Source organism: Pempheris klunzingeri, chromosome 9, assembly GCF_042242105.1.
Source record: "Pempheris klunzingeri isolate RE-2024b chromosome 9, fPemKlu1.hap1, whole genome shotgun sequence".
Taxonomy (NCBI): Eukaryota; Metazoa; Chordata; class Actinopteri; order Acropomatiformes; family Pempheridae; genus Pempheris; species Pempheris klunzingeri.
Genome location: NC_092020.1, coordinates 3452082 through 3523132, shown reverse-complemented (window position 1 = coordinate 3523132; position 71051 = coordinate 3452082). Strand labels below are relative to the sequence as shown.

The 71051-nt window shown below is 43.4% G+C and overlaps 5 protein-coding genes across 6 annotated transcripts in view; 3 read left to right on the top strand and 2 right to left on the bottom strand.

Moving 5' to 3' along the window:
- ppp2r2ba (protein phosphatase 2, regulatory subunit B, beta a) overlaps window positions 1-15833 on the bottom strand; it is a 17595-nt gene extending 1762 nt beyond the window's left edge. Inside the window, exons 1-9 of the mRNA XM_070836581.1 lie at window positions 15764-15833; window positions 8032-8129; window positions 7025-7190; window positions 6056-6168; window positions 3368-3545; window positions 3088-3252; window positions 840-1009; window positions 179-270; window positions 1-84 (exon numbers count right to left, since the gene is read on the bottom strand). The exon at window positions 1-84 is cut by the window's left edge and continues 40 nt beyond it. Of these exons, the coding sequence (XP_070692682.1) occupies window positions 1-84; window positions 179-270; window positions 840-1009; window positions 3088-3252; window positions 3368-3545; window positions 6056-6168; window positions 7025-7190; window positions 8032-8129; window positions 15764-15833 (1136 nt within the window). The remainder of the gene's footprint in view (window positions 85-178; window positions 271-839; window positions 1010-3087; window positions 3253-3367; window positions 3546-6055; window positions 6169-7024; window positions 7191-8031; window positions 8130-15763) is intronic.
- A 21071-nt stretch (window positions 15834-36904) lies between these two features.
- rpl26 (ribosomal protein L26) lies at window positions 36905-41325 on the top strand. Its single transcript, XM_070837184.1, has 4 exons — window positions 36905-36975; window positions 37650-37821; window positions 37910-38050; window positions 41160-41325. Exons 2-4 carry the CDS (start codon window positions 37654-37656, stop codon window positions 41286-41288), a joined length of 438 nt encoding a protein of 145 aa, XP_070693285.1. The 5' UTR covers window positions 36905-36975; window positions 37650-37653; the 3' UTR covers window positions 41289-41325.
- Window positions 41326-42373: 1048 nt separating this feature from the next.
- On the top strand, window positions 42374-44688 carry atp6v0e1 (ATPase H+ transporting V0 subunit e1). Of its 2 annotated transcripts, none has more exons than XM_070836794.1 (4): window positions 42374-42577; window positions 43136-43183; window positions 44059-44182; window positions 44319-44688. In XM_070836794.1, exons 1-3 carry the CDS (start codon window positions 42474-42476, stop codon window positions 44150-44152), a joined length of 246 nt encoding a protein of 81 aa, XP_070692895.1. In that variant the 5' UTR covers window positions 42374-42473; the 3' UTR covers window positions 44153-44182; window positions 44319-44688. The 2 variants fall into 2 exon arrangements, with proteins under 2 accessions (XP_070692895.1, XP_070692897.1); XM_070836796.1 differs by having other exon boundaries at window positions 44316-44688.
- Window positions 44689-45055: 367 nt separating this feature from the next.
- bnip1a (BCL2 interacting protein 1a) lies at window positions 45056-47989 on the top strand. The gene is made up of 6 exons (XM_070837136.1): window positions 45056-45145; window positions 45719-45811; window positions 45938-46029; window positions 46200-46304; window positions 47327-47445; window positions 47566-47989. Exons 1-6 carry the CDS (start codon window positions 45065-45067, stop codon window positions 47760-47762), a joined length of 687 nt encoding a protein of 228 aa, XP_070693237.1. The 5' UTR covers window positions 45056-45064; the 3' UTR covers window positions 47763-47989.
- A 2513-nt stretch (window positions 47990-50502) lies between these two features.
- On the bottom strand, window positions 50503-52562 carry nkx2.5 (NK2 homeobox 5). The gene is made up of 2 exons (XM_070837109.1): window positions 52036-52562; window positions 50503-51404 (listed from the first exon to the last, which is right to left on the bottom strand). Exons 1-2 carry the CDS (start codon window positions 52415-52417, stop codon window positions 50791-50793), a joined length of 996 nt encoding a protein of 331 aa, XP_070693210.1. The 5' UTR covers window positions 52418-52562; the 3' UTR covers window positions 50503-50790.
- Between the last annotated feature and the right edge of the window lie 18489 nt (window positions 52563-71051).

The following is a 71051-nucleotide window of genomic DNA, read 5'->3' as shown; positions in this document are numbered from 1 at the left end:
CTGGACGCTTCCAGTGTGACGTCTCGTTTAGTGTTCCGGTCAAACATTCGGAAGAAATTGTTGTAGGAGCCAGTCATTATGACACTGAGGAGGAGCAGAGAAGAGCGGAGGGTTATTGTGATGTACAGATGCATGGACGAATGGATGGATGGATGGATGCATAAGAAATTAATCTCACCTGTCCGACCCATTCCAGACACACTCAAACTTGTCAAAGATGCAGTCGTTCTCATACAGAGAACAAAGTTTGCCTCGTAAATAATCGTGAACCTGAAAAACAAAAGAAAACATGGATGTCTAAGGCGCTTGGTGGATGATGATCACACTTTTCCAGCATTTAAACTTCGTCACATTGCCATTCAAGCATAAGCTGCTCCGCCATATGCTCTGCTTTCAGTAATCCCAGATCCTGGAGCTGGTGACCTACGCTAAGATACTAGGCAGCAGGTGGAGGCGGATCTGGAATTGGGCGGAGAATCCCTCGAGACCAGCTGATGGTCTTATCAATCATGACCTGCCCTACGATGGCCCCTGATCACACAGGGAGGATGTGACCCCGGTGACCACACAGGGGGTGGTTTTGCCCTTCAGGTTGCAACAGCATCGCAGCTATCTGTCTCTTTACGGACAGTGGGCTCAATAAGCCCTCCTGGGGTAATCGCTGAAGATGACACGGTTACAGATTGGCAGGGTGACAGTGAAACAGGATTATGTTGCGTTATTAGTCTGAAATCAATACGTTTTGATTTGGTCTCAGCCTATTTGCTGCCTTCACCAGCTGTTATCTTTGGCGCTTTCAAACTGTCCAGCAGGAGCACAAAAGCATGATGAAAGCTCACCTGGTACGTCTCTAGCGGTTTGTTCTCCATTTGAAGGTCCCACACCTTGACAGTGAGGTAGTCCCTTGTCATCAGGTAGCGCCCGTTGTGGCTGAACTTCACGTCAGAGATGGATGAGATGATTTCAGAGAAGAAGGAGCGAGTGGAGGGATCCTCTGGCTCTTCAAAGTCTGCGAGAGAAACAACAACAAAAACGAGTTATCTCCTGACAGATAAAACACTGTAGGAGGTCACTGGTTAAAAGAGATGTTCGTCCTGCCGCAAGTCTTTTAATCAACAACAGAGAGAAAACACAAATTTTGTTTGGGGAAGTGGGGGCTGTCATTAGCTAGCGTTAACAGCCACAACAATGCCGGGATGCTGAGTTTGCTGCTGCAGCTGCATCTCTTCACAGTATTATTTCTCTGTGTGTTTAGGGAGACAGTCGTGGGTCAGCATGCTGGGTAAATATTGGTTATGATTCATATTGATTCTGGCAGCTGCTGATCTGTGTGCAGGCCAGCACGCTGGGGATGAGAGCCAGGCATTCCATCGTTAGCTGTCAAGTTATTGTTCCTCCTCCTCTTTTCCTCCCACCCTTCCTCTCCTCTCTGCTCTCCATCTCTCCAAATATCCCCCCACCATTCTCCCCCTCCCCTCCCCTCCTCCTCAGCTGAGGCCTGGAGAATAGCTCTGTGAAGTGTCAACGGGGAGTCTAACAAGGGATGCAGCATGAGAGATGAAAAAATGGGGGGATGAGGAAGGGATAAGAAAAACAAATCAATGTCAAAGTGCTGGGCCCATTTGAGCCCCGCTGGATTTGTGTGTGTGTCAGTGAATGTTTATGTATACGTGGGTGTGTGCAAAATGTGATTGTGTTTATATGAGTGTGTGTATGTGTGTGTGTCCCTGCCCTCCCTCCTGGTGTATAATAGGGTCCCTGGGGAGTCAGCATGGGGGCTTTTTGGTCCCTCTCCCTCTGTCCTGGGGCTCAGCGCTTGGCAGTCCTCCCCTATCCCTTCATCCATCCCTCCATCCATCCTCATGCTAACGCTGATTGATACCAGCGGCCTCCCAGATTTACAGGTATGGCAGGGGATACAGTATGACTGTGTGTGTGTGTGTGTGTGGATGTCAAGGGAAGGAGGAGCTGTGTGTGTGTGGGAGGGAGGGCATTATACATCGCTCTGAGCCATAGGCGTTCATGTTGTGAGACAGTGGGTCAGTATTAACAGACCTGTCCTGAGGCTAATGAGAGCACCTGCCTACTCTGTGAGTGCATCTGTGTGCACTGTAAGCACTTGTCAAGTAAAGGCACGTACAATCAGAGAGCAGCTGTGAGTACCACAAGTTAGAATTAACTCCAAAGTAGAAGCATTTTCTTATTTCGCCCCCCAAAATAAATGTAAAACTCAACAGGCCGTGTTGGCGCACGGTCCAGTGGGCGCATCAATACGTCTGAGGAAATGATTGACATTATTGAACAACAAGGTGTGTCCATGAGGGACTAATGTGATTGCTCTTAAGCCATTGATTTCCCAGTGAAAATGTCAATGTATTCATTATTCATTCAACCAAGGTGCACGCATGTGATGTTAAGCTTTAGAGAAGGCCATCCATTGTTTGGAACACATGGGGAGAATTATTGATGGGTTATCAGTCCTGATTTATTGAGCAGGGGGAAGTCTGCGTGTCACTGCCACACAAAGGTGGAGCTGAAGAGCGCTGAGTGTGAATTTGCAAACAAGTATTTCTGTTTTTTCCTGTTCCATCATTCTGTACCCCCCCATTTTCTTTAAAGCTTATCATACTGTGAGGGAAAATCAGTTCCATAATTATACACTGGTTCTATTGTTTTTTTTAGACTCAATATCCAAAAGTGACTGATCTAATGGTGAAAGAGAGTTCATTAAAATAAAATAAAGATTCAGCTCATGGCAAAGGTGATTTTATGCAGAAGCTCTCTAGAAACAAGACTTTGAAGTAATTTTTAGATGATAGAGTAGGGATATAGATATATATTCATATAAGTATTCAGTGAATATAGAGAATACTGTAAATATACAGAATATATAACAGTTAAAGAAAATGTGAAAAAGTCTTTGCTACAATCCAGCTAATTCTGTTAACCAATAAACAATGAGGCATAAATGGAATAAAAAAAATAGTTAACACAATAATATAAATGAAAAATCTCTAAAGATAAGTACTGGCTCCTCCGTGTCACTCTTTTCTCATTTTTCCCATGATACACTCTAAAGATACTCACATTTGCAGTGTTTGTCACAGAGCGCTGCCTGTCTCATGTCACACAGACGTATTGAGCCCTTGCTGCTGCTGTAGGCAAAGGTGTGACACTGCTGGGGATGAAACTCTGCTGAGGTGATCACCTCCGTCAGCTCCTCCATGTTGGCTGGTTTAATGTCCACAATGTCTGAGAGATAGGCACTAAGGAACAACCACACTGTGGGCATTTAGTGGACAAAACACATTTTTATGCAAACAAAGATGGCTCCTAAACATAAATAAAGGCTCAGGTATCAGGATACTGAAGCTGCGGTCGGTGATCTCCAGGTTCCACAGGTTCACCCTGAGGTCGTCGGTGGAGATGAACGTCTGTAGGTCGGAGTTGACAGAGATGGAGTTGATGTGGTAGGTGTGGGCATTGCTGAATACGCGCCTGGCTGTAGCCTCAACCATCAAGTCCATAGGCTGCAGTACAGGCACCTAATGGAGAAAACAGATTGGGAGTTAAAACAGTTAGAGAGGGGAAAAGGAGAAACACAGAAAAATATGCAAGAAAAGGGCTTTGATGTATTTTGTAACACTGATTCAACATTTTGTGGACTTTGATGCTGGTTTCCTGGAGGCCGTCTTAGATATTTATCTGTGTATGCATGAATGTTCATGCACATGGTTGTTCGTGTGCATGCATTTTGTGTGTGTGTGTGTGTATATGCTGAATATGTATGTGTGTGTGTGTGTGTGTATCTGAACTACAACTAGATGACTCTAGGGATTCATATGACATTTACGCCACAAATCTTAATGAAACAGAGACAGTGACTGAGGTGCTTCGGGGCTGTTTGATGAGCTGCTTCAATCAGACTGAGAATATCTGTTTGCTACACTGGTACTCGGTGATCTCACCTCTCTCTCTCCCTCCCCCTCTCCCTCTCTGTCTCTCTCACATGTAAGTGCTGAAGAAGTCACTCCTGTTCTCTTGTTTGTGTGTGTGCAAGAAAGAGAGAAAAGAGAGGAAACGAAAGAGGTGGTGAGAGAGACGGCCCGAGGGCATCGCCAGGCCCTGCTGAGGAATGATAACTGAACTCTGCAGAATTAAGATGGGCTCACACATACACAAACACACACACACACACACACTTACACACAGTGCTGCACCGGCTTCAAAGACGCCCAGCACCAGTCTGCATGCAGCCCCCCGTTGGCCAGATAAAACCCAGACAAAGAGAGAAGGGAGGGGAGCGAGAGAGGAGAACAAATCGACTGCTTCTTCCCTTTTTCTCTCGTCCGTTGCTGGCACTGACAGAGAGACATGGCAGCCCAGCAGGCTGCTGTATCTCCATGGGTGTCACTTCATTTCCATGTCTTTCACTGGCTGTCCAGAGAGACATGGACCGTATTAACCCATAACCCCCAACACTGACACTTACACTGTTCAGCTTGCTCCTGCACCTTTTGAAATTACAGATTCTCTTAAAGCAGGTAAAACAGAATATTTCAAATTTAGATAGTTGTGTCTTAAAAAAGTAACAAATACTCTTTTCACAATGTACAATTTTAAAGCAGTTTCCTTAACAAGGAGAAACTGGATGATGGACTTTACATGATACAAAGAGAATTAATTTTTTGATTTTTGGGCTACATTTTGGAAACAGTTTCTCCCCTCCTTTCGTCCTCCACTTTCTCCCCCCGCGCTGATTTCACAGCCTCTAAACAGGATTGCCACAGTCCCGGCCCGTCCTCCAGGTTGCTATGATCCCCTGGCCAGCCAGACAAAGAGGGACAGACACGCTGAACACAGCACTAATCTACTATGGCAGACACACACACACACACACACACACAGTGTTATGTGCCTGCCTGCTTTGTGTGGAAATTAAAGAGGTAGTGGAGTGATAAGAGGGGCGGTGGGGGGTGACAGACAGAGAGGATGATTCCTTCATGGTCTTCACCTCAGTGCTCATATCGATCAGTCATTCTCACTCTCCTCTGCAAGTGTGAGTTTACAATTATCCAACCACTGTATGTTTGCTGGTGTTAGAGTCATTTTTCAGACAGTGAGCATATGTTCTACAGGCACTGTAAAAGGGAAACTGTATCAACTTTGACAAACATAGTGCAGCCACACAGTATGTGTTGGTAAGAAGTTTACGCAGGATTAAAGGCGATCATAGGATAATGACTGAATGCTACATTTTGATTTAATCAGCTTATCTGAGCTGTACTTATTCAGACTTCAGACTACTCCATGTGCAAACTGCGGATAGACCTTTGTCACAGGAAACAATTTGACATGAAACAGCAGCTAAAGCACAGGTGCTAACTCAAAAATGAATGATGGCTGAATTCCATTTAGCTGCTTCGGTCTCAGAGTCCTGGTATTATGCATGCTGGTTCAACACCTGTGGTCTCCTACTATGACGAAATGTCTGCTATGATTATGTTTTTTTATAAACATGCTTTTCTAAAATTTCTAAAACACCAATTCTCACTGTGCTTTTCCTGATGTGTTAGTTTGACATTTTGGGAAACACACTAATTTGCTCCAAACATGAGAATGTGAAATTATTTAGATAATTCTTTGTGTTACCACAGAAATCAGTAGAGGATTATTTTCCGTAGGTTCTCATAGACATACAATCCATATGCAATCAAATATATAAAATTAAAATATATATATATACTGTGTAATATCACAGACCATAATGCTTTTTACAGTACTGCTTTATATACAGTTCACGGGGCACTTTGCAGATTTAAAATGATCTACTTTTATCAAATATCTATGGAAATAGAGCACGTTTTCATATTTCACATTTATAGGACACCATAGGACAAAACATTGCTATTGCCGTCTTATAAGTGTTCTTTTTCTACCTCTATCTCTAAAAGAGATCTGAAAGGATATCATAAGACACATAGCCGTTTCCCTGGCTCCATGTGACATTTTGGGTGGTGTTGGACCTGATCCAGAGTTTTGTGTGACCTCTTACCCGTAGCGAGGTGATGGTCGATGGGTTTCTGATCCGTCCATCTTCATCCTTCAGGTTGTAGCCCTCTGGACGCTTGTCTCTCTCGCTGATTTTCCACAGCTTCACTGTCTTGTCTGTGGCGAACACATCACACAAACTACAGTTAGATCATGGCTCACTACAGTGAATCTCAGATACAAGATGGATGCAGGGGGGTTGGGCAGACAATCTGGCATGTAGCTGGGCAGGAGCCAGCGAGAATGATGAATGGCAGCTCCTGTGAACATTGTGATGTCGCTGATATCAATCTACAAGTTGACTACATTTCCCTGCTGCAGTGTACGCTCCCCCTGAAAAAGCCATCTGGACGCTTTTCAATTCTGCATCACACAAACACCAGTTACATCTCATCTTCTCGGTCTAGTGAAGGGGATGGCGGTGGCGGCGGCAGTCAGGTTGTTGCCTGTTTTTTTCTCTTTTAATTTCCGCTGTGAATATTGGTGTCAGAGCAGCGAGGCCATCTCCACAGGACCCTCCACCATCTGCTCCAGCCACCGCTAGCACTTCTGTAGCAGCCATGCATGAAGCCCGCAATCTGCAAGACGTCTCTCTGCTGATGTGTGTGTGTCCGTTCGAGTAAGCATGCATATATGGTGTGTGTGCACTGGCACATACTTTGATGTGTGTGCGTGTGTGTGTGTGCGCTCTGGCTGTGGCAGCCATGCATTAAGTTCTCAATCTGGAACACGTCTGCTGGTGGCAGTTGCTAAATCAAGGGAAACACCAATACATTCACACAAATAGTAAAAAAGACATTTTCATGTGATAACGTATCCTTTTACTGACCATCCTGCAAAGCAAGGAATGAGTCACGCCTTTGGTCGATGCTGTTGTTGACTGACAACAACACAACGCCCACACGTAAACACATTCCCATGACAGATTAAGGGTGTCTTTGACTGTTTTGCCACTGGTGTTGCTCCTACTGACCGTTTGTGGAGAGCAGGAAGTAGGCGGCGTTCTGCTGAGGAAGCCATTTGATCTTGTTGATCTTCTCCTCAATCTCCAAACTCTTCAGGTAGTCAAACTCCGGCTCGTGGCTCTGGAATGTGCTGTAAACATTGTACTCCCCTCTGCGTTGGGGCTGGCTCTTACTCTGCAAGACGAAGCCAGAGAGAGAAACACTGTGAGGGACTGACCTGTTTGACTCTAGAGGATTAAAAAAATGTTTCACACAAATGTGCTACAGAGACCAGATGTGTAAATGTACCTTAACTCCCCTTAAATAGCTTCAAGTAGCCATGTTAGCTGCGGATTTATTATGTCCAAACACTTTCAAAGCTAAGGACATTTCCATCAGCATAAGTTTTACTTATTTTTTCGTCCTAGCTAGCAAACATTAGCATGCTAACATGCTAAAGTATGATGGTAAACATTGTACTTGCTAATTATTAGCATGTTAGCATTGTCACTCTGAGCTCATTAGCATGCTACTGTTAGCATACGTTGTTAGCATCAGCACAGCCTCACAGAGCTGCTAGCATGGCTGCAGGTAAATGTGCTTTTGTTTGCTCTCTTCCTTGCAGCTATATGGCACATTTACGATGAATTGAAATTCAATTCTAAGATATTTTTATGGGTGCTTCATTACATGAAATGCAAAATTCTAGATGCAGCCTGCACCATTTGCACATATTTCTCTGCAATTCAGTGTGAAATATTTTTCATCATCTGGTATTTATCGTTTCTTCAGTAGAATTCAGAATAAATTTGTGTGCTTTTAATTTATGTTGATGTGCCCCACCAAAGTTCCTAATTGAGATTTTTTTAAGATATTACTGCTGAATTTCCAGCCAGCAATCCTTTTTTTGAAATAAACCCATTTACTAGCTAGTTATCTTAAAGCAAACGATCCAACTTTGATAACGTTTCAAGACTGTCAAATCCGCTCAGCAGAAGGGCAGCATCATTAGTGTTGCATTGTTGGCATTTCCTACCTCCTGCTCCCTCTGGAAGACAACCACTCTGCCTCCTTTATCCCCGGTGGCCAACAGCTCCCCCGATGAGTTAAACTCCACCGTTGAGATAATGTCAGCTGCAACACAGGAAGCAGAGCAGACAGGCGGAGAAAATGTCAGTGAGGACGTGCAAAAAAGCTGTCAAGGTATCAGTCGGACAAAAGGAAAGAGCTTTCAGTGAGATCTGGTAGAGTGACTTCTAGAAAACCTGTCAGGGGAAGGGAAGGGGAATCTCGGGACAAACCCTCAGAGGACTGTCTGACATAGATACCCTCGTCTGATGAAATATTGGTTAAGAAAAGCCACTGGATGAGTCACTGCATGATATCAACTAATTCAGCCCCTCGTCTGATTGAAGTGAGCCAATCGGTGCCATTTAATTGCACTCCTGCTTTTGAAAGGACGCCGCCGCCACTCTAATAATGCCATTCACCTCTCCCCTCCTGGCTGCAAGACCCCGTGCTGCTCAGTGACTCCTCTGCTCCTTCGTTAAAAAACACAGTCATAAACCTTTAAACCACTTCTTCGCTGCTGATATATGTCAATGCATGTGAGGCATACTTTTCAACTTTCAGTCACTGCAGTACACCAAAAGGATGACAAACATCTAACAGCAGTAAGACAAAATTGCTCCATTTCCATTGTAAATTATGTCTGTGCATAGCCACAGTTTCACCATAAGTAAATAACAGACACCTACCCTTAAGGTAGCTTCTCCTCTCCTCCTCAAAGACATACATCTGCCTGGATTCAGGAGAGGCTAATGGTGACTGTAATTATTATACAGCCCTGGGCTAAAAAGACAGCATAGTATCTGTCACACACACATGCACACACACACACATACACACACACACACACCACAGCAGTGGCTAGCCCTCTGTTTAACAGTAACAATAATATTAGACAGACAGAGAAAGAGAGAGAGCTTGTTGTTTTGTACCCCCCACGCCCTCTGTGGACCTGCTACTGGTGGAGCGCTGAACAGGAGAGGGGAATGTTGCTATGGAGACCGTTTCCATCTCTAGCGGCAGTCGGAGGGGTGTATATGTGTGTGTGTGTGTGCCAATAGCTCTCAGACTTAGTTGCTGATGCTAGCTGTAATTCAGCAGACAGAGCGAGTGCTGCAATAGAGTGAAAACCTGCTACTGCATCTGGGGGAGTGTGTGCAGTTCAATGCAGCACACAACTTCAGACAATACGGTCCCTGTAGACAAGCTCATCTCTTCACACAAAGCTGCTGTACATGGTGGAAATGACTAAGCGTCATGTCTTCAAATGTGTGTGTGTGTGTGTCCACTCCTTGTCTCATTTAATTGTTGAAGAAAGGCCACAGAGGGCTTCTTTATGACCATGTGCTGATAATGACATGAGGTAGGGGGTGATCTTTATCATATTTGAGTCTAGAAACTAATAATATTTCACAGAGAAGACACACTCTGACCTAATTACAGCCTGGGAGTACCCCACTGACACACCATATTGTCGCATACACTTTCACAAGCACACACACGTACAAAAAAAAAGGGCGATACAGTTATCTCTCTTTCTGTATTTGCATGCACAGAGATGTGTAGTGCAATCCCCCCAGGCACACACACACACACACACACACACACACACACACACACAATAGTGTCTTGACACCATAATGCCCAAAAGCTACTGGTGTGAATCGAATGGAATCGGCTTTGCAGTCAGCATTCTTGAATCAAAGCTTTTCTCTCTTTTTCTCTTTTTGTCCTTTGTACTCCCTCCCCCCCTTCTTCGCTCTCCTTCCCTCATCATCAACACATTAAGTCACTGAGGAGAAACAGTAATTGATGGATGCCATTTAACGAGTTTACACACGGATACATCCTTCAATCATCTCACTGAATGGAGAAGCTAGGAGAGCCAGTGAAGCTGAAACTGCGCGTAACATGATGGAATGCTTCCCGAAATGAGTTTTTCCTCATGCAAATGTATTCAAACCAGGCGAGGCAGTCAATTCACCCACAGCTACTCACAGACTTGTGTTCAAACGGCAACACACAGTTTTTTTGTTTTTCAGATAAAATTTCATTACAAGGATGAAATTGATTAGCAGCGGAGTCACAGGTGGGCGAGGTCTCTGCAATGATTTCCGCTTGGATCGCATCAGATTTTTTATTACGTGGGCATCAGACAGTTCAAGGTGGACTGGAATTAGCAGCAGGCTGGTGATTCGGCTGATCAAATGTGTACTTACTCTCTCTCTCTCTCTCTCTCTCACACACACACACAGCTTCATCAGCAGACCATAACCAGATGAAGCCCATAAATCCTGTGGCCAGCCAGGTCTGACACAGACAGGTCAGCGCTTCTTGATGCATCAGATGGATGCTCGAGATAACACACATCCATCACCAGTAATAACACAGACAAGCCTTTTGGCCTGCTGCTCTGTGCGTAACTACGACTGAAATAAAAAAAGAACAGACACAGCTCTTATTTGTTGCTATTCACCAATCTGAACCTCAATAACCCCCCCTCAGCAATGCAATATAGAAATAGGAGTCCAACCAATTGGATGGAAACGTAGATATGCATTGATTCTGGAAAGAAAACCACGCACGTGTAGCCAGAAACACAGGGTGGGGAGCGAGGTTATTGAATGTATTTATAGACGCCTGAGCATGCAACATCTATCACGCATACCAGAGAGGGCCACTGAAAGGACTGAGGAGAGAAATTTTGGGGAGGGAGGTTTGTTGCTCTAAGTAGGTCAATAAAAGCTTGTACAGTGAGTCCCATCGGCACAGACACAAGCAAACACCAAAATAGGAGCACCCTGGCTAACCTCTAGACAACATATAATCCTGTCAGGGGTGAAAAAAACAAAAAAAACCAAAACAAACTGAGGCTTGATCCTGTGGCGTTGGAGTGTTGTGTAAGACAGATGGACCCAAAATGGTGTGACTGCATGGAAAGCTAGTTGCGTAAGTGGAGTGCAGTAATTCCAGGTAGAGGGAGGGATGTGAGCAACATGGTGTCGTGTAAATGCTTTGTTAGCGATAGACGAGGAGAGGAGAGGATTACAGCACTTGTGCTGAGCTGCCTGCGTCAAAGGATCAGGCTGGGGGATAATTCAGGTCCATTCTCGCACTTTCTTTCACTCGCCACTCTCGTTGCTTCAATCAATGATATGTATCAATCTTTTTTTTGTTTTTTAGGAACATGAACACACGCGTGCGTATAACACAAGCTCTGCACGCCGAGGGCCGAGCGCTTTTTGGATTCACCATATCTGTGTTGAATAAGCAGCTGATAACAGCTCCATTTCAGACAAGCAACAATGGAGATCAATCAAAATTTTAAATAAACCCTGCTACCTACTGGTCTGGTACCCAGCTGTATGATTAAGGGTTTATTAGGCTTTATTAGCTGCACACAAAGCAACAGAGCACAATGCAGCTCTCTTCATCTGAAGAGCATGACTCTTTGTAAGATCTGGAGTGAACAAGCTAATTAACCTGGTTTCTCCAGGATCAGCCCCTTGAGAATGAGACAGAATGAGTGTGTGTGTGCGTACTCTTTCTTTTTTTGTGCGTGCGTGCTCGTGCGCTCTTGCTTTTCTGTATCCCCACACTCCAGGGAGTTGAGGGTGAAATGGGCGAGACGTGTTACTGCTTCACTTCTCACACTTCATTAACACTTCGCCGTGGCACACATCTGACTACAGACACAATACAGGACAGGACGAAACGAGAAGAGGTCGTGAAAAGCAGCGAGATCAGCAATCGATTTCCTGTGCGCACGAACACCAAGAAGGATCCTTCCAAACGCTTGTTATTTGGTATTCTCTTAGAAATTGAAGATGCAGGAGGGGGGGTGGAGGGAAAGCGGGGGTGCATAGAATTATAATCCACCACCAAAACAAAAGCTCTGTCTCTATCTGCCTGTCTGTGTTGCTTTGGTGAAATCCCTTTCATCTTCCCATTTTCAAGGCTGGAGTGAATCAAAGACCCGATGGCTGCTGTACAGATTCTGTATCTACAGTGACCTTATCACCAAAACATGAAAGATTCCGAGTGACGCCGCTTCCTCGACAGGACGCAGGAATTAGCTATCAAAACTTACAAATGTACCCCATTATTAAGTCCAGAAAGGTCAAACACTGCGCAGCCTTCAGGCAAGCAGTGCAACCAATGACCCACATAAAGAACATCTATCACAGCAGCACCTCAAATCTACTGACCAGGAAGCCAGTTGAGAAACAGTATATTTTTGTAATCATCCTACAGTAGCAACACCACGGGTACTCTTTAATAAATTCTCATTAAATTTTCATGGAGCTGCAGACTTAATAAGAAGCTAATCAGGGGATGAAAGCAGCTGCTGAATAAGGAGTGTGACTCGCCCCAACTTCACAGCTTGCCATTAAGCATCCCGCCACCCCCACACCACCCCCATACACACACACATAGACATTATCTTTCTTGCGCTATGTGCCGAGGCGGGGTTCGACGTTTTTGAGTGTTTCGTAGTGAATAATGGATGGGACCTGGGGGTATGGTGGGCTAAGTCTTTTTATGCCGGGGTCCTAAAGTGTGGCCCCAGGCCGTTTGCCTTGGCACAGAAAACCAGCCGCTGCTCTGCTCTCATCAGCAGCTGCAATAAAGGCTGCAAGCTCTCCGTTACGGGACTGCATCAGTATTCAGCAGGGGGCTAGAGGGGTCACATCACACACAAGCTTGTACTCGCATCAGACAGATATATAAGCAGCAAGGCAGAAAGAGAGAGAATGGGAGGAAGAGGGGGTAGGGTAGAGAACGAGGAAGGGATTACATGTCCTACCAATAGATCTTTAGGTCATTGTTCCGGTGGCTAAATTGTAAAGGAGCAGAAATCAATACCAAAGCAGACATTAGGTTAGGTCCTGTCTCACAGCGAGGGAGCTATTTACATTTTTAGTGGTGGTGTTCTGCGATTTGAAAATCTCATCCATTATAGAAACATCCAAGGTGCACATTATGACAATTAACTGAGGCCCACGTTGTAGGAGCGTAACAGTCCATTGACTCAACACACACTGATACACACAGCTCCAGTGAGACACAAACCATCCATCCTAACACCATTAGTGGTGTGTCATCTGCAGGCGCTCGGTGAATGCAAATCAGGCTGTAATGTCATTTTCTTTCATCTAGACAACAACAATGTCTCTGGAAACTTTGCTTTAAGGGTGAGAAGCAGTGAATGAATGTCCAGCAGTTTCACACACAGCGTGTGCATGTAATGTACACACACACACACACACACACAGAGTCAACGTAACCACCTACACACCCACTGAAGCGTGGGATTGGTGCAAGCCAAAGGTCAGTGTGAGTGACATCATTAAAATGTGACATCATTAAAGTATCCTGCTACTGTGGGCAAGCATAGCCTGAGGGAAATCCCTACCAGGGACTTCTGTGTGTATACGTGTATATGTGTGTGTGTGTGTGTGTGTGTGTGTGTGTGTGTGTGTGTGTGTGTGTGTGTGTGTGTGTGTGTGTGGTCTGAATGGACCAGGCCTGATGGAACATGTGCACTTTGGTGGATTTATGGGGAAGGGCGATGGAGCCAGACACCGGCCCGTATGATCTTTGGCTGCAGACTGACTTCATACCACTTAGAAGACAAGGCCAGAGAGTGAATAGGCACAAACACACACACACACACACACACTCATTCATGATATGTGAGGTGTGACGATCAGTCATAAATTACAGCAATAAAAAATAACAAAAGTAGACACTTCTTGTGTGAAAAGCACAGATGGGCAGCAGACCAGACAGTTCTTTGCTTTAAGGAGACACATTTTACACCCTGTGTAACTCTCATCCACTTTGTCCTGATCAAATGAATGAGACAGAGTGAAAGAGTGAGACAGAGAGGAGCTGTAAGAGGAAGATCCCCTACTGCTCTTCATCTCAGCGCACAAATCAAACAAAGGTATCCATCACACCCACTCCCACCCCCACTCTACTTCTTCCCCGCTCAGAACCAGTGACTGTGTGTTTAACAGTGACAGGGAATCATCTGTAAGCGCAGGAGCGGAGCAAATGATGATGCCCTCCCATATTGTAAAGAAAAATAACAAAAACCATTGAGGAAAGCAGGCGGACAAACTGTGACAATGAGACTTTCTGCCTTCTGAGCCTTGACTTTGTCTCTCCTCCAACCTGCAGTGGCGTCAGTAACCTGAGCTGATGGCAAATGGAAGAAGCTGGGGAGGCTCTGACCCACCCTGCAGCCACACATACCCTCCAACAACCTCCGTGTACCCTCCACATCCCTCTGTCCGTTCTAGTCTGTTCAATTCTGATCATGTGCGAAGACGTCCTATTTGATCATCTAATTTCACACTTAGATATGTTTCTTTTTTGTCGGATTTTCTATTTTCAAACCTCATGGTAAGTGGGTGGTGAAATGTCTCTGGTGTGAAAGAATTAAAGGCTGCAGAGATTATTATTAAAGTGGCTACACTGAAAAAAAAAATACAATGCTTCAAACTGAACAACAAAGACCACTGACTGTACTTATTACAAAGGCCTGTACAATACCTAATCAGGAACACAGACCCACCACATATGCACATAGAAGTTGATTGAAATCTTGTATTAGTCTGTGATAAAACAGGTATGATGTGTAATAAGTAAGGTATGAATAAAACCCTCAGAGTTTTTATTATCTTACTGATATCAGCACAGCAGTAAATGTCCATAACCAATCTGCATTACCGGTAAATGGAGACAGAGGTTATAATGAGATTAATGGAAGCTTTTACCTATAAATCAATGTTTTATGTTGATCAATGGTCTAAGCAGCTTGCAGAGGACAGGTGGAGCTGATTGGTGGAACATAAGGGAACCATTAAGCATCAAACAGTTAACAGGCCGATAATCTTGAGGCTGATGTGTGGTCAATGAGGAGGAAACACACACATGTGCAGGAGCAGCATTTATGGCTGTGGGGCGGCAGAAAACAGCTTTTGTTCAAAGGTCCAGATATGAGCAAGTACAGTAAAGATACAATGTGTGTGTGTGTGTGTGAGAGTGAGAGAGAGAGATATCCATATTTCAGTGTGCTGCCTCTTGAAATTAGGCCACCTTCTCTGTCTCTGTGTTGCAACTAAACACAGAATGAGAAATGTACATTTTTTGTCATCATTAATTCAGCATTTTTAACTCCATCACATGTTCACCATAGACTCCAGCTGTACTGGAGGCTTTATTCCACTGCTGCTCATAGTCCAAAGAGATTAAAGCCCTGATTCCCCGTCAGGTCAGGGTGATCATCCTAAAATAGCAGGTACGATGGGAAAGCCGCCTCATTGTCTCTTGCTGTCTAAACCACTGACTAATCTAAAGCTCCATGTTATGTTAAATGAATAGAATATTTGTCTGATACCCTTATTGCAGCTTAAACTGTGTCTGAGGTCAAATGTGCTTTTTATGCACTTCACGGTGGTCAAACAGTGCCACTATAAAGCCTGATATAAAGACATGTGTTTATATCACCCAGGCCTGTTACAGTGAGCCAATTTTACAGTGATATTTCCTTATTAGTTTATTATTTTCTGGCTCCTTTAATATTCCTCTACAGTGACTTCTTCTTGCTGTGATAGTAGCATCCCTCTAGCTACAGCCTCAGGTCATTGTGCTTTCCTTTTCTTTTTTCTCAACATAATCAGGTTGAATACCTTCGGTTGCATAGTTGTGGTCGCGAAGGAAGCTGTTGTTGATTTTCCGGGTGTCACTCTCCTCCTCCATTGATAAATCGGCTGGTTCGGGATCCTGAAAGCGGCAGACCTGCTCCCATCCTGCCCGGTACCGTCAGCAGGCGCGCTGTGGGACCAGCGGGGGGCCTGTCATGGCTCCAGATCTCCGGTGTAATCAACACAATCTCGATCAAATGCCTGTGATGATGATGCTGATGATGGTGGGGATGAAGATTATGATGATGATGATGATGATGATGATGATGATGATGAAGTACGGGCAGGTCCTGTCCACACCTCAGGACGCATCCAACCGCTCACCGTCCGCGACGCAGTGACAGTGCCGATTCCAGCAGTGGATTTAAACCCCTAATTATGACACCGCATTAGGTCCTCTGGTTCAGATCATTGATCGAGGAACGCGTATCTCCCAAAAAATAAAATATGCTCAGCATCACCACAGAGCGCCTGGAGAACTGGCCAAAAGGAAAGAAATGTTGCGTCCTCTTGAAGGTGTCTGAACCCGCAGCAGCGCACTCTGTAAATCTCTTTTGGAGGATTTGAGTTCAGGCAGGCTAGATTTGCCCCCTCCCAGTGCCAGCGGGGCGGGTGGGATTATGCGTCAACAAGCTTGCTCCGATCACTTCAGTATTTCCGTGTCAGACTCTCAGCTCGGCCCATCTCCACAGCGGCACCTTCGCCTTTCTGCATCCAGATCCTGCAGGTTTCTCCCTCCTCTCTCTCTCTCTCTCTCTCTCTCTCTCTCTCTCTTTCTCCCTCATTCATTCGCCGGTGCCTGCGATCCCGGCAGCTCACAGCTGACTCACTGTGCCCGATAGCGCAGAGCTGTACTGTGGTTACCTACTGCTGCTGCGCTTCAGCAGAGGAGGGCCCCTCCCATGCTGCCTGTCGGCTGGCTCTTTAAAAAAAAAAAAAACCCTGCAAATGTGACGCTCTCTCGAACCACCACCACAGAGATGGAGTTGACACCGTGCAGGGATGAACGCTTGTGCGTGCAAAGCCTACAGCCGCCTTATGGACACATAGCAGGTTGCCTCATAAGCCTGGTAGATCCTCCATCACCATCCCTCCATCCTGCTGCATCTATAGGATGCCACAGCAAACTGAGCAATGAGTCTGTTCTCTCCTTTGTGCATCTAGTTCCATAACAGCAGCTATTCATGCCAGGAGAAGACAATGGGGGCTTTATAAGTTGGGGTATAGGAAGCATATGACTTGGCACAATTCTGTCCAAACACTTGAGAGAGGGCGTGAAGTTCAGATTCAGAGAAACCAGAGTGGAGAAGGACGCAGAGGCCAGAGCGAGACAGAGAGGGAGGGATGAGTTTAGGAACTAGAAGACTGGAGAGGAGAGAGCGACAAAGAGGGCCAGAAAAGAGGGCAGAAGAAAATGAAAAAACCCAGATGCTGATTAATTAGATTAGTAGGGCCGCCGTCTGCGCCTCTTTCTCAAAAGATCTCATTTCCAAGCTGAGTTTAATAACACCACACAGAACAAGCCTGCCTCTGGTCAACCCATAATCTCTGATGAGTGTGTGTGTGTTGTATCAGTGTGGCCTTGTGCTTGCAGTGCATCCCTGCCCTTATCTACTCACTTTACCCTAAATCTCTCAGGCTCCACAAAGGGACCGGGTATCTCCCCTGCACGAGCCTCAACACACACAGCAGCAGCAGCAGCAATAAAGAGATTGCGAAGCCCCCTCTCCTAAATGCATTAGCTCTCTAATCCACAGGACCATTTGCACACCCAATCCTCTGCTCCTCTGCTAATGGGGATCTGGCTGTGAGAGCGGCAGGCTGCGCATAGCACAAAACAGGGCCTTCCTACACATGCTATTTTACACCCCATCACCCTCCAACCTCCATCTCCATTGGAATACATTACAGGGCGTTAGCCATGCAGGGGGATAATGAAGGCTGCTGGAGCGTCGGCGAGGGCCTGTGATTCACATGCTTCCATATTTACAGTCCTCTGCTCCCCTAATGAAATCCGCACTGAAACTCTGCCATCCTTGACCCTCTCAGATCTGACTGAGTAGTCGGCGGTGCTTCCCATCTCTATCAATATTTAAACAGGGTCTACGAGGACAAAAGAAACACACAGCGCTCCTCCTCCACGTTGACTTCGGCTAAGTTACAGCTGAGCAGCAAAACCAAATGAAATTGAAATGGAATCTGTGAAACAATGGATTTAGTAGAGTGGAGCTGCATGGATGAGGGGTCCAGGTTTGTCAGATTTTGTTGGGAGGTGAGGGGGAAAACTATGAGGCGGAGAGACAGACAGATGAAGGGCACGAGTGGCAGTTAAAGGCACAGAGATATTTGACTGTATAATGAAGGAATAAGTGGAGAATGCTGCTCGGAGCTAGATCCTGGGATCAATGCTGCCTCGCTAATAACATCCACCATCTCCCTCCCTGCCTCTGTCCCATTCCCTGTGCATATATGCCAATCTCCCCTCCCCTTACCCCCCTTCCACTTCTCTCCCTCCTCTCTCCTGCTAAGTCAAAGTCTGACCACACTGGCTCTTAGGGCAGCAGAAAGCATTTCAGAACAAAAACCCTGACTGGAAACCAGTTTGATTGTTAAATTGATGCAGTCACGTGACCTAACAAGCTATCCCAGGTCGATGCGCACTTAGTTACTTAAAAGGCCTCAAGTTTCTGCACCCTGTGGCTCATTTACCGCTCCACCTCCAGCTACTTGTTCTCCTCTGCTACCTCACTTCTCTCGCTCATTACACTCCATCTCCCAGTCCACTGGGTAGGAGACCAGTGACAGCGCGTCTACAGCCCAGCTGCTGTGTGTCAGACATGCAGGAAATGCTCGGGGGGCCACCAGAATTGGAGAGCGTGTCCTCAATTCTCCTCGATCGTATGGACAAAGTGGGTTAAATTAGGCTCTAGCAGCCCAAACATAGGGACACAATCACGTGGCAATGATATTTTAGTCATGCCCAATTGCTTTTCTTGATGTGTGGTAATTGTGTGACCTGGGGATGCCGACGTAGGGCTACAGGCAGCGAAGATGCCGTCTGCATACCAAGCACCATGTGCACATACATAGAGTATAGATGTTTGACTACACAGTTAACTGCACAGCACAATTATAATCCACCTTCACTGCAGCGCCCTCATATCTTAAGATTGCAGTCAATGGTGTATTGACCACTAGACCAAGTCTCCTTTAAATAGAGTAAGATATTGATTATTTCATCCAGTTAATCCAGTAAATATGAGATTAAGATAAATCAATGCAAATTCGGTTTAAAACCCATATTGTTAATCATATTTTAAGATTGATAAAGTATAAATAATGGAACAACAGTGAATTACATTAGAGGGTAGACAGTGATTCAATTGTAAACTGATTTTCTTCAAAAGAGCTGAAAAATTACATCTGTAATAACTGAAATAATAATAAATAAATAAATGAAAGAAACGATTCAGTTGGTGAAATTGCATCAAATACCTCCAAACACAGTATATACCACTAAGATTTCCCCAAAACATCTGTTTTGCGATGAGGAAATGATTTTTACCTCTAAATTTTAGGATCAAAGGACAACAATTTTATGTGTGTCGATGTGATATTGATGTATGTTGTGATAAATGAACGTTTCTGTGCTGTCTGTGTTGTTTATGGACAAAATAATCTGACAGGAATGAAGTGCCTGACAAATAAATCATCACAATGCTGCAAAAATCATACAAGACCAACAGTGTACAGCCATGCTTGCAGCTCTTTGAGGCCGTACTAGTGCTGTGAGCTAAATGCTAGCATGGCAACACGGTCATAATGATGTTTTGCAGGTGTAATAATTACTGCATTCATCATCTTAGCATTTTGCAAGCTAACATTTGCTAATTAGATCTACACAAGACAAAGTACAGTTAAATATGATGGGAGTGCCATTAGTTTTGCAGATATTTGGTCATAAACAACTGACTGCACTGGTGGTGGAAAAGTAAAGGGCTGGTCAAAGTTATTATAATTCACCCAGAGGGGGACATGATTGTGTGTAGCAAATTTCACAAAACCCTATTCAATAGATGCTGAAACATTTCACTCAAAGCCACAAAGGAGGAAGTCATTTTGGGACACATAGTTTAGGAAACATGGATGTCTGTGCCAAAGAGGTAAAAAGCTGCACATATATTTCAAAGCAATCCATCCAATGGTCGTTCATTTAAAAAAGATGCTTCTTTGTTTGGGGACCATGAATGTCTGTACAAACATTTCATAGCAATCCATTAGCTGTTAAGATATTTCAGTCTGGACCAAAGTGATGGATTAACCTAGCCACCAAAGTTGCCAACCATAATATGTCTATATTGCCATAAAGCATTCCCGCTAATTGATTGACAATATTGCCCACAAAGGTATAATACAGTCAGAGATTAAAAGGAAAAGCTACCACATTGTAAATCAAATGGCAAAATCTCTGACGGTGGACAAATCTATATTATCTCATAAAACAACACAGTGGTTTCAGGAGCAGAAGGGTGAAAGTCAGTCTTAAGATTCAACCCATGGCTGTCGTTTGGTGCCTTTATTTCCAGGTTTATTGTATAGTCATTAAATGCCTCAGTCAGGCATGAAGTATACGATTATTTTCTGGACAGGTCAGGGTCAGCACAAATCCTGAGGGTTGAATGTAGTGATGGTACTTCTTAAAAGCCACTTTCTTCATCTTTGCTGGACGAGGATGACACGTGAAATATAGACAGTAAAGCCTATTTCGTGGCTGAGTTGGTTTGATATGGCATCCCTCAGTGAGACAAGCTGTGTCAGGCTGTGTCGGAGCTGAGCTACGGTTGTAATTTTCACTGCCTATTCAGCATCTCCTCCGTGTTATTAAACAAATCGGGACGATCACCATTCGGTAGCATGAGATTCTCTCTCGAAACATTCATTGTCTTCCATTAGCCATGCAACCCACCCTGGCATTAAGAGCAGCTAAACACACGGGGGTAATAGGATTGCCCTGGCAGTCCATCTGTCAGGGGACTGAGCAGCAGCAAACTCCAGGGACGCAGCACCCTGGCCTGGACACACCTGTTTAGTCTGCCCTTTCTTTGCAGTCTTCTCCGGAGATATTAATTCAGTATTAAAACATAACCTCCGTGAGAGTAAAACACACCCATTCGAGTGTATAAATGCCATAAGGAGTAAGTAAAATACTGAGAAACACACTCTGTTGGGAGTTCAGGCTTTAAATAAATGCAATAAAATGCATCTAGTGTTCTGTTAATAGTGTACAGATGGAGATACGTGGCGGTGGCTGGTGGATGAATGGAGTGCGAGACAGGGTGGGGGAGGAATACGGAGGAGAACGGAGGGCCTGGGACAGGGAAGGAGAGAAAGATAAAAAGATGGATGTATAGTTTTGGTAGAGGGCATTAAATCAAGCCTAGAGGCTGTCCCTAAATCAGTCGGCTTTACTCTTGGTGTCATTCCAATTACATCAGGATGAGACTAATGCTCCATTGCTCCGAGACTTCAGACCAGCAGGATTGGATTTTCTGCTTCCCCCTGACTCTTCTTTCCCCTCCCCCAACCTTCCCCCTCTCTCTACCTCCCTTGATAATGAATTAATTGAAAAGAATGCATGTACAATGATTAGCTCAGGACGGTGCATTTTGGATGAAAATTAATCAACCGTAATGATTCTGTTTGCAGCAACGCAGCTATTTCGTAGGCTCTGCCACACCTCGAGGGTGTACAAACGCACACATGACCCATATGGATGCCTACATAAGCAGGTGCCCTATCACAAAACACACACACACACACACACACACATAAACTTGCAGGGTTTTTTTGCTACAATATTATAAGCAGCTAAGCGATAAAAGCACCAGACTAAAGGTGAACAAGCATGCACACATTGCGGATTTAGATTTGTTTTGTGAATATACAGTCTAGTCTTGCTGCGAGGAAATGATGCCACTTAACTGAAAATCATTGCATTGTACCTCTCTGGTTGCTAGGAAACTGCAATTCAACTGGCATTGCAATGCAACACAACAGCTGTCTACATAATTGGACAATTAAGATCTTAAAATGTCATTATTTTGGTCATATTCATCTCAATAAGGGTTCAAGCGCGTCCCAACACGTTTTCTACCAGTTGGGTTAATGGGCTGAACATGAGGAGTTCATGTTAGGAGTGAAGCTGGATTTCATTAGTGAAATGATCAGTGATGCATTAAGGGCAAGGATACAGAAAAACAACAAAGCGCGCTACTACTACGCTATTCGTGTTGTTCGGGAAGCTTGGCCGGACACTGTGTGTGTTGTTAAGTATGCTATATTTATCCTCCAGCACTTTCCTCTCTGTGGACAGATGAAAGACCTGCGAGTGGAAAGTAGGTTAAGCAGGTTAGCGAGTGACTACAAAGCCACCTCCCCATACATGACCAGGGATCCATGCACAGCTTATGTTCAGGGCTGTGGACAGCTCTTCACAGAGCAGACGCTGACGCAAACAGAAAATTCCTCTGAATTGGGTTAAAGGAGAAATCCACCCTAAAAATGGAATCTAATATTTTACGATTTAGCACAGCTCAGTTTTAATGTGAACAGGTTGGAGAGAAAATTTGTTATAATGGTGTCATCTAGTGACCAACCCTGGAGCTGCTCCATAGAAATAATGTACAAACTCACATGATATTAAAACAGCACCCATGATAGTTTTACTGTGAAATAGGACACTTCCCAATTTATAGCAAGCCCTACATCCAAATAAAACAAATAAAATCTAATTGTCATATCTTAAACAAAAACCCATTAAATATCACCAAAAGTGACATTTTCTATTGATGCTTGGTGGGACTTGACACAGTCTTTGTTTGTAGATATAATATTATTAACAATAAAAAATACAATATTTATTTGTTTCCACATTTCACATGACTGTAGCCTATATGTGTGTGTAGATAGATAGATAGATAGATAGATAGATAGATAGATAGATAGATAGATAGATAGATAGATAGATAGATAGATAGATAGATAGATAGAACTTTTTCACATCTCAACATTTTATAGACTAAATAATGAATCAGTTAATCAAGAGCTCTAGCTGTACATTTAAGACTGATAAGGTCTCTTTAGCAAGGGTTAATGCAGCTAATAAGAAGAGCAGCAGTGTGGAAAAAGCCTGACCCCCACATCTGAACACTTTCCCTCCCTTTTTTTCGGTACAGCTTGCCAGACAGAGTTCAGTCATGTTCCAACCAGCCCCATGTGACAACAGAACATGTTCTCTTTCCACCTCGACTCAAGACCCTCACACACACACACACAAACACACTTCAGCACACAAAAAAAACACACACGGCTTTATTACAATAGTCCTCCCACGCGCTCCATCAACAACAAAGACAAACACATGCAAGCGTGTCACACTTAGAGGCTGTAATCTCCAGGAAAATCCCATTTGGCAGAGCAGCTGCCAGCGTGGATCACAGATAGACTGTAGTCGTGGTGCCCACAGGGTGGCAAGCTGTCCATCTACACTATTCTATCAACTAGACACACACACACACACACACACACACACGTTTGAAGACGAGCTTAAGGTGGGATCAGGCCCTACCACTGTGATGATAAATTCATGCCACTTGTTTTAATAGTAACATGTCGATTGGCTCACCCAGCCAGTTTCTCATTTGAACAGGGATTAATTTTTATAGCTCAATTTATTGATCTGGCATGAGGGATCTCTGTTGTAAAGTAGCCTCAGGGACTCACCATTTCTGACATAGTGGAGTGTGAGGAGACTGGCTGGCAAAAGTGGTCCTTCCATCTGTCTGTTTAGCGTGCTGGCTGTCTGTCAAAAACACTGTCTTCTGCTAATGTGAAATGAAACACAGGTAATATGGAACAAAGAAATAAAATGCTTTACAAAGTCTTAATATCTAATGTGATCTAATGTCTTCTCATACTCATACAGTATAAAAGCATAAAAAAATGTATACAGTAAAGCTCCCTATCTGTGCTTTATATGGTATTATACAGGATACATGCACATTGAGCAAATGACATGAGTGAATCCCTACACCATTAACAGAGCTGATCTTACAGCACCACCGTCTGGCAGAAGGAAATATTACACTGTTAAACCTGGGTAATCACTATCAACACACAGCAAAAGCTCCATGAAACACACACATTACCATGTTTTCTCATCTCAGTTATGATTTCCCAGAGATAGCTGTCAGTCTGTCAAACTTTAAGTTTGGTTGACCGCCCTGTACGCACACACACACACAAAATGCACTGTGAAGGTCTGCTGAAGCTAATATGAGGCTTCAGTTGTTTGAGTGAGTCAAATCAAGTGGCATCTTCCAAAGTTGCAGCCTTTTTACATTTAAATTGGAAGGAATCTCCTTGCAGTCGGTCTGGACAGCATGTACAACAGCAACAACCTCTGGGAATCCTTGTTGCATGTCCTCTCTCACCCCCCTCATTTCCTGTCAGCTCTCTCCTGTTGACTCACTAATATAGCCATAAAATGCCCCAAAACAAATAAATAATTCACACAAACACAAAAATATGGTAAGTATAAATTAAGAAAAAGGAGGGTCAAATATAATAAAAAATGCAGCAGGTGCTGCAGTTAAGTTTAACAATCCTACCAGACAAATACTGCAATATTGATTTATCTGCGATAAGCAAATACTGTATCAGCTGTTGTACAGTATTTGCTTTCCAGTATCGGCTCTAATCAAATGTCCCCAAAAATAAACTGTCTCTACATGTGTGTGTGTTTGTAGCCATGGCTCAGTTCACATTTCAATCAATGCAGGAAGTGCTTTTTTTTCCGCACCCCAAGACAATCTTTAGCCATTATATCATACATGAAGGATTACAAGGATGATGCAAAGAGGATTTTATTCATGCACGTAGAAACAAGCTCATGTTTGCGCATGTGTCCTGAGTGGATGTGCTCTCCCTGCATGTGATGTGACAGCATCAATATGGGATCCATATTTTGTCCACCCCTGGCACTAAGACGCCAAGCAGAACTAATTACTCTGGTAACACTGAGGCCACAACCTGCCAGCTGAGGGCCTGCAGGAGCCCAGCAGTCTGTAAGAGGTGGAGATGTGGGAGCGGCCCTGTGATTGTCGTGTTCACCACACATGCATGAGGTCATACGCGTGGGAACGCAAGCGAGCACATAAACACGCGCATACAGCTCCGGGGGAGGTGGCGCTAAGGGGACGCTCGTCTCCTCAGACAGACGAGCCAGCGAAGCAGCCAGAAGAACGAGGAGCGAGACGGGGGAGTCAGGCTGGGAGATGTGCTCTACAGACACGCTTCAGTAATCATACAGTGAGCAAGCAGACAGAGGGGATGTTTCTTCGTGAAACAGCCATTTCCACCTTGCCAAGCCTCTCCCTGGTGGAAACCCAACACACCAGCTTTCTCATCAGACAATCACAAATTAACCCATTTTTTTTCTGGATGTTGTTTATTCATTCAATGTTATCCCTCCCTAAATGTAAAATAGAGGCAATCAGACAGACTTAACTGTGATGTTACACACATACACACACACACACAAATCTCACAGTGAACGGTTTAAGTTTGTGGTAAACAGTAAACAGCTCCTGTGCCAGGACAGCTTGGCTGAGCAGCACACCGTCAATACTAATGACATCAGGACACAAAGTATCACTATGGAAACCTGGAGGCCCTGGCCCTATCCCACACCCCTCTGTACAACCGGAAGACTGGAGAAAAAGGCCTAACAGGGGTGGAGAAAGAGAGAGTGAAGGTAAGAAAAACTGGAAAGAGAGAGCCAAAGGAAGGAGGTAGTGAATGGGAGTCAGAGAGACGAAGAGGGGGAAGAGAAGGGTGAGCCAAAACGTCAGAGAGGGAAAGACAAAGAGAAAGAGATTGAGTGGGTGGGTTGTGGGGTTCAGAGGCATTGGTTGGTTGAAGCTGGTTAGGAGCCAGAGCCAAGCGCTTGGTATGAAAACAGTCAGAGCAGTGTGCCGCAGCCAAGCCTGAGATCCAACTCTGCCGGAAAAGAGCTCCTTTTCCCCCCCAAATCTGCACTCTCATCTTCTCCCCTCCCCCTGCATCCATCACCCCATCCATCACCCTCTCTGTTCTACCGCCTGACCGCCTCTCTTAGACTCAGCAACACTTTCAAACAGGCCAGATGGGCTCGGTGAAATACACCCCACTGTCCAAAACCGTCTAAATCACCATGATACTACTGCTCTCCTGAGCTACTTTATTTCCACGCACAGTTGTGCCAAAGGCGACTACTACAAAACCAGCTTGGCACAATGTCACTTTGAGCAGGCCTGGTATGAGGCCATGTGTAGGTCCTCATTACACACAGAAGAAAAAAAGGACGGATTAGTCTGGACGTGTCGGGTTGTGGCCCTCAGAAACACTCACTGGAAGTCATCTCTGAGCTTTAAATTGGTTGCTGATGAAAAACCTCATCTAGGCTCACTATCATATTTTGTCACACACCAGGTCTCCAAACACATTTCATGTTATGCCATTCGGTCAGATCAATGTGAGCTAATCACCGAACAGAGTGGGAACAAATTTCTACTTATCGAGCAGTTAAGTTAAAGTGACGCTATTACTGCTAGTCAGGACAGTGAGGTCATTTATTTAAAGGTTAATGCCAGCTCACACCATCAGCCTTCATTATCCAATTGGAATTTAGCTGCACATGACCTCACACTGTAAAGTCACAATTATTTTGTATTATAAGTTTGTGTTAATGTTAATGGATGCTGTGGATGGAAAATGGATAATGACAGTCTGAACAATAGTTCAGATGAACTGTTTTCCCATATGTAGAGGTTGCAGTGAATGAGCCATAGGCAGTGTGACCTAAAGTTTTTATTCGACTCGTCAGATTTTATTTGTGATGGAAAGTGACATAAATCATTCTTTTGGACTCCTTGGCCTCTGACTGACATCAGGCCCGGAGTGTCCGTCTCTTGAGCCTGCCTGTGAATATGTCGAGCAAATGAGATAACCACTGCTGATCCTGCAGACTCTCATTCAGTCACGTCTGCGTAATCCCACAGGAGGAGAGGGAGAGGAGAGTCCACGGCATGGTGTAACAGTGTCAGAGGTGGGATTTAAAATCCAGTTCAATTCCAGTGAGATGAAGATGGTCAACAGAGCTATTGATCTGAAACTCTAATTCGGGTAAAATATTCCACACTTATCTCTAAGAAAGAGAGCACACATTAAAGAAGTGAAGGTCTTAGAACTAACTAGCTAACATTGCATGTCATTAGTCTTCAGTGGACCACACCATGGGTAGCTGCCAGCTGCTTAGGAGTCATGGTTGGTTAATATTGACTATTTATGAACCGCACGTCTCTGCTCGTTATTTTTTATCCCCACGGCTTGTAAATTTCCAACCATGCATGGATTGTGTACACATTTGCTTACTTTGATCCCATATAAAAGGAGTTAAATGGTTGTAGTATAAAAAAATACATTATAAAAAGTTGCAGACAAAACATGTAAGCATCAGTCTAGAGCCATGCCTTGCAGCTCTGTGAGGTTGTACAGTTACATGCACCCGTCAGCATTTTAACAATCTAAAAATTATAATGCAAGCATGCTGTTTTAGCAGGTGTGATCTTTACTGTGTTCACCATATTGTGAAGTAGGCATCAGAGCACAAACCACGTGTATTGGACGAATTTCTGATGCGATTATGGATGGCAGGGGATCACCATCACCCTGAGTGGAACATGAATGTCGGTGCCAAATATGAAGGCAATCCATCCAATAGTTGTAGAAAGTCTGGACCTAAAGTGGTAGAGGGGCCGATTTCTTTCCCATCTACTTGTAAAGAAGCTACACATATCTGGACTATATGAGGGGACCATGGATTTTGCAAGTTAAGCAGATATTGACTAACAGTTCACTTATTTCTAGCTCGCCTGAGATGCAATTTAATGGGTTTGGATTGGCTGTAAAACAGAGACAAGAGGATAATTTCATAAGCAAACTGCCTCAAATAAGATTGAGTGTGGCGTATGTCAATATGAGAGCTATATTTTCGGTTCAAGCACAGGCTTATTAAAACTATTCATTCTGAGAAAATAGCAGATATAGACGATAGCAGTAATTTTGAGTTCTAAAGGTAACAGGCAGACATAAAACCTGATACAAAAGAAAGATGTTTTGTAATTTGTGTAATGTGCAATGATGCCCTTGTGACTACTGATATGAAAGTATATTTATTTTCTACTTCCTGAATCTTACAAGTAGTTTACAAGGTATTATATTGGATTAAATGGGCCCAGTTGATGACTAATAAGGTTCACACAGGGGAACATCACCAGCCTCCTTTCCTGCATAACAATAACAGCTATAAATAAGGTGTGTTTCTGCATCTAGATGCCGTTCAGCGCAAATTGTGAATATCATAAGTCTGAAAGTAGACATATGCAAAAATATAAAAAGACTGAGGCACATAGAGACAGAGAGAGAATTGGTTTGCTGATTTATGACTCATCATGTGACATCATGTGCCATCCATCCATTCAGTGACTCGTGTGTTTTGTACCTTTGTGTGTGTGTGTGTGTGTGTGTGTGTGTGTGTGTGTGAGAGCGGGCGGGGGCTGTGGGGTGATACAAGTGAAAAGGAGACGGAAAGAAGAGACAGACTGGTACTTCATGTACTGCTGCTGTCTGCTGCCTCGTACAGTAGCATTAGGCTACATTATTTATCCAGAGCCATGTCGTGTGTGTAGAACACCATTCAGACAGAACAGTAAAAGCCTTCACCAGACAGTATGGCTTGAAAAGCGGTGTAGTATCTCTCTCGTCACTACGCGCACTGCACACCACTATATGTACTGTATGTATACTCTGTCCATGGTGCTGACAGACACAAAGCACAACAAATTTCTATCTATAGCCAACTCTGCCCCAGACTATGTTTTGGTTTGATCGCTGCTCCATATCGACCGTTTTACTCAGGTTATGCTGCACAAACAGGACTGTGATGACTCTGCAACAGTGGGGGGCTATTTTCAGAGGGATATTGAAAGCCAATGCTGGGAAACTATAAAAAGAGCACCTAAAGCGAGATCTAATTGGAAGGCAGCCATTGCTCCTGTGGGTTTGGTTGGGTTTCTACAGAGATAACCCCCAGCAGCGACTCCAGCCTTGTAAATCTGTTTCTCTGCACATGGCATTGTTATCTCTCACTAATAGACCCTTGACTTCATGGAGCACTTTGGTTGGGTTTATGTATATTACTCCTGTGTGCCTTGCCCTTTGACTATCCTTTGACACCCGCAGAGGAAATGAAATTAAGAATCCCTCCTCTGTTCCTCCTTGAAAACTTGCGCCAGGGCAGTGTGGGTCCTTGCTCATCTGTCTCAGGCCTCCTGGGGAATGCCCCCCCCCCCCCCCCCCGCCCTCCCCTGGGAACACTAATGTCAGCCAGGCCAGGGGACCTCTAAGAGAACAGAGAGGGAACCAACATCTGGGGCCTCAAGCTCTCTTGCCTTTCTTTCTATAACCTTAATTTCTTATTAGCTGTTATTCATCCAAGGAAAATCGACTGAAGGTGCATCTTCTTGATCGGGAAAATCCTGCATCACCATCACAGTGTTTGCACATCTGGGTACAACAACCACAGTTGTCACTTATGGAGGGAAGTGTTGCTCATTCCCTTTCACACCCAAAAGTGGCATAGAGCTACTCACTCCATGCTCTCTATAGCTTTTACTTTCGATTGAATATTGGCAAAGGAATACTTTATAAACCCAGTCTCCCATTACACATGATATATTAAATATAGTTGCAACACACACACAAAGCTAAAAACTGGATTTCTTTTCTTTCTGTTGCATTATTTAGAATACGTTAAAATGCTGTAACACTTTATTTTATTATCTCCAGCACCATTTGTTCCTCTTATCGACTGTATATCCTCTTCTCCGCTGCTGCACAACCTCATTAAAGTTTCATCCAAGCCGGTCTATTCTTCTAAATTCACACAACTTAAAAAGGCTGCCATGCAAACAGGAAAAGCTTTTTATCCATGTGTGTCACCAGGGTATGCTGAGCACTCGGTACACCTTAGGCTGGGTTAGTCTCATTTCAAGATTCATGAATAGAGATTATTAATAAAATAAAGAGAGTATTTAATTTAACCGTTTGACCTGAGTAACCGTTTGTAAAGTTTGTTAACCACATCTAAGAGTACATTACACTGGAATAATACTCTGTCACTTACTGTATGTTTGATTGCAACATTACTTTTAGAGGCCAATAATACAAGATGGACAAACTTTGCTTTATACTTCAGGATGGAGTGAATGGATTTCATTGCAGCAGTGCAAACCTGTCTCACTCAACCCATCAGGGCCCTTTATAAAACCACAGAGACAGATGGGCGGAGAGGGAGAGAAAGAGGAAGCCCATCCTGATGTTCTATATATACCCCAAACCCAATAGTAGTCTCTGTCTCTGTGCCGCAGCCTGCCAGCCGGAGCAAAGGCCCAGCAGTCCAGCTCGATAAGGAGCCTCTTTGTCTGGCTCTATAGCTCCCAACAGGGGCATAGTCGATGCTGTATAACACCAGGAGCGCCAACACTGAGGCTCTCCGTGTAGGTACAGGCCAGAGGTGAAACATTTACGCTGGCTGTACATACTGTGAAACAGCAATAAAGAAAGAAGAGAACGAGATTTGCGTCACTGTGTTTGCTGTAATGATATGCTACCTCCTGGCTAGAGAGTGAAGGCAGTCTCAGTGTTACCGTAATTGCTCGCTTCTTTCTTGTTTTCATGTCAACTTACCATGGAGACCTAGCAGGAAGTGTTTGCGGTAAAGTGAGACTGCAGATGAGTGCTGTGTGAGAAAGTGGCCGCTATATTACGGCGTTTGCGTCTCACTGTGCAGCAGAGCACCGTGTTTCATTTCGGTTCCCAAAGGCTCCTTAGTGGGATTTAAAGGACACGTTTTAGCTGCACATCGCCTATAATTTGTATTGCTGCTCACATTTTCCAAAGCATACCATCAGCTTTTATGTTGACTTCCTTCCTTCCAGGCAGCCATTTGTTTCCCTACATTTCATTTCAGGATGAAAATTATTGTTTTATAGCCCATAGGTACATACTTCATCATATATGTCAAACATTGTCACATGGCAATGCAGTTGAATAACTGCATGTCCTTTGTTTGACCTTAATCATTCCAAACTCAATTTAAAGACACTATTTTAACACAAGGCAACACCGAAACTTAACCTCCATTTCTAACCCTACACCTGACATTTTGTTTCCATTTTTCTTCCTTTTGCTCCATTGTGGCCAATTCCCATAACACACCATGCCCCCTGTTAGCCTCAGGATACCCGGAATAATAATAAAAGATACACATGAATTAGCCTTAATACACACAGTGTATCACAGACCATGTATTGCAAATAACTGATAGAACACACAGAATATAGTTGCCAGCCACTGCTGCCTGTTAGGAGCCTCACCACCACACAGACACCCTGACAAACACAGTGAGTACATTCTGCCGTAACTATATATTATGAAGCCCTCACAGGCCTCCATACTTTCATACACCAGCATTCTTTTTTAGGATCATGAAAATGTAATTAGATTGTTAATTGAATTGTTTTGTTTGTAGAAAACACTACTTAACATGGTCTGGGTGGGTCACATCTGACTGACAAATGATCTGTTTAGTAAAGTCAATACTGGCACTGATTCCAGTCCAGTTTATTGGATTAGTACATCACTTAGTGAAAACACAAAAAACACCAAATCGGTCATTTAAACCTGCATTAATTGATATTTTGACCACTTGGGGGCATCACAACAAGTTATAAGCACAGCAGTGACATGTTAGCTGTTAGCAAATAGTTGACTATTAACATATATGTGAAAATAATCATAAATTCTACACTTTATTTTGCAGCTCGTGGATAACTGTCTGGTGCTTGGTGTTGACAGGTAACACACAGTGGGTTTATCACAGCTTGTGCTCCTGAAACAAGAGCGGTGACAGCGAAACAAAACAATATATATATATATATATATATATAATATATATAATATAGTTGCAAGCCAGACAAAAAAAAACTGAAATACGCTAAAATGCTCCTTAGAGCTTAGGTTAATAGAGTCATCTGCTTATTCATTAGGGGTTTAGCAGCGATGTCACAGGTGCTTGTGTCTGTGTATTCCACCTTAAAGGAGCACATCGAGTTCAGTTTACTTATCATGAGGAGTACCGTCCAGCCTTTGAACGCAGCCGTGTAACTTGTGCCGTGGCTCTGGAGGAGCTTTCCAAAGCCTGAGGAAATAACCCCACTGGTGTCACAGTTATGTAATGATGTTTGTCTCAGCAGGGCAGCCCACGCCCATTATTTATTCCCATTATGGGAAGTGCAGTGTTTTTGGAGCTTGAACCATACTAGAGAAAAGTCAGTTTATCTCTGCCTCTGCTGCGTCCATTTATTAATCCATCTCTAGCTGGTGTCTACCAACTTCATGGGAGTGCAATTTACCACTTTAAGAGCATTCTCCTTTCTCATCATTTTACTTTGCCTGTCTCAGTGTTTAAGTATAATTTAATAGCTGTTCGTGAACAGAGAGGACTGGACCGGGTTGGAGAGACAACTTTAAATAGATACACAAAGCGGCTTTCAAGGACTACCACTTCTTCCCATCTCCTTCTTTCTTCCTGGTAACCTTTTCAGCACCCTCTTTTTCCCTGTTCTCCCATCTTTCTACCCTCTGAACAGAAAAGCTGACCAAACTGAAACACAGCAGTCACGTGTACGAGTGTGTGGATGCCTCGTGTGTGTGTGTGTGTGTGTGTATTTAGGGTGTTTGTCCCCGGCGGCATGCAAGTACAGGACAACTACGAGGAGTGTGTTCTGAGCTGTGAAGTGGGTGTGTGTCAGGATAACAGCAACGCAACTGGATGTATGATAACAGCGAACACACACACACACACACACACACACTAGCAGACGCCGCGTTCCTCACCCACAAAACTCCGATTCATTGTCATGCTTTGTCAAAATGCCGACAGAAGTCCCCCTCAGGCACCGCCATGACAAGCTCACTGCTCCCCTTATAAATAAAACAGCCGAGCAAAAACGCACATACACACATAGGCAGACACGCAGCACACACACCACCAAGACATAACGAATGTCAACTATAGTCATTAAACACTGAGGATTTCTTGTCACAGATCTGATCTTGAATATTCACCACTCTATTCTGTGTCTTTCTGTCACACTCAAACAAATAATGTATCACAGAGTTGCCCTGAGACACCACAGCAGCCAGGAGGAGGACGAAGAGGCTGAGGCAGGACTGGTCACGCTGATTGATGGCTGTGTGAGATGTGGCGAGATGTCAGTTGGGGACTCACATTTTTCCCTGACTCAAACACAAGACAGCAGAAGGGAGACACACATCCGAACGCACACCCATCAGAAACCTTTAAGACTTAATCCATCACACCAGAACTGACAGGCTGATGTGAAACGGGGAAAAAAAGAGAACACCAGGGGACAAAAGAGCAGAAAAAATACATAAACACATAAAGACTCTCGCAAACTTACACAGGGGCCCAAACACACACACACACACACATGCACACACACATTTAAAAAGACAGTCAAAAGCTGGCTGTGTATCCCTCAGAGACTGGACCCAGGTGAATCCGAGTGATGCTGGCACACTGCTCTCCACAATGGCCCAGATAAACAAAGAGAACACACACACACACACACACACACAATATGGTCCAGTACAGGGCTTATATAATGTATTTTCCACTAACATGGTAGCTGCACACTCATCTTCCCTGGGGTGAACTCTGCTCAGCTGGGGCAGACATGAATGCTGGGAGATGTCAAAGAGAGGGAGGGAGGGGAGGCTTGAGAGGAGCAAGACGGACGACAGCGGTGCACCGACCAGCCTCCTCAAGACCAGCAGGTCTAATGGAAGGCAAAACCACGGTAACAAGGTCACGGCAGGAAGCGCAAGCGTAAACAAACACACGTGCACGCATTGATTTGTGCACAACGCCTCCATGTTCCTGTACTTCTTTTAAACACACACACACACACACACACACACACACACACATACATACATACAGCGGATGGACTGTGTGGTTTTTACACATCATATTTCCAAGGTCATGTGCTGTGTCATCACCCCCCCCGTTGGCCTCCAGCACGTGGGATTCAATGTCTCACGCACACTTTCTCTGCGTACAACTGTTTCATGTTTTTCCTGGTGTTGAGAGCAACGCAGGGCCGTGTATCACATTACTGTGGCTGAGCAGGGGCAACTCCATGTTTACTGATCTCTCACTTCCTCTGTTATACCACTCCCTTTCCTCAGTCAGAGGGACTGAGAGTGGGAGAGAGTTAAGAGAGTGGGAGTGAGAGATTGTTTTTGTTGAACTCACGTTTAATGACTTAGACGATCTCATCTCTACATTTCATATGGCAGTATAGTAAAGTGTCTGAATTCAGCTGAATCAGTTGCTGAAGTGGAAGCATGTAGACCCCAGATGTGATGGCAGGGTAAAAAACTTCTTGGCCTTTGAAACAGTACTTTGGCAATGAAAACTTACTCACATTTTCCACAACTTTCAACTGAATCCCACTTTCTTCCTCACTGGGTGGAGTTTGCTCAGTTGTCATGGAGATAATACTTTAGTTTTTTTTGTTTTTTTTGCTGTAATGATTACACCACGCCACATGACAACCTGCGTCAAGTAGCATCATCTAGGTTTCTTGGACGTTTCACACTTTAAATTGCATTGTAGTGTTTCTTTTCTGACACAAGAACAATCATTTTCAGTGCATTGTCATATTTTACGCTACATTTCAAGAGGCAGAATGTGTAAACCCCTGACTAGTTTGCCTTTTCTGTCAGAAAGCCAACATCTCTTGCACTCTTTAGGACACAGGTAATGGATGCGATGGAGCAAACGAGTACTTAAGTACATGCGCATAAGCACATAAGTGAGTGAACATGTATAGCTGCCTCTCATGTCTTTCTCCTGCTTTCTGCATACATAGAAAGTATATAGGTCAGTTCCACAGGCTGTGAAGGGCCCTGCTAGGACCACCACATACTATAGTGTACACTGTACCACACTATCTTCCTTCCTGTGCCAGAGGGCTGAGGGCAGAGCGTGCACAGGAAGGAGGGCAACCATGCAAAGCTAAATAATGCAGTGGCTCAGTCTCCACATTATGACCTAGTAAATGCCTGGTTATACAAACACTCAGACCCTCTTGGGCTGCCCTGTCTGACAGCACAATCAGCAGGATGAATGGACCGACTCTAATGAACTCATTTATTGCTACCGTGGCAATTCACTCAATTCGGGACAATAACTCTGCATAAAGTTGGTGCGATTACATCATAAAGTTTTTGGCATTTTGAGGAAATTCCTCCCTCTGAATTGAGTGAATTACAGGTGAATTAAGTCTCTTGCAATACATGTTGTCTGATGGGTATCTAAGCAAAGTGTGACAGGGCTGAACTAATATTAAAGGATGATACCTGTCATGCAACTCCACAATGTGAGTGTGTGTTGGTGTGCTGCAGGCCCGTGTGCTGACAGATTAACTATAGGGAACACAAAATGAGTGAAGCAGGGAGTGCTACTCTTTACACCAGACATCCACCGTCACACTCAAATCCTCCAAGTCATGTGCATCACTGATCTTTACATCTACCCCCCATATCCGGATCTGAGAATGGCTCCAACAACTTCATGCACTGTGACAAATCTGCAGCGGGCTAGCAGCCCTTACAACCGGACAATCTGCAACTTCTGCACACATGTAAACTGTACGTGTCAGGCTAAACATTCATGTCACACGCTCAAAGTAAGCAACTCACAGCCCTTGACAGCCCCCCCGGCGTCCCACCCTACCTTCGGTGTGGCAAGTGGAGGACAGGATGGTGCTCGGAGGGCGGAAGAGGTACGGGAGATAACGGGAAAAACATTTCATCTTCTTCTCCGATGCTTGCCGACGGCTGAAGAGCGTTGCGTTGCGGGCTCCACATCCGCACTGCCGCCGCGACAGCCAGCCAGAGAGGAACCAGGGGGCGGGGAGGGAGGGGGGCAGCGTGCGGGAGGGGAAAGAGGCTCTCTGTCCGCGGCGCAGGGGGGCTATGACAGCATCACTTTTCGCAGGCAGGAAGACAGCGCAGGCAGGCAGGCAGGCAGGCAGCAGACTCCGGTGAAACTGCGCGTCGCTCCGGGAGCAGACAGCGCGCCTCTGCTTCCGTGTCCGTGGAGAAGGAGCGGGGCCGGGGTCTCCTCTGTCTCTCAGACGGGAGGTCAGACCTACGTGTGGTCTGTCGGTGTAAACACCCCCACCCTCCAGCCACCCTCATGTTTATCTGTCAGCTTATTAGAGCCAAAAAGAGTAAATACAGCTGATTATAGCTGATGATGGTAATAATGATGATGTGATGTTCCCACGTGAGTCTGGTGGGCTACTAAATATTAAATTCATAACAGCCTGTCCAGCATTTACACATTTCACCGTATATCACTGTATTTGTGTTTTATCCCCATATTAGGGTTAGTGTTTTTATTCTAAGAGGGGGAAGCCAATATAAGGACAGTGGAAGAGAAACACAGGCCAAAACTTGATGAATCATGGGCAAAACTTGTTTCTAACTGCTGACCATGTTATTGATTAATTGGGTTTGGCGCCATCATGTGGTAATATTTCAAAAGGGCAGAAGAAAACGACAGTTATAACGTTGCAAAAATAAAACCAGTGAATTATTTTTTTCTTTTTTTCTTTTTAGAAAAGATGACTCATAAAATTCATGTTCATGGACGTTAAATTGTCAGAAAAATGAGGCAATACGAACGAAAAAATGTTTTAAAAAAATACGCCATAGGTAGAATTTGATTATTCTAATTACACGCAGCAGTGTTAAAATGCTAGTGTGGCTAAATGTGAAGCTCGTGTTTTAAATTCACTGTTATAAAATGTTTATTTGTGGGTTTAAAAGGAAAATACCCTTTTTCAGATGACATCTCGCGAGACTTGCGTGTGAACTAATGCCAGCGGAAGTACTACGTGAGTCTCTTTTCCGCCGGCCATAGAGGAGCAAACGGCAGGGTAAGATTTCCTGCTGATATTTTCACTGAAGTTATCACCATCCATCCTCCCTTTACGGTCACCGTGTCTCCCTGTAACAGTATAAACACCCCGTGAACATTGTCACAATTAAAGTACGGCCATTATTGACTCCATGTTGACGTTAGATGACTAATTTAAGCCTCTCGGTGTTCGGGCTCCCTGTCGAGTCCTTCGGTATCCGCATGTCGGCCACTGGATGTGCTTCAGTCCTGGTGCTAGCGACTAGTATTGGGCTTCTTTTTGAATTAATAGGTTCTCTGTTTAGTCTGTAGCTCACTCGTCAAATAACCCAGTTCATTTTGGTACTGAAATACATTCGCTCATGCCTGAGTTGTATATTATGCTAACTGAGTATGCTAGCTTAGCATACAGACTTGAAGACTAGCCATAGCCTAGCTAGCTAGCTTGTGTTTAACACTGTACAGGATGGTGTTTCAAGTCACTTGTGCGAGGGGAGGTTGTGTACTTTGAAACCTTAAGTTGAAGTTTAGGTGCCAGTATTCATTTTGTGACACTTGCACCAAACACACAAGACATTTTGTTTTGTGCTAGCAAGATTGACGTGTGCTGCAGATAGTTGTAGTATCTTCACAGCTTCTCTAATATCAAAATGTAGTTTTAGTTAATTGATAATATGTATGTCTTGTTTGCAGCATCATGAAGCTGAATCCATTTGTAACCTCCTCCCGCCGTAAGAACCGCAAGAGGCATTTCAATGCCCCCTCACACATCAGGAGGAAGATCATGTCTTCCCCTCTGTCAAAGGAGCTCCGCCAGAAGTACAACGTGAGGTCCATGCCCATCCGCAAAGATGACGAAGTTCAGGTATTTGGGCCGCTGACAGTGCGTCATAATTGGCTTTTAAAAAGAGTAAGCTGCATTTGCTTGACTTGGCTGTGCTGCTTACAAACAGGTTGTCCGTGGACACTACAAAGGCCAGCAGATTGGCAAAGTGGTGCAGGTCTACAGGAAGAAGTACGTCATCTACATCGAGCGTGTGCAGAGAGAGAAGGCCAACGGAACCACAGTCCATGTCGGCATCCACCCCAGCAAGGTGAGACCAAGTTGTGTGGTGTGTCTGCCTGACTGGGGAAGCAAGTGGATGCAAATGTATGTTGACAAGCTGCATGTGGAGCTGAGAAGACTCACACTTGAGATTCATTCGAGGGAAGTTGACATGGGTGCTTTATTCATCCCCTAGGAGGAATTTTGGTTGAGATGGTCGTACAACTTCAACGTAATCTTAAGTGATAACACTTTCCTGCAGAGAATTATAACTGCTTTGCTTTTATTGTATTCCTGGAGTACCAGAGAAATGTTCTGTATCATGGCTCAGAAGCTGTATGGCTGACCCTGCAAGCACTCTGCGATGGAGGTGGAGGCAGCAGAGTGTGTCCTGTTCAACTTAAGACCGAAAATTCTGGACCACACACACTTTCCTTGTTTCAACCCAGTGTGCACCAGGTGTAGGACTTGTAATGCACTTCATTACTGTTCAGTTAAATGTGTTAGAGGTCTTGATTCAACTTCTTGGTGATCTTTGAGGCTGTGGTGGGTCTGACTGCATCATTAAGTGTGTCGTGATGTCCACACCTTTGCATACATTCTCTGAGAATATGTGGGGCCCTCAAGTCTTCTGAAACAGTAACAGTGAAAGGTTAACGGGTAATTGTTTGTTACAGTGAGCATACATTTTGGCCAAGACTTTGAAGGCAATAAGAAACAGGGAAGTGCTGTAATATATTCTACGTTTAGTGGAACTTTTATTGTCCTGAACATCAGTGTGCAGCCTTTGAAGAAGTCCTCATTGATTTAAGTCTTATCAGGCAATACACATTTTGGCGCCCCGGCCTAAAAAATTATGAGCAATTAAATTTGAAGATAAACTACCGTTAGGATTTTTTCCTGTCTGTGTAAACACCCCCACCCCCAAGACACCCTCATGTTTATTGGAGTGAAAAGAGCAATTACAGTTGTTGATGTTGGTGTCACTCCAGCGACGTTCCCACGTGAGTCTGGTGGGCTACTAAATATTAAATTCATAACCGCCTGTCCAGCATTTACATATTTCACCGTAGCCTATCACTGTATTTGTTTTATCCTCATTAGTGTTAGTGTTTTTATTCTAAGAGGAAGGAAACCGATATCAGGACAGTGGAAGAAGAACACAGGCCAAAACTTAATGAATCATGGGCAAAACTTGTTTCTAACTGCTGATCATGTTATTGATTAATTGGGTCTGGTGCCATCTTGTGGTATTATTTCAAAATGGCAGAATAAAAGGACAGTTATAATGTTGCAAAAATAAAACCAGTGAATATTTTATTTTTAGAAAGGAAGGCTCATAAAATTCACATTAATGAACTTTGAATTGTGGTAATACAAGATAAAACAGTCCTAGAACAGTGCTGTATGGGTCTGACAGCCAGTGTTAGATCTGTAAGATTGAAACAATAGTATTTACCTTACAAAAAATAACCATTTTAACAATCATCTGTGTTGGTACAGGAGTACAAGTTAATGATTGTAAACACGTAATTCATGCTGAAGATGGGCTGCACATAGAAACCTAGAGCAGACTTGTAAATGTGCCTGTTTAATGCTGCGCTCTACATTTTAAAGTATAACCTGGTATGTATTGTATGGGTCTTCTGTAGAATCCTTTTCCATAGAGATTTTGACTTGTCACAGCAAGAAATGCACATCTTAGTTGCTTTAGATTTGTGCTACTGTGCATGGTGGTGCTCTGTCACACTGTTAGTGCTTTGTTAGATCGTTGCATTATTAGTAACCCCTAGGGCTGTGAAGGTATGGATTTTTAAGATAAGCAGCATAATATCATAACACATTTTACCTCTCATGCCCTTCCTCCCCCATTGTTGTCTTTTTTTAATCCGATTTAACGGTCCATTAATGCTATTTAAAAACGTGTACAAACAACACAGGATGAACTGCATAAAATTGTTTGTAATCAGACTAATGGACTGCCCCAGTTTGGAGAGGCAGGCAGGCGTGTTGGCACGGAAGCTAAGCAATGCAGCATTACTGGCTTTGACAGGAGCAGCAGCAAACCATATTTAGGCTGCCTAAATAAAGCCCATCTAAAAAATTCATAGCATTTTATGTTTATGGTATATGTAAAATATTTTTTACACTTGCACACTTTTACTGTCAGACAGACCTTTTGGCACTTCAGCTGATCTACGATTGAGAAGTTTTGTTTCTCCAGAAACTGGTGAACATGGGATGGAAGACAGTTGATAACTGTCATCTCGCACCATATATGTTCTTATGAACGTGAAAAAAGTGAAATAAAAAAAAAAATGCAGTGGTGACAGTAATAAACCCACTTTTGTCCTTTTGATCTAGTTGTTCAACCTGTTGCAGCAAACCTTCTCCTCCTCTAGTTTGTCCCTCTTTTTGAAAAAGCTGCTATGGCTTTTTTTTTTTTTTTTTTACCCCGGTAGAACATTTTTGTCATATTTTCCTACACGCCAGCTGCAGTGCAATTGGCATTTTTATTTCTTATTTGCCCAACTAGTATTGGCATGTTGAATGTCAATGGGCAGTGAGTAAGTTGTCAAGAGACAGTCTGCCAGATGTGATGGATGGAAAGTCCACACAGCAGCATTTTGCCGTGGTCTCACAGCTCCGTGTGAACAGGCCACAGCAAACCATTTGAATATCTGCTGACTGAGGGGCGACTTTGTGTTTTAGAGCCAGTTTGACAGCAGCAGGTCACTACTTTTGATGACAACAATTATGTAATGTCACAACCTGAGGACCTGTGGAGTTTCATGCACAACATGAGCAACCTGAACAACTAACATGAGGCCTATGTAACTCTGTCTCAAGCCTAGGCTGTGATGCTCATTGCATGTTTTATGGACTCTGCGTTGTTTGTAGTAGTTGTACTGATTGACATTTATTTTCCTGCCCATCCACTGTGTCTGATCACCAGACTTCTAGTTATTGCTGAATGTCCACTATTAACTAGTCATTAGAAATATGTTGTGGGCATGCCGTCTAATGTTGTAGTAAGGAGTTGTAAAGTCACCAGATTATACAGATTCTTTTCAGATGTCTGGTTTTACATGACTGGGACCACTGCCAGTGAAACATTTCATGAGTTCCTCACTAACCCGGTTTGTTTCACTTTACAGGTGGTCATTACCAGGCTAAAGCTGGACAAGGACCGCAAGAAGATCCTCGAGCGCAAGGCCAAGTCTCGTGCTGATGGAAAGGAGAAGGGCAAATACAAGGAGGAGACCATTGAGAAGATGCAGGAGTGAAAATGATCTTTTGCTATCAATAAACTGTATAAATGGACCACACTTTGTCTGTCATGTTTTTATTGTGGAGGTGGATTAATTTTAGTTTTCAGGTTAAGAATGCATGTTTCACAGGTTTATGCCTTATTTGAAGTAGCACAAGTGAACATCACCTGTCAGAGCGTTGGCTCATTGTGATGGGTTGCAGTAGTGTATTCACTTGTTAATGCAGTGCTCTAAATGAATCTTACAGCAGCCAAAGATGTAGGAATCCTTTTTTAGGAATTTGTGCTGGCAGGGGTTTACACCTTATTTTGGATCTGGCTAAATGTGCTCCTGTGTTGGTGTGTGCATCATAAATACAGAGGGTTTATGGGGCCTGGTGGGGTTTTTTGTCCTTCTGATCTTTAAAGGATAAATGTCAAACTGAGATGACAGGATGACACAAAGGCCCAGACATCAAGAAGTGTGTGTGGTGTTTACATAGAAATCACAGAATTACACTGATATTAGGCTTTTGTTTGAAGAACATGAAATAAGAAAGTGCAGATTAATGATAGTTTGAACTGAATTGGTCATCATTTCTTAGACGGAGGCACCAAAATGAGTATTGTCTGATTAGACTGAAATCAAAGGCTACACACTGATTTTAAGGGAAATAAAAGTTGCATTATAAGTAGAATATATTAATTCTTAACAAGGGTCTGGTGTTGCCTGAATGGTTTTAGTGCTTGTGTAATTGTACACAATGAGCAATGGGTGTCACTTTTTGCCACAATCTGAACATTACAAATTCTGGGGTGTTTAAAATGAAACACCACATAACTTACTGAAGAGTCAATCAAAGTCAAGCTGTTATTTATCCAAGACAAACTGTCATAGTCTTTATTTTCCAAGATAATTTATTGTCTTTAAACTGTAATAATACATGAAGACCGTCAGATTTCCTCTCATTGCATCTTTGTTGATGAAGAAACTTGAAGTGTAACCAGCCTGAGTCTCTACAGATGTGGTGACACTGTCCCAGCAGCAGCCGCCATGTTGCTCCCTCCCCTCCTTCCCCTCCCCTCCCTCCCCGCCTGGGGTCATGTGATGCGGGCTGACTGCTCTCCGTCGTCCCGTGGATCCTCACCAACACCTGAAGTTTCCCCAAGTCAGAAGTTAGTTTCTGTGAGACATCCTCGGTGTTAAAAACGCCACAGCAGCATGGCGGGGCTGACCTTCGTGATCTCCATGTCGGTGATGACCCTGTTCTGGGGTATTATTGGAGGAGTGGTGCCCTGGTTCGTCCCCAAAGGACCAAACAAAGGGTGAGTTTGTTAGCTACGTTTTAGCTCCCAGCTGGCTAGAAAGAGCTAAGCTAAGTTAAGTTTTCACCTATGTTGTCCTGTCACCCTCATTTCACACGAATACGTGGACTCTGGATACACTTGCGACGTTTATTAAACAAGTTTTTCAACGTTACTCTTAACAATTTAATGACTTAAAAGCTCGTGAGCTGCCACAGTTTTACTAGCTGGAAAGTAAAAGTTGGTTTTAGCTAGCTGAAGCTAATTTGACAGCCTTCCGTCCTGTGTGAGGCAAACTAAACTCTTAATAACCTTTTTAAATCCTGTCGCTGTTTACATTTCTCTACAACACACCTAAAGAGTTTATTTAATTATTTTTAGATGCTAAACTCAAGAGTAAATGTTGTCCATCTCTGGAAAATGTGTCTAATGCAACTTCCCCATATGTGACTATCAGTCAGTAGCATCACGAGACCAGGCTGTGTCAACAGAGGACCTGAGAGGAGTGTTTAAAATCCATGAATACACTCATTAGATGTCAAGGTACCACTTTTAATATCGTCTCTCCTGTTACCACAGGGTGATAGTCACGATGCTGGTGTTGACTGCAATTTGCTGCTACCTGTTGTAAGTATCATCATCCTGGAAATGTGCCAGACTTTATTTAAACTTGTGTGTGTGGGCAAAACATATCGTGCACACATTTAATCAAAGTAATGGAGAGTCAGTAAGGTCAGCTCTGTTATAAATGATTTGTGTGCCATCTATTTTGATAATCAATTGATTATGTTAAGTCATTTGTCAAGCAGATATGCCAAACATCCAACATCTCAGATGTGGTGATGTTCTGCTTTTCTTTGACTTGTGAGAATAAACTTTAATGTCTTTTTTGAACTATTTGTCAGACAAGACATTTGAGGAGGTCACCTCAGGCTTTATTTAAAATTTAACATCTTCCACTATTTTGTGTCATTTTGTCAACCAAAAGTTTTAATCAAGAAAAGAAGTGGCAAATTCATTAATAATGTCAATAATCCTAAATGATATATAATCTAAATAAAACAAATATATTACCTCATTTGCACACGGACATTCATTTTTATAGCTGAAATTTACTGAGATTGATTGAGTTCAGCTGTGTGCATTACTATAACAATAAAGAAAGCCTCTAATTGGAGATGGTATGTATAGTATTTCTGTGTTTTGATGAATTATTTATATTCACAGTAAGGTACAAGTGTGCATCTGGTGTCATGTTACCTGTCAGTTGGGCGAGCGGAGACAAAGTAGTGCTGCGGAGACAAAGTAGTGCTGCGGCCACGTGAAGTTTTCTCCCAGAGGCCCTCAGTTTGATGCTGTGTAATCTAAACGACTGGATTTTTTTGTCATGACAACTGTGGGCGTAAATCCAGAGCAGGAAGTGAGCCACATCGCTGAGCTGTGGAGGACGTGGGTAGTTTTGTCCTGACACATGTGATGTTGATATTCTTTCTGTCCATCAGCTGGTTGATAGCAATTCTGGCCCAGCTGAACCCGCTGTTTGGGCCTTCTCTGTCCACTGACATCATCTGGTACCTGAGCTATCACTGGCCTTAATCTACACATCTAGGACTCCTGAACATGCAGGTAAACTTCTATTGAAGCTACATCTGACCTACCTACCTACGTCCATGCCGCTTATACATACTGACATAGAGAATGTATTCCATTACTTGGCTTGATTTTTCTTTAAAACAGTGTTAATTGTAATCTCTCTCAGCAGGGGAGGATGTGACTCTGCTGCATACCAATGGATGTTTGCTCCTTGTGCAGAGAATCTTTCCTGCTGAATCGCCTTAAACTCTGACCTGCGTGATTGAGTGAAACCCCCTCTGGTGTCCTGTACAAAAATTATTCCTTACGGTCCTCTGAGAAATCTCACCGAATGTGCTTTACTTGAAATTAAATCAACCGTCACTTGGTGTTTGGATTATATATTATATGTATATATATTTTGTGTTTATTGCCATTGTTGATATGAATGACCTTGTCTTTGAATAGTTTGATCTGTTTGATGTGATCTATTTTTGTCTGATTATATTAGTGTTAGATATAAACTGTTCAATTAATTAATAAAATAATAATCAACTCCATTGGCTCATAACTTTTGTATTATTTTGTCTAATTTGTGAGTTTTTGACAAGTGTTAGCTGTAATGACTTAATTTTCCCACAAAATAATGGCACCTTAGATACAATATTTTGTCATTATGTTGATGTGTGATACATTTGCATTATTTTACTAAATATATGATTAACAGGCTGTAATAATAATTTAATTTATAATTTAAATAATAATTTACGTTATTATTTAATGTGATTTATGTATTTATTTACTTATTTATCTATAGTTTAATCCAGTCTTTTTTTTTTATTACTCTTAACTGTGTCCGTTTGGTGAAAATGGCAAAAGTCGAAGTCCAAAGTCGGCTTCCTGCTTGCCGTAGTCTAAAGCGACTACGTTGGCAACATGGCGTCCTCAGATGTCCACGTCCGAATCTGTGAACAAGAAATACTCAAATATGACTTGGAAATCAAAGCTCTCATCCAGGTGCGAGTATTTATTTGGTAAGGTTTCTTCGTGCCACGTTAGGACACGCTGGTTTCTGAGGCTGTCACTGTTGTGTTTTACTCTTTAGTGCTGCATGTTGTGTTTCCAGCGTCAGTCAGCCGGTCAGAGTCTTATGACGCGTCTCTGTTAGTCTAAATGGGCTAAATGGGCTAAATGGGCTTCTGTCAAACTGCCAGTAAAAGACCAAATACCCAAGATGGACATTAAAATTTAACATTAGCTGTCAGATAGAGAGAATTCATTTTGGCACAAAGAAGAAAAACAAGTTTGAAGGAGCTTGTGATTTACATTTGTCATTATTTTCCAACATTGTATAGAATAATACAGAATAACTGACTGATATTCATGAATAATTAAAGGAGTCATTGCAGGCTTAAAGATGCTTTATTATTTGGCTCATGTTAGGCAGGTTGAAGCACCTCTTTCTTACAGAAAGAACAAAGTGTCCTTGCAGTCACAAATGAGAGCAGCTTGTTGGTACCAGTAACTTCACTCTACAGTGACATCGGAGGAATTTGTCGATCTCATCCTTGTTTTCTGATGTCTCACCAGGATATCAGTGAGTGCACCGGCCCTCAAAGCAAGCTGACTGAACTGAACGCTGATGTGAAAAAGAGTTTCCACAATCTCAGATTGCGAATTCAGGTAAGAAACCTTTATTTGTTAAAATCCCTGCTAACTTGACAGAACCTCAGTTAAAGCCAGTGTGCACTTGGCTTAATTATGACAGATTGCTTGCAAAACATTTGTGTTATTGTGTCTCTTTGACAGGATTTGGAGCAGGTGGCTCTGGAGCAGGACAAAGAGTCAGACAAGCAAGCTTTGATCAGTCAGGTCGAGGGCCACAGAAAGCAGATGCTGAGGTAAAGTTAGATGTTCTCCAGCTCCTGTAAATGTTTTCTCACATCCTTTTGTTGATGATGCTGCTAAACTGGTGAAGGAGAAGCATGTGAAAATTGCCTGTGTAAACTTGCATAATGTCCACTTAATTCGTTTATTTTTTATTTCTATTTTATTTCTATTTTTTTTGCAGTAACCAGACAGGTTGGAGGAAAGCCAACCTGGCCAGCAAGCTATCCATAGACAACATGGAGAAGCAGGCACTCCTTAATGGAGCAGATAGTGCTGTGAGGCAGAGGTAAGCTGCTCTTAAAAATAAAATAAAAACTTCTCTACATCTTTCTAATCCTTTTACAGGAAACATTCGGTTAGCAGCAGGACATTTATAGTTAATGATTAACCATTTAAGTGAATGATCAGGCAGTTAAAAATGTTGATATGTGTTGTTTTTTATCGTCAGAGCCTTGTCAAAGGAGAATTTCTGTCCCCGTCTGGGGCAGACAATAAAGTCTATCTATCTAACAGTAAGCATGTTTTGAGTTATCCAAGCTTGTACAGTTTTCAGTTTAAAACCGCGTCTTTCCCATTTTTATCACGGCTTGTTATCCATGAGGTCCTGGAACACAGGGTGCTGTTGAGATGGATCAGTGGGAGAAGAAAAAGTGCCTGGAGTACACCATGCTCAACACTGGGGCTGCTGTTCAAACTAAAGATAAATGTCTTTAAACAAGGCATTATTTATTTATCAGTCGTGGGAGGTGGCTAGAAACAGCTGTTTATATATCTCTTATATAACTTATATATACATTTATTTACTTACTATTGTGTTTAAATGAATGTTTAGTAAATATAAAATTGTAACCAGAACTAACAAGCTCAAACACGTGGAGGCAGACTCCCACACATGTTCAAACGTTGGGCGGAGGTGGGCCGGTTCGCCTCACAGAGAACACACAGTGCCCAGAGGTCTCCGCTATGCTTTTTCCCAGTGTCCCTGATTCCTCGCCTCTTAGCCGCCTTCCGAAGGAGGGTTTAGTGGTTATTCTGGCAGCTCCAGAATACCCAAGCACATCATTGCCTGCAAAAAAAAAAAAATACAGCTGCATTCAGGTGCTTCTATAGTGCAGAGCAGCACTGGCCCAGCTGGACGGCTCAGTCCTGCTCTTTCCAGTGACAGAGCAGCATTTGTGGGTTTGTCCCCTGAGTAGTATGTGTTTTTTAGCTGTTTCACTGATAGTATCAATTGGTTAAAAAATGTTGTTGGTTAAATGGTTGACTAACATCCTTATTTGTACGTGTTGCTTTGTGTCTCTCTGTCAGGAAGATGACCAAAGAGGGCCTGGCTCAGACAACCAGTGACATTACAGAGAATCTCATGAGCATCAGCCGGATGATGGCGCAGCAGGTTCAGCAGAGCGAGGAGACCATGACCTCACTAGGTTGGTGAAGGAACACTTGATGTAAAAGAGTGAATCTTTTTTTTATGCCGTGGTCATATTCCACATACGTAAAATACGTTTGTCCGCTTTGTGTTGAAAAGTTTTCTCTTCTGTTTGAAGCAACCTCCTCGAGGACAATCCAAGAGACCAATGATGAATTTAAGACCATGACGGGGACCATCCAGCTCGGGCGGAAGCTCATCACCAAGTACAACCGCAGAGAGCTCACTGATAAACTGCTCATCTTCCTGGCGCTCGCCCTCTTCCTCGCCACAGTCCTCTACATCCTTAAGAAGAGACTTTTCCCCTTCCTGTAGACCAGGTACCCTCCCAGGAGCTCTCACATTACCGCATACAGTTCTTTCCGTGGTCCGCGCAAATTATTTAAACAACTCTGAACATTGCATGTAACATTAAACACACATGAGCGCAGTGGAATGTGCACTGCTGCTGCACTGAGGGTGAAATTCTGTCTACTAAGAGGGAGATAAACCCACACACCTGTAGTTCCAAGCAGGGTTTCATTTGTTGAAAGGATTTTGGTTCCTCATACAGTGTGTGTTGGTGGTACAAAATGTATCAGACGTCCATCTCTAGTTTTGCAGCAATGCTGTGCATTGCTTTTAATGAAATCAGTTGTGAGAAGAGACGGATGACCGGATGATTATTTTGTGCATTTCGGAGAAAGATTTCCAGTACTTTTTTTGTGTTCATACACACACACACACACACACACACACAGCTTGCCTCAGATGTTGCTGTTTGTACAGATAATGCGTTGACAGCAGTAAAACACACACACACACACACACACACACACACACACACACACACACATTGAGTTCTCACAAATTAAAAACAAGTCAAATAATAAATCACAGCACAAGTGCCACTTTTCTTTGTATTGACATGCATGTCATTAAAACTATATTATAGTATCCAGTACTGTAATTGCTTTCGGTCTTAAATGCTACAATATAAAGGACACAGTTTTTGGGAACAATATTAGGACAAAGATGGGCCTCCCTCATATGTTCCTCACTAACCTGATATCAGAAAGTCACAGATGATGTACAAACATTTTATGTGACAGTTTTTTGTAATTATATGATATATAATTACTGCAAGGTCATAGCAGTATAAGGATTCAATGCTATCTCTTTGGCTTTTAGCTTTGATATGATCAAGCCCAACTGTAGTCGCTCAGTTTTCGTTTCACTAACTGGATGATCAGACCAACGCTTTTACTTGTATATGTGCACTTCAAATTGTCCGTATGTTTCATTCAGCTAGCGTGCAACACTTCTCGGGGAAAAGAGTTAGCACACTTCCTTCTATCTCTGCCCGTGTTAGCTTGGCTGCATTCGGCAGCGGAGCAGAAAAGCTCAGAAAAGCAGTGGCAGTGATCACACTGGCAGAGATAGAGCAGCATGCATCCCTGCCTTTCTTCAGATAAGACCCGGAAAAGCAGATTATTCCGACCCGTTTCCCTCTCCCTTTCCAGTGTGGGTGGAGGGTGAGGGGGGATATTTTTAGGTTTGTGTGGCGCTGTTATCTGACGTTGCCTTTTCAACACCTCGGAGCAGAGGGTGGCCAGAGGAGCTACATGACCTTGCTACCCTCAGTGCAATAGCCTGGCATTGCCATTTTGTTTAAAATATGTAAATATTGTCAGTATTTATTACCAATAAATACAAAGTCTTCTGGCTTGATGTTTAACGTATTTCTCACATGTGTGCTTGTGAGGGTGTATTGTTTAGATGAGATAAAGGAGCATGTGTGGAGAGACCTGAGAGATGCCTAAGCATCTCTTACTCACATAAAGTGGTGGCAGTTGGGCAGAGCCCGTTCCTGGCCTGTTCATATAACTGCACACTTAGACAAGGACTCTGGCTCTCTGTCAAGCAAATTGGACTATTCTTGCATTTAGCACCATGATAGTGTCAATCAAGTGTTTGAGTCTGTATCTGGACAAGTGGACCAGGGTCTCAGGGGAGCGTACACGGCACCAAACTGATGGCAAATGCAGGAACCAGTCGGAATCTCTGCAGCGCTGCGTTCATGTTCTAACGTCCTTTGTTCAGTTCTCTATTAATCGGACTTTTACATTATCCGTGCAGTTTTTTTATAGTGAGTCCACAACTTTATCAGTTCCAAATCTCAAATAAAATACAACAGTGACTTAGAAAGGTTTCAAAAGGGAGTCTTTAATAATCAAGTATACTGTTGAAAAATAGACTAATATCTTTTATCAGGTAACATTGTGAATTTATCCTCATACTTACAGAGAAAAGGACGATCAGGATGACTTCTGACAGGTTTTATAGAAAAATGCTTGTACACACGATATAATTAATGGAATACAAAATATTGAAGAAAAGCCGCATTTCCTCATTAAAACAGCAAAACCTGATTTAAAAACCATATAATACAGGTCAAGGTCATGGCTCACAGCCCTCTCTGCTGCACAGTGTACATGTGGCTGACAGCAGGTTGTAAAAAGTGTAAACTTTTACCAACCTTTTAACCTTGTTTAAGCATATTGAAGGAAGCTTCCTAACAGCCACTTGAATATTTTAGCCAGACACAAACCATATGAGGGCTGTACAGACGCTTACGGGGATCTACAACCAAGTCAACTATTATGTGACCCAGAGACATCGAAATTAAATATTGTTATAATTATAGTTCACTGTTACAGATTATAAACTGTAGACAAAATTTTTCTATAATATAGTTTTTCTGTGTGTATTTTCTTATGGTTTAGGGATTAATAGCCACAGCTGTTTATTACATTAAACAACTTTAACCAATTTGAATTCAGTAGCTGCATGTTAGTTGTGGTAATGATAATTATAGTAATAATAATAATAATGATTTTATAGCCTGAATTGTTACAATTATGTCAAATGTTTTATAGCCGCCCACTGAAATTAGTGTCTGATTTTTATCATATCTTTTTAGGTAAACATATTTTACAATCCACTACCCACCATGGTGTCAGAAATATATATATATTTTTTTTAAAAAACTACATGTATAAAAAAAAAAAAATACAAAATGGCCGGGCAATTTAAAAATGTAAAATAACATTTAAAGATCTGTGGTTGCAACTTTTTTTTATTTTTACGCTTAAATTACATGTCTGTGCGCCAATGTCACGAAAATAAATACAAATGTCGGTCATTTAGACCAAATCTGGTGCTGAAAACAAAAACTACCAAAAGTAAATTATTAAATATAAGAGAAGTGACTCAAACTCCGCAAAGTCTCGACACATTTAAAAATGCATGCAGTCATAAAACAATCCCGCTGATCAGGACAGTAGGTGTGTGATCTTTATGTTTACCAGGTCCTAATGCCATGTAATGAAGACACCCCATTGCTGGGGGGAAACGTGTTCTGGACATTATTCAGGTCCCCTACCCCGAAGTTCATGTAATTCCCGTTGCTGGAGGATCCTTGCATAGTTTGCATGGTGGCAGCAGGGTAGTTGCAGGCATAGTTTGTGTTGCAGCCGGGGCTGCTGTAGTTACTGAAAGCCGGATAGTTGTTATAAGTGAAATGGTTGATGTGGCCCATGCTGTAGGAGGGGTTGTAGGCGGCCGTGTCAGGCGCCAGGCAGGGCTTCCCGTCCCGCACCAGCACCGGCACAGACACCCTCCTCGGCGGCGGCAGAGACACGATCTCCAGGCTCTGGTCCTGCCTCTGCCGCTTGCACTTGTACCTCCTGTTCTGGAACCAGATCTTGACCTGGGTCGGGGTGAGTTTGAGCACGCCGGCCAGGTGGTCTCTCTCCGGGGCGGACAGGTACCTCTGCTGCTTGAAGCGCCGCTCCAGCTCGTACACCTGCGCCTGGGAGAAGAGCACCCGCGGCTTCCTGCGTCTGCGGGGCTTTGGTCGGTCCGGATCCTCGGGCTTTGTGTCCTCCACGGGCTCGGCAGCAGGACTGAACTCCTCTGATTACACCGGAACGACAGAAAATAACGAGGCAATGAATATATCTGCTAGTGTGAGAGAAGGCTGGATGGACAGTTATTTTCCAAAGTCATCATTAGTGTAATTTTTTTATTACTGACAGCAACAACAACACCGCCATCACTAATAACAGCATGATTTGTTATTGTGTTTTAATGTATGGTTAATTCGCTTGCTGGTGATTCAGCTCCCTGTGGCCACCCATAATGCACTCAGTGAACGTTTTGGGGAAAAAAGACACGTGTAATTTACGCATGATTTATATACATGTAACACACACACAACTTAATGTAATAGATGTTGTATTTTCCAATGCAGCTTTTGTAGTCTTGGCATTAATTCTCTACATTTCAAAAAATAATCTTAAATCAGCTCAGCAGGCCAAGAAAAAAAAACGCACATCATCATCTCATACAGTTTTAGGGTAAATTTTAAAAACTCACCATCACAGTGTGATTACAATATGAAAGCGTTTCCTGTATTAATGCTTGTTGCTTTATTTGAGTTTTCTCTGGCGCATTAGGTGCGTTTTGCCTAAATCAAAGTACATGAGTCTATGTCGGCCTAATTTCGCACAGGCCTACAAAATCAAATGTCGTCTCTTCAACTCACCTTTTCTGCGTTTCCCCTCAAACGCGTCTGACTTCCCATCCTTAACTACATCCATCTCCATGAGGGATTTCCCATAAAAGGCAGTCGCGAAGCTGAGTGCGTTGCCTCTGCCGGCTCTGGACTCGTGGAGGTCTTCTCCAAACAGCGAGGCGGCGGCGGACGACAAGTCCCGGAGAGGCTCCTGCTTCATGCGGGCCAGCATGCAGGAGGTCGAGGAGGAGGAGGAGGAGGAGGAGGAGGAGGAAGAAGAGGTGGTCGAAACGGTGCAGCAGTCCATACGAGAGGAGACGTCCAGAGAAGACACCATAAGGTCATGACTCTGCTCCAGGTTTAATATGTCCTTTACAGAGAAGGGAGTGGACGTGCTGGGGCTGGGAAACATTGCCAAGAACTGGAAAAGTAACCAATTAACCTGTCATATGGAGGAAGACGTCAACAAAACCTTCTCTCCTTCCTGGTAATATTTACTGTATTTAAGTATTAGTTTGGTGTAGCAGACTGATCTTGAGTGAAGTGTGCATTTTGAATGTCAACCCTGTCTCCAAACTTTTTTCTTGGCCTCCCTCTCCTCCCGGTGACGCATGGAGGGAGGGAGGGGGGAGCCAGTGGGACCCTCTGTACGGAGTCACTGGTACTCCCATTTCATGACGTAAGGCCATGTCTGGTACACGCTGTGGTTGGTATTACTTGCGGGCCTATATGTGTTCAATCACAGCTAATATACCCAACCCATTTTTAATCCAGAGTTTATTCTTTTTCCAAAACAAACTACACTGTTGGAAATTTTTTCTTAAATCAGACATTTTTTTGATCCTGGATGAAAAATCTAATTTACTCTGTCTTTGTTTAGGATATGTATAGAGTTCACAAAGTAAATAAAACTAAATAAACGAGTTGCAGGATGGATAGTTTTCAGTGTTGCAGTTAGCCATTACGCACAATGCAAACGCGTTTTCAGTTAATTCCAGTCCAGCTTTTGGACGGATGTTTACTTACATCCTCAAGTAGCAAGAGAAATCATTTATCTATCTTTGCGAATGCATCGAAATTGTATAATAACGACTAAGGAGCCAAAAATGCATTGTTTAGCTTGCTGAGGCGCATCAACAGGAGTTAATGTGTCTGATGTGTTTGGGGTGTCGGCCTCGTCCCTCTTCCGACGGGAAACGGGGCAGACAAGCGTCAAGAAATAACAGGGGAGCAGACAACAGGTTGGGTGCCTGAGCACGGAACCTGAAACCAGGAGCGACGCACTCTGCTGTCTGACTCCAAGAGATCCTGGAGCCACTGTCTGCGTTATCAGGACGTGATAACAGATGACAACAAACCTGCACGCACGCCAACCCACCCACGCTGTAGGCCAGGTTATCCCAAAGATGTGCCATGTGCGACACCCAACTTCTAACCAATGTTACAGTCCACTTTTACAGCTTTTAATTGAGCAATTTAAACGTTGTTTTTTTTGTTCAGTTCTATGGCATAATGCATCAGCTTCCTCGCCTCCAGGTGGGCCTTCTTTAGCAGAGGTGAATGACATGGTGTCATTTATAGATTAACAATAACAAAGTACAAATCATTTCACCGGGCAGCAGTAAAGTGGAGACAACTGTGCGTAATGACGCATAACCTGTATGTGTTCCCCCCGCACGGTTGGCACTAAACCTGCTATTAATGCCTGTGGAGACGGTCACAGGAGACAGACAGTATTATCGTTTGTTTTATCTCCAGCGTTTAGCACAGCCACGGGGTAAATGGGTCCCCCTGTCTCCGACCCAGCGATGGTGTTTATAGTTTTAAAGACTATTTGTGCGCCTCGCGAGCTGATGAATGGCTGTAAAATCTTTCTCCGGCGCAGTGAGAGTCAACACTAGGCCGGCTCTTGCTGTAATAATTGGCGAAATAAAGTAAACGTACGGAGGGAGGGGCGGGCTGGGGGGGCACAAGACATGGGAAAATGTTTTCATCATGATTGATTCCCACTGGCCCTCCGCGGTTGGAGTGTAGAGTTTCCTTATGCTGTGCCATTATTTGCAACATGAAATTCAAATTTCGGCTGATTTATCTTTGGTAGAAGACAAATGATCCACCAAATCAAAACGAGTAGTCAGTTCTACCGGATAATAAACCACTGCGTCAACTGTAAATTGAACATGACAGGTCTGGCATGTGTTTCACATCCCTAATGCTCCGTGCTGCAGCAGCCCCGCGGTCCCCTTTGACCTGTCTTTCTGCAGCACATCTCCAACTCAGATAAAGCGTCTGATAAGGTTGCTTAAAAACTTCCGCTGCACAAACGTGTGGGTATTTTGAGGGTTGCGTGTCGGAGTCAGGAGCCTCTCTCTCTCTCTCTCTCCCTCCCTCTCTGTGTGTGTGTGCTCATGTTCATGTATGTTGTGGGGATTCACCTTCATTTTGGGGACAGAATACATAACTTTAACTTTAATCGTTACATTTTGGAGTGAATATTTGGTTTAAGAGTGGGGAAAGTAGTGGTTCTGTCTGGTAGGATTGGGGTTAGTCTCCAGGAAATGATTTTAAGTCAATGTTATGTCCTCCGGAGTGATGGAAGCACGACTGTGCGTGCGTGTTTGTGTGTGTGTGTCCCAAATTAAGATTTCTGTCTTGTCTAAGACGCCCCTTTATAATGAGCTGGTATTTTCTGTCCTGGAGGCCTTTGGGTGATTTAGATCCATTAACTGTTTAGTGATTAGACTAATCTGGATGCAGCAGCCTCATTAGGATATAATCCGGTCAAGAATGCAAACATTTTACACTTTTTCCACTAAAACTAGTCAGCCTCACCCTCTGTTCAACATCAGTGGTGACAAGGTAAGTCCATGTAAACATTTGTGAAAGTATCACAGTTCCTGCAACCAAAATATTCTATTTGAAAAAGTATAAATTGTAAAATCTTAAAGTATTCATTTTGAACAGTAGCCTTATGATGAATTATAGGATGCAGTTATACCACTATAATCTAACGTGTGACCTTAAAATTCCAAAGTAAGTAATTTAATCTATAAGAAGTGAGTAAAAAAAATCCCTTAAACATTTCCCTTATAATGATGATGAGTAAATATAGAAAGTCTCAACAAATGTTGAAATATAGAACAAGTGTGCAACACATGAGTACTGATATATTTGATAGAGATTTGAATATAAATAAAAACTACACAATGGTCCAGCAATTAAATAAAAACCAAAACATTAAAAGCAATAAAAAACAAAACAAGCCAAGAGTGCATATACAGATATAGATGTAAATGTACAAATAAAAATACACACACTTTACATACACCTATATTCATATTTGTTTTTAGTATTTAACTGCATAGATGCACATGTGCATTTACTTAAAAACACCAGTGGACCTGAACATACACACACAGACAAATACTAAAATATGTTCTTGCATATGGCAATAAAATAATGTATAAGTCATTAGAATAAAGCATTTTTACTTCACAATTAAGAAACAGAAAGTGAGTTTTAAGATCTGTAAACGTAAACGAGGACTCGCTCTCCCAAAATCTCACGGCTTGAAAAGAAAAAGGCCATTCTCGATGCCTTTCCTCTGGAACCTGGGAAAGCCAGAAGCGCCTGTTTGAGGATCTTACGGCACACCCTGATTCTTACAGAGTTACAGGATCTGCGATGTTGAAAACTGTAAAAACTCTAAACTTCACTGGCAACCACTGAACGGCTGCTGCCTCCTCATGAGACAATAATCTAGATAAGGGAGAATACCACTGTATCTATTCACCATCTGTGGTGGCATTCAGGGATACTTTAAAAACCTTAAAAAGGCAATTTCCCTATGTGGTGAGCAATACAATTGTATTTTAAATATTACATCAGACCAATTCATCAGACATATCTACATTACATATACATGGCATACATGATATTACATTTTTCACTTAATGATTTAAGAAAATAATAATTTAATGAGACAAAAAAGGATCCAAACACATCAATGTTTATTATTACAATAAATCAACAAAACAAAAAATCATAAAACACCAACAAAATGAGAATACTATAACGATAATCCATGAATTAAGCAAAAATCCATCAGTTTCACACATACAGCAGTCCGAATGTAAACTATGTTGAATACAGCAATCACAAAAAAAGAGGATATGAATAGACTGTCCTAGAATAATTCCATTTTTAGATTAAATTCATTCAACAGTGGGATTTATCTCTTCTTGAATGGACTGTCTGGCATGATGAAGGACTGAAAAACATACATAATTATGAGGATACCTGTCAGCTTTTCCAACCTGCACAGTGAAAAGATTAAACAATAAAAAGTGTTTCCTATTTTCAGCAAAAACACAGACTACACATCACTGTCATCAGCCTGACCTACATCTCACCAATAATACAGATTACAAGTTAACTTTCAAGAGTTTTAATCTCAATAAACATTTATGAGCCACCTTTAAATGAAACACAAGCCGTTAAACTCTGAGTCCCTTTACGGTCGCATATTAACATCGGACATCACTGCCCTGGTGGGACCCTGTAGCCTGATACTGTGTAAAATCATATCACCACCTGTTTTTCCATCTTTCTTTTCAAGAGTTCATTATATTTCCCAGTACTCCTCTGTATTCCCCCATGGATCAGTTAATGGTTGATACTGTCCAGTTTGCTTTCAGTCCAAGGTCAGGCCTTGGCAGCTACATTCTCACGCTGTGTCTCTGCCGTATAATATCAGTAACTGGAGTGGAGATATCATGGACTGACTCCAATTCAGACATGACTGATGGGGTTTACTGGCTGAGGAGTTAAATCTGTGGCCCATGGGCCCTCTGCCTCCTCCCCACCTTCCTTGTGAGGTACAACACCACCATGTGGCCATTGCAGGAACACACCCAAACTATGGGTGGATTTTTATCATGAGAGTGATCGTGGAGGAGATCCTGTTGTGGCAAAGAGTCAAAGTAGTCAGCAGACTGATTGGCATGAGCACCCGCTGATCTGGAGCCAGGTTGTTGTAACAGGAAACTAACTGACTATGGCAGCGATGTCGAGTGCCATCTGTCTGTGCATCATTTGTCTTGTCTGTGATGGAGGGAGCAGCATCCCCTTCATCTACCCTCCATCTCTCTGCCTCCCCCCGCCCACCTCCCCACCCCTCACACACACACCCCAGGTCATGTTCATAGGCTTGGCAAAGCTTCACACGATCCTCTGCTGGGTTCAAGGTGATGCTAGGGTCCCCAGGGGACACGAGAGGATGCTTCTTACTGTGTGCCTGCTTTAGTTTTGTCTACAGCTGATGTTTGAGGTCAGCGGCGGGATGCTGCTGTTTGTAGCAAATGAGCTGATGAATGGAGTTTAAGGGACAGACTGTGTCCTGATGACACATGCAAGCTGGATATGAAACAAGGATTTTAAAGAGGTACTCCTGCCGTTAGTGCTGCTCTAAATCCAAGCAGCGGAAGCGGAGATATCCTGAAGTTCATGAGTTAGGCTTCACAACGAGAAACAAATGAAACCTGAAGACATTGATTCATAGATCCCCATCAGTTGTCTATGTCCTGGTATGAAAGTGCGGTGTTGTGATGATAAAGCTGTGACAAATTTCTATTCAAAGGGTGTCAGTTTGATGGAAGATTACCACGAAAGATAATCTCTGTCCTCGCTCAAGCCTCCTCAGACTACAGAAAGGTCCCCAGAGAACCGTAAAAGACTTTATACAACTGACCCATTGTGCAGACCAACTATGAGAAATGAACTGACCTTTATTGTGTAAAATAAGTGGAGTGCTCAAAGTTAATTTTAGCTTGTACAGCATGTGCAAAGCTCCTTTCAATATGTTGCTGTTGCAGTTCGCTGTGTTTGTATATTTTTGCACTGAAGGAGTGTAGCAAGAAATATTTACTCCTCCGATAATCAGTCCCCTTAGTATGTTTTGGGATCTTCTCCATCTGTGACCCCTTGCAGGGTCGCCACCTTTCATGTATCTAACTGCATGTTTTAGGTTGAATTAATATTTGTGTCTGCCTGGCCATGGGAATGCAGATAAATACTAGCTAGATCTTTAATCTTTTCTCCCTGAAAGAGATTGATGAGAACACATCTCACATGTGGTGTAATCTCCCTTATCAGCCTGCATATTGTGTTAGTACACAAAGTGGCCAGAGGAGGGCAGCACCACACAGTCGTTTACTAACCCACAATAATACCTCAAACTCCTTATGGATAGCAGAAACATCAGTGGCTATTCTATCATAATCTTAATCAGATTGTGAACAGGTATTTTCCCTATCTGCACCTCTTGATTCAGATTTAATCCCTGCAGTGCCACTGCCAGTTGAGACAAGTCTGCTCATTGTTTCTTGAAAATGTGCTTATCTGATGTTTTTCAACTCTAAATCATACTTGACGGGCAAATTAGGAGCTATGTAATATCCCTATTACTCAGCCTGTTTGTAAATACACAGTATAACTCTGTGTCCTCTTTGAATATTAGCTTTCACAATCATGAGCTCATCATACCACCAGCCTGCTTGTGCTGTATCAGCTGCTGTCGCTTTATGGCTCTTAATTCACCCAGCCATCCCAGAGCCCATTTAACATGCTGACTGCTCTGTTTTCCATGCAATTGGAGTTGACCAAGAAATGAGGTAAGAGCATTGCTAATAGGCTAAATGACCAACATTGTAATAAGGCTTGCCGGGGCAGCTTGATTACCACACTTGGCCCAATGGATAATTCATGTGGAGACAAAGGCAGCGTGGAAAGAGCACTGGTCTCTGTGCACGTCTCTGATCAAGGATGAACACACACGCACATAAAGACACAGACAGAGTTAGCTGTGACTTGCATATATTGCCGGGGAGGCCACTAAGTCCTTGGCAGCATCATGACTGCTTCCTGTGCGCAAACTACGGTGGTACTCTCACACACACACACACAAAACCAATCATTCAGTGACTCTGAATCCATTTTCATCACATTTTAATTGTGTGACAGGTTCTGCAGCACTTGGAGCGTCCATCATTGTGTCGTCATCTTGACACGGAGATTGTAGCCGGACAGATCAGACGCTGCTTCATCCAACTTTAGCCCATTATTTTCTGACAGTGGACTTCAGGGGCACCAACATGCCGGCTTGACCCATGTCTTGGGAACACACTAAGACTTCTGTTGAGCAGGTTAAAACACAACTGAGGAGTTTAAAAAAAAAAAAAGAGCTGATTATATCGCACTGCACTGTAAGAGCCACCGAGTCACCTCAGCAAGAGCAGGGCTGCGTAAGGTTACTGTATGGCCACCTTGTGAGTGTGTGTGTGTGTGTGTGTGTGTGTGTGTGTGTGTGTGTGTGTGTGTGTGTGTGAAATAGAGTGGGGGAGACAGTGTGTTAATCTGTGTCCTTCTCCTGTCTTTCCTCACTGCCTGTCTCTCCCTCTCTAATGGGGACAGTATGAGAAGAGAGCTTGTGCTCCGTCTGGACCTTTCTAATTGCCCCTGCCACAGAGGCCTGATACAGCAAGACCCTGTGTTCCCAGCAGGTCAGGCGTGTGTGTGTGTGTGTGTGTGTGTGAGTGTGTGTGTGTGTGTGTGTGTGTGAGTGTGTGTGTGTGTGTGTGTGTGTGTGTGTGTGTGTGTGTGTGTATGTATGAGAGAGAGAGAGAGAGACTTGGGCAGACAGAATCATCACTCAGGTGGTGCTCCCTTGGCTCCACCACACACATTCAGGCCCCACATAGAGAACACCATTCATTATAAATATCAGAGCTACGGGAGCAGAGCAGGAGTGGTGGGAAGAGATATGAGAGGGGGAAGAGAAGGTGAAGGTGAAGAAGGAGAGTGCAGGACAGAGAGATGAGCACAGGTAGGGTGTGTTTGTGTGATGATAGCTCAATGAATCCTATAGAAGTAAACTCTTGAGAGTCTTTATCAGCTTGAAGTTCCCACTTTGTTGAGAGAAAACTACGCAGGCACACACGTATGCAGCCCCATCTTGTGCTAGCACTTAATTCTCCAGCAGTCCTAAGGCCCTCTGCTACACTACCAGGCCAGGTTATGAAATCCACCCAGGGCCAGGTTACAAAATCCTCTCTGTGGCATCTGCCAGGGAAGGCAGCTTCGTGTTGACAGATGGGCACAGCATTCCTGGGCCCCAGGCCTCGCCAGCGCACTGCCAGGAGCTGGACTGAAGGAGCCACGGAGAGGCTGACTGGCATTTCTTTACACCTATGTGCTTAATTTCTGTGGCAACCTCGAGGCACGTACAACATGAGTTACATTCCCTGAATGCTGCTCCTTCAGACTGACACGTAGGGCCAGTGATGGGTGTTGCTGGGGAATGAATAGGGTAGTGATGGGTGCGGATCATGCATGTGTTTTATTCATTAAAACTGCACTAAAATGGGATGGTAGCTATCAGGGTCAACTTGATTTGATCACTTGTTAATTTCTTGTGGTAAAAAAAATCAGTACTAATAGCCACAGAAGTGGGTTTATTCACACGCAGCACCATGCATGCGCCGATGGGAATGTTTAAGGGAGGTTTTCCTAGTGGCTTACCTCCACAGCTGAGGCAGGCTCAGTCCCATGCTGGCCCAGTTATGTGATCTATGTCCAAGGAGGGAATAAAAGTTCGGCCCCTTCCCCCACACCTCATGCTGCTTCCACAGGGATAGTGTTTTACATGCTCAAGGTGAGTGGAATACCAGCGCAGCTCCTGTTAGCCCCATGCTTTACTCGCTCAGGGTCCCCATCTCTCTGCCCTATCTCCCACTGACCACCTGCTCCGACACTGTCCCCTAACCAGGTCACAGTAATGAAACCTGCATGTGGCCACTTAGCAGCCGCACAAACAAAAGTCACATTATTTTGAGGGCAAGAGCTAGTTTTTCTCAGCAAAGTCAAGCCATTTCTTGTGTTTTCATGTGAAAAAATGTACAGTACATTCGACTTTGCAATTCAGCAGAGCATTTGGAGCACAAATATAGCTTTGGCATGGCTGAACTTAATAGGCTGGCATTCTGCAAAACCATGCCACATTCTCCGCAATCACCACTCTTTAACATCTAGCACTGCATGGACACAATGTTCCAAGAAGCAGTGCACGGAGGGTGCCCCGCCAACTCCTCAGACAGTGAGAGATTACAGTGATTACTCCTAAAGCAATCTCACTATGGACTGATGTATGCACGGGGGTCAGAGAAGGGAGAGGTGGGGGGGGTGGGGTGACAGGAACATTGGCAAGTTTCACAGCCCAGAACAAAAAAGACCAGCAAACGTGAGCAAGTCGTCGACCTCAAAATCACTGTTAAAACACGGTGTCCTCATTTGGTAATTATTCTCCTCCAGAGATGAGGTCAGGCTGAAAATCAGCTGAAAACAAAGTGGGATGATAATGACAGTGGTGATGACGGGAGCGAGAGAATGAAAAGGAGAGGGGAAGAGGACACGGTAGGGTGAAAATGAGAGAGAGAGAGAGAGAGAAGAGTGAGTGAGAGAGTGTGGTGGAACTCACTGCTTGGTGTGAGTGAGCATGGGAAATGCGTGGGACTTCTGGACCATCACTGGCTCCAAGGGGATCTGTTTGGCGACTGACACACACACACACACATGGACGTACATATATGCAAGGATACACGCTCACAACTAAGTATAGCTATTCATTCACGCCGACTTATTCCTCTCAACAATCCTCCATTTAACGCTTGGCTGCAGCAGACGAGCTGCTCACCTGCAGTTTTCTTTCTTTTCTTTTTTTTTTTTGCCAAAGGTCTCTATGAAATCTCCAAATTTATGCTCAATAACATTTGCATCTCACTTGGAGCGCATTTTTTCATTTAAACACTAAAAACTCATCATTCATATGCGGTCTGCAGCTGTTAGTGATGCTTTTCACTTGTCAAGGGGGTGATGCAAAAACAGTGCTGCCTAAATTGCACCACCAGAGGGCAAAATCTGGTCAGAAACTATAACCGAGAGTCCCTCAAGCTCATGTGAGTGTACACACAGACATGTTCATGTGCCTGGATGCACATGTGCACACTCTACACCGTACAAGCCTTACTGTGTGAGCATTTACGTGATTCCACTACGTATAACATATAGCATAAACAATCCACCGTGTGAACAGTTTATATTACACAGTCTGTTGGCTGCATAGATCTGGATGTACAGCGGGCTAGCTGAGCGCAGAATTACCTACTGTGACTGAAATGCAATGACTGGCCCATAAATCCCAACAAGATATCATGTGTAGGGAGGAAAATGTGATGTACTGGCCCCAGGATCAACACAGCACAGGTAGCTGTTGTCGCGTGTTCGTTTTTTTCGATGAAGGGCAGGCAACTTCTCTCATTTAAGGTGTTTTATTTTCTGTGTGAATAAGTATTGAGCTTGATCAAGGACTCAGTCTGAGCTCTGAAAACCACAGTCAGCAAGTCTGTAGCCAACAGGTCACAGAGTGAGCCCCGAAACACATATGTAGTAACAGTATATACATTCCACCAAGAATATAATTATTTTTGATTGGTTGTCTCGGTGGGGAGTAGCCGTGGATTTATGCTTGGCCCTCCCTTCGTTGGTGCACAGGCTGGTCCCAGCCTCTTGGCATCACCACCTTCATCCAGCAGCCGCACCTGTAACACAGTATCCTCCCTGGTGACCTTTCCCTATCGTGTGTGTGCTTCTTACAATGGAGTCTTTCTGAGAGCATCCCTCCCCTGCAGCTATCTCATCCTGCTGTTCCAATAACGGCCTTCCACCAACCTCGTCCCTGGAGCTCCCAGTATCGGGTGTGAAATGCAGTTTATGGGGTGTGTAATGTAGTGCATGTAAGCGTGCTTGTGCTTTCTTGCCATAAACATCCCACTTAATCATCATGTGTCTGGCCCTTCAGAACCTGGGGCCAGTGCTTGTTCCCCTCTTTATCAACTTTGGGGTATGGCTCTTCCCTGTGGCGGTGCATTGCATTAATATGTCTCTCCCTGCAGGTTAAAAGCAGTGCATACATTGTCTGTAAGAAGTGAACTTCCAGTGTTAGCAACACAAATGGTTCTAAAGGTTGATTATATAGTGTTATTAGTTCACTCACAGGTCACTTGGTTAGTTCAAATAAAGGTGATACAGTTTATTATTAATATAATGTTAGTCATACAGTTATTATTGCTAATTCAAATCCAGTGTTCGGTAATTAGTTTTACATATAGTGTTGTTAGTACAAGTTTAAGGCACACAGTATTATATATTTGGCCTTTTTATAAGTAGTGATTAAAAGTAGTATTAAAAGTAGTATTCAAATTCCCCACACTGTCATCTTTGAGCTGTGAGGTCTCGAGGCTGACTCCCCTATGAGCTCACCTCATGGTAGATTATGGGCCACTGGAGTATGTCTATGCTGAAGCCAAACTCTGGCAGGATTCAGCATGATGCGGTCTTTTCTCATGTCTAGGTTATTTTTATGGCCGAGGTGGTGGTGGAGCCATTGGGAGGTCTGATTACCCTTTGAAATAAGCCAATACAATCAAATCTCCCAGCAGTGGCTGATGCACGCCGCTGCTCGGTGAATCCAGCAGCATGTTATTACGCAGCATTCGCTGTTTGCTGCACATTGAGATCTATCAAAGCAAGCCAAGTGGCCCTCGTCTGCAGAACTTTTTTATGCTACGTTTTTATGTTTTATATACATCTACGCAGGGAAGTTAGCCATAGGTGGTTTAGGTCGGCTGTTGTCAAGCCCATGCTGAGGGCTGAGGCAAACAGAGCCGCTGAGGGCCATGACGTGTGCTGTTACTGCATGCGTGTGCACTTTTATACGGCTTTAATTACAGACTGTGAACACAGACAGACTTGTTTATTCTGCTGCGTAGTATACACTGAGGCCTGGTTGGCACCACAAACACACGTGCCACACACACACACACACACACACACACACACACAAACACACACTGCTTTGTAGTAGTAAAAGTATCTATCCTGGATAGCGCAGCAGGTTGTACCTGCCAGCCGAGTGAGTCACTTTTATTTTATGTCCACTAATTCAGTCATTTATGGATATCTGAGCGCAGCACATCATCACTACCAGCCAAGGTCCTCTGACATTAAAAAGCTCTTCTTTTTCATCATTTTTGTGATAAATAGCTCACATCTTTTTCTACTTTGCAGGCATTAAGCAATTCAAGGTTTTCCAGAATTCTAGTAAGCTATCACCACCATAAAGTTGTATTGTGATTCCCTCTGCTTAAACAAACAGGCTATTTAAAGGGCATCAGCCTAACATAGGCTGCTTTATTTTGAGTAGACGAAGAAGGTATAAATAGACTTTGAGGAGTGCAACAAGCGAATGCTTCATATGAAATGGCTGGCGTTACATCATTGCCTGTGAGAGTGAAGTTCTGGAGAGGCGCTGGGCTCTCTGGGCCAGCCATTATGGTTTGTACTAATGTTCTGGTTTCACAATCCAAACATTCTAAGAGCTGTTATTTGCTCTCTTTTTCCCTTTTACTCAGTAATTCTGCCTCTTTTTTTCAGCCGAGCAAAGCTGTCAACAGAGAGGAGAAGCAGCTTTAAGTGGGAGACAGAAAAGGGATGGAGGAGGAGGAGGAGGAGGAGAGAGACGAGAATAAGGGAGCTTGATGGAGAGAAAGAAATAAAAAGTAAAACAACACAAAAAGAGAGAAAAAAAAGAAGTTTCCAGTTTATGAACTGGCATCACCTGTGGCCTAACGTGCCATGTGACCATACACGTCTTTTGACAGATATAGTTTGTGGGTGCATGCGTGTACATTCGTCAATGCATGTGCAGAAAGAAAAGAAGGTCAGTGGCTTTTTGGCACACTCTTCTTTTCCCAAGCATTCAAACAGCAAGGTGTATCATAGCGCAGACAGTCTGAGGTCTGAGGAGGCCACTAGTGAGGCAGCGTCCACCATGTGGTTGGCATACTGCAACTCATCATTACTGTTGGCTTCAGCTAGCGCTGCTGAAATGGCTTTTATAAGTGAATCAGTGCTGCTGTAAGATGTTCCAACTGGTAGCTAAATCCCAGGACAAACCAATGTCCCCCATCATGCATCTCTCCGTAACAGAGCCTGCTCTTTTTCAAACACAGTGTAATAAAGAATAGCTGAATCAGCATATTCTGACACCAGACTTGTGTCTCTAAGTTGGCTCATATGTATGCAATTCTGTGCGATGTCTGGTATTTGAAGAAAAAAATTTAATTTTGAAGAGCAGAGATAATGAGATGAAAACATAATTTGTGGTGTGGACTTTTATGATGGCTGCCTCTGTGTATTATATATGAATCGGGGCTGGGATGCGTCCCAGTTGCATTCTGTATTCTGTTTTTCTGCATGACTGCATGAAAGATTACAAAATAAATGCAGTTCAAACCACCACATTTACAAATGTGGTCTTAGACTGTACTACAGCACACTATTGAACTGAAAAAGTTACAAAAAAGGTGTGACAACTTGAACAGCTGCTCACAAATGACTGGAGATATTTATATTCATATTTTATCTTATGAGTTAAGAGTTAGATAAGAAGAGATTAATAATTGATTAAACAAACTAGATATAGTGTGTTAATTATTAAGGATAGGAGGTGTTGGTAGTCAGATTTTATGACTTTTGTCCAGAGCCAGGCTGGCTGTTTCCCCTGTTTACAGCCTTTGTGCTAAGCTAAGCTAAGCTAACCGTACGCTGTTTGCTCCGGCTGCATATTTACTGCACACATGTGAGAGTGGTACTGATCCTCTAATCTATATTGAACTATTGCATAGAGGTCTTTCTGCGCCCTAATTTGGAGGGTTGGTGTCCCCTACAACCTCGACATACCTCCACCCAACATCAAGATTTCAATTACCAAACGCTGATGTTATATACTGTTACATATCTTGATAAAAGAACTGAATTTGAGAATGAACAATAGTTTATTGAATGCAGCTTGGACTCTACTACACATCCATCATGTAGTATTTGTCAGGGTGGCCGGGGCTGGTGACTGGCTGTCCCATCTGTGTGGTTGTAATACCCGTGTGCTTGGGAATCTCTTGTGCAAGTGTTGGTTGGGCTTTCGATGGACTATGGATCAAGTTGTGGTCAGTCAAGTCAACAACTCTGCCGGGCACTCCGTGATCGTACATACAGTCCTTGCAGAGGAAATAGAAATGAGATATTTTGACTAATAGTGTGCGAGTTGAAGGAAAGTCAAATCACCTCTGGTTCATTGAAAAAGTTATTGGAACACAATTTGTTTAAGCTTTGTACAAATGGCAGGTCCCCGTTCTGAAGAGAAATTTCAGTTCATTACAAAGACAAATGTCGGGAAAATGAACCCAATGTACCAGCGGTGTTCTTTTTCAAGCTGGCATGCTGTTAAACCTAACAATTGGTCTTTCACCAGGTGTTGGGCTGCTGAAGGCGTATTTGTCAATGGGCTGCCATTATTTCATTGACACAAGTCATGTTTTCTTAATCTATAATTACTCTGCAATTGCAAACCAGCTGTAAAATCACAAGGGTGGCTGTTCTCTACATCCTATTGGCCTGAGCTGCTAAACTGTCCCAGCATTTTCTTTTTTTAAATATATAATTGAAGTGAAACTGCTGGAGGTCAATGAGAGCATTCTCTGAGCAGATCCACTGGAAGGTCCGGCTATAGTAAATTACGAGCCTTGCATTCAACCTTATATAACGTCCAAACATAAACACATAATCTATTTGACAATAATGAATACATGAACTGTCTCAATAGAAAATAGTAAGCTTCGGCTAAAGGCCTGATTATGGTTGGCTGAGTCCTCCAGATGCTTGATTGCAGTTCCAGTGAAAACAGCTCTTTGGGTAATTGTCCTGCCATCTTAATACCTCTCCTTCTCTCATTTTATGAGAGAGAGGCACAGAAGACAGTGAAGAGTGAGGCCTGGAAAAAAGAGTGTACTTCTCACTCAGGTTTAGACAAAAACTGTAAAACAAATTCATGAAAGAAAGAGATACACGGATAGATAACAAGGTTTGACGGCTTAGTGTTTCTCTGTTATCATTCCTCTGCAAGGCACTGTAGCCTAGCACATCCAACACAGGGCGCATGCTGCTAGAGGCACCAAGGGAGTGCCTGGCATGGTTGGCATGGTGCCGTGGCCTGTGCTGCCTGGTGCATGCCACTCATTTCTGTGTGAAGCTGAAGCTGTCGCCACATGGACAGCTGCTCGTGAGCTGCAGAGCCCTGCGAGAGCGCGGACCGCCACATCCTTTTACACGGTCAATACGTTGGCGCATAATACCGAGAGATCCACATCAGTCTACCCTCTCTAAATCACCACCAAAGAAATTTGTCTGGAGACCATGAAGCTGACCTTAGACCAGTGCCTGGAAACAAAATGACACCCTCGGGCGTTCCACAGCAGTGCAACAGGACCCTGTCCTGAGTTAGATGAGCCTGCTTTCAATCAGCACACATCAGGCTGTATATCAGGTCTAATTAGTGTACGTGGGCCTGCAGCGCAGAGCTTGGTGTGAGACAAGAGCTTTCCGTGCACTGCGAGCTCTCCCCCGCACGGCACAGCCAGACCTCATGCCTATACTGCTCGCATCGCGTGGGATGTGACGCACAACTTTTATGAGCTTGCTATTTCTCATCTTAACAGCACATGTGTCGCAGTCTGAATAAGATTCCACAACAATGGGATCAAAAACATGAAACACCGACATCCATATCCATGCCGCTCTCACACACACGCCGTGGTGCTGATCAGTGCCAAACTACTCACAAGTGTTACGAGAGCGGATGGATTTAGGCCTTAAACGATAACAAAGGCCTGTAGGGAAGGAAAGTTGTGAGGGCAAAGGCTGACTGATACAGTTTGGTTAGATGCGTCGGGGCAACACCAATGTAACACCAATGGGCAGCAGAGAGACATTAATGCTGCACCGGTGGCAAAACAGGAAATTAAGGAAAGTTACAAAGGATTTGTATGGATAACATGATAAACACCTTTGTGCATAAATGAAGACAATATAATTAACCACGACTCTGCAGAACTAAAATACACATTTAAAGCTGCATTAGTCAGGTCTTACATTAACAATGATCAAATGACCATGTGTAATGTGAAAGAAGAGTATCAAAACCACAGAGAAATATCACCTGAATCTGTTGGTTTCATTGTCTTTCAGCTTCTTTTGGTTTTATAGCCTGCAACTTTACTGTTTTAATTCAATTTAATTGTCAACACTTTTATCAAACCATGTTTTCTGTCCCAGACGGCAGATGTTTTCAGTGAAAACGCTCTAATAAACCCACTGTATGGTACCTGGCTGCTCCAACCCGCTCACAGACAAAGTTAGTGAATGAATGAGGTGAACATATTGAATCATTGACTCCAAATGAGCTGTGAAGTTGCTCTGTGTCTGCTGGACATGTAAATAAGCAACTGCTTGCTAACATAATCACCACAACAACTTGTCAAAACAAAATGTCAGTGTTGTGCTTACCACTTATTGATTGCCTATTGAAACCATTTTCTACATCGTAAAATATTTTCAAATGAGATGTTCATGAAAATGGTCAGAAAACTTTAGTGTTGATCAGATATCATCCAAGATGTCATGACAATGAGCGATGCCACATGGCCTCTCTCAAACATTACTTTTACTACCAAAACATCGATGAGAAACGCAGGCCTAACTAGCAACTGATGACATGCTTCCAACTAAAACAAACATAACTCTGCCCACACTTGAATGGCAGGAAAATAATATACTAATACGGCTTTTAGTGGCGTCCTTATTTTCATTGGATCAATTATTTGAAATATTGCATACACAAACAGTCGTGTCTGGGTGACGTGTGGAAAAATTGTTTCTGTTGTGAATGATTGTGGGAAAAGTGTCTTCACACTGGGGGCTCCAGGAGAGGTGTGTGTGTGTGTGTGTGTGTGTGTGTGTGTGTGTGTGTGTGTGTGTGTCTTTGGGGTGGGGGTGAGGGGGTGGGGTTAACCTAGCTGCCCCTCAGAGTGTTGTGTACGTCCCTGGCTACATGCTGGCCTGAGGGCAGAGAGTGGCTGGGCTGTGTGACTTTATTGGGAAAATTAGGGTAAGTGGTGTGGTGGGGAGCATGTGGGCGACGGGGGGAGGAGGTTTGGGGTGGGGGGGTTGTTCAGAGCGGGGGTGGATTACTGACAAGGGAATTTACTTACTGGCCCTCGGGAGACGTTCCTCTGTTACGTTGTGGCTGTTGAAAAACTAATCCTTGCAGTAAATCATGACATTATACATCCACACAGCTAAAATTATCCCGTGAAGGTCAGACAGAAATTGTGACCAGGGTTTGGCTGCATTCTGACAAAGTGCAAGCAATCCAGAAGCAGACAAACATCCAGATAAACATAGTTCTATCACTCTGGCAGCTTTGCACAGCCCCCTGACAATGTCCAAACATTGCAATTTCAATTTGCACGCCCTGAATCATTACACAAAATGCAGGTATTTTAGGTAGGCCGAAATTGTTTTATTATTTTTAACACAGTAATTGCAAGGCAAATGGTCTTAATTGTAACCCCAGCCTCTGAAATAAACAAGGCTGAAAAACGAAAGTGGTGATTATGGTTTCCCTGGGCCTGATGTGGGATTTGTGAAGCTGGTGCCAACTGCGTTTTCATGTCACTGTTTCGAGTTCCTGCCCAATATAGACGCACTGAATCACTCATCAGAACACATGCCTTAATGGAGGACAGTTCGAAGGCTGTGTCCAGCACAGGAGAGATACTGAGCCTATCCACCCCCATCATTCCTCCCTCAGAGGAATGTTCCATAGGCTGTACCCTCCACAATTACCCCAGCCCCTGTGATGAATGGTGGAAAAACTGGATTTGACAAATAATATCTATCAGTGCTTCTTTTTCCCAGAAAACAGTTAAATAGTTATGGTGAAACCAGAAGAAATGTACTTATGTCATTATAACATACAGGAAGGATTTCAATGCTTCAATATGAATAATGCTAAATGTCTGTGTTATGATTTGATACATCGGTGCCAGAGCTCAGCGAGAGGCCAAAGCCAGCAGTCTGAGACCTCTGCTTCTTCTAATTTACATTTAACTGCCTTTCGCAGATGCTCCTATCGCCACATATTCTTTTTCTTGAAAGATCAGACTACACTGGCTGATATGAGCATGAATCTAATCTAATTAGATATCAGCAGTTTGCTGTAGAGGTAGCTAGATGAATGCAATGGTGTGTTAATGGCTACTAGACTGAGATGCTAATTTGTCAGTCGAGCCTGTGTTGGGGCAGCGTGGATAGTGGGGCAGAGGTGAGGGTGTGACCTTCTTTTTTTTTTTACATAGACTTGATTCCTGCTGCCTCAGCTTGGCATTCTCATTCTTCGATGCCCCTGCCAGGTGCTCGCTAATACGGCCATTTTGCTGCTATGCCAGTGTTGTGCTTGGCCAGACGTAGGAAGAACTGAAGAGTTGGCAGCATGCAAACCCTCAAACACACACACACACACACACACACACAGTCACTCACGCTCACACTCTCACACACGTACACACACACAATGCATTGAGAGGTCCAAGCCTGTCACACACAGGTGTAATGATTTAGGACCCAAATTATGTTTTAATTTGGCTTCTGTCTGTTTTAGGTTGTTTATGGATGATTTGCTGACTGATGCGGTGGCCCATTTTGAGATCCAGGCTTGTATAAACACACACATGCACACACAAACCCTTCATGGTACTGCTTTCTTATTCAGAATACTTTATAAAGAGTTATTATGTTGTAACTATATGGTTTTAGTAGTGATTAAAACATAGCATAGGAAACAGTTTAACAATTTGGAAAATACGCTTATTCTTATGTACTTTCTTATTAAGTTTCTCTGAGAGTTAGATGAGATACTACTATTACTACTAATTTTTATCCCTGAACACTAAATATGGAGCTGTAGCGAGGATATGGTTAGCGTAGCTTAGCTCAAAGATTGAAAGCAACTCCAAACAGCTAGCCTGGCTCTGCCTAAA

Excerpts from the sequence above, each read along its gene's own strand:
- bnip1a (XM_070837136.1), top strand. The coding sequence starts at position 45,065 with ATGGCGTCCTCAGATGTCCACGTCCGAATCTGTGAACAAGAAATACTC. Across the intron at positions 45,146-45,718 it reads AAATCAAAGCTCTCATCCAG|GATATCAGTGAGTGCACCGG; the intron begins GTGCGAGTATTT and ends ATGTCTCACCAG. Across the intron at positions 46,305-47,326 it reads GATAGTGCTGTGAGGCAGAG|GAAGATGACCAAAGAGGGCC; the intron begins GTAAGCTGCTCT and ends TCTCTCTGTCAG.
- nkx2.5 (XM_070837109.1), bottom strand. The coding sequence starts at position 52,417 with ATGTTTCCCAGCCCCAGCACGTCCACTCCCTTCTCTGTAAAGGACATA. Across the intron at positions 51,405-52,035 it reads TGAGGGGAAACGCAGAAAAG|AGGAGTTCAGTCCTGCTGCC; the intron begins GTGAGTTGAAGA and ends CGGTGTAATCAG.
- atp6v0e1 (XM_070836794.1), top strand. The coding sequence starts at position 42,474 with ATGGCGGGGCTGACCTTCGTGATCTCCATGTCGGTGATGACCCTGTTC. Across the intron at positions 42,578-43,135 it reads CCCAAAGGACCAAACAAAGG|GGTGATAGTCACGATGCTGG; the intron begins GTGAGTTTGTTA and ends CTGTTACCACAG. Across the intron at positions 43,184-44,058 it reads GCAATTTGCTGCTACCTGTT|CTGGTTGATAGCAATTCTGG; the intron begins GTAAGTATCATC and ends TCTGTCCATCAG.
- rpl26 (XM_070837184.1), top strand. The coding sequence starts at position 37,654 with ATGAAGCTGAATCCATTTGTAACCTCCTCCCGCCGTAAGAACCGCAAG. Across the intron at positions 37,822-37,909 it reads GCAAAGATGACGAAGTTCAG|GTTGTCCGTGGACACTACAA; the intron begins GTATTTGGGCCG and ends GCTTACAAACAG. Across the intron at positions 38,051-41,159 it reads TCGGCATCCACCCCAGCAAG|GTGGTCATTACCAGGCTAAA; the intron begins GTGAGACCAAGT and ends TTCACTTTACAG.